General features: G+C 37.2%; 1 protein-coding gene across 1 annotated transcript; it reads left to right on the forward strand.

The window, feature by feature from the left end:
• The first annotated feature begins 5,668 nt into the window (after positions 1-5,668).
• Positions 5,669-40,387, forward strand: LOC121330636 (cystine/glutamate transporter-like). The gene is made up of 12 exons (XM_041277288.1): positions 5,669-6,170; positions 14,480-14,606; positions 16,229-16,344; positions 25,439-25,564; positions 26,257-26,356; positions 27,567-27,611; positions 31,379-31,502; positions 35,522-35,625; positions 35,969-36,065; positions 36,494-36,643; positions 38,576-38,753; positions 39,035-40,387. Exons 1-12 carry the CDS (start codon positions 5,894-5,896, stop codon positions 39,085-39,087), a joined length of 1,497 nt encoding a protein of 498 aa, XP_041133222.1. The 5' UTR covers positions 5,669-5,893; the 3' UTR covers positions 39,088-40,387.
• The last annotated feature ends 31,702 nt before the right edge of the window (positions 40,388-72,089 follow it).

A 72,089-nucleotide genomic window follows, 5' to 3' on the forward strand; every position in this document is an offset into this window, starting at 1 on the left:
AGGGTCATCACCAAGAGTGCCCCCAGGTGAGCTCCTGGCTGGTGGTGTTGACAGCTATTGTGACTGTACCAGTGGCTGCAGTCCCCTTCAGTGCAGGGGCGACGGGACAGTACATCAGCATTGGTGTATCGCCACCTGCCCCTCTGGCTCCCGGAAGATCAGCAGCCACTGCAGTGCAGCGTGGTCCATGCTTTTGTTTTGGGGTCCAGTGAGCTGAACCATGAGGAACCACCTACTAAATCCAAGGACTGCTGTTAACCTTCAGTGACACTCTGGTTGGCCCCCATTACAGGCTGGGCTGGCTGAAGGCTGAAGACAGACGATGGTGGAGCTTGCCGGCATCTGTGGGGTCGCCCTTGGGGGGGGTGGGGGTGCTGGTTCCTCTGGTTTGCACACCACAGAAGCCAGGCCCTTCTGCTGGTAGCTACCGGTAGTATACTGAGAAGTTGAACTAAGCCACTCGGTGGGGGAGGGGTCGGGGCCCCTTCTGCAGGTCTAGCTGGCTGCCAGTCTGCCAGAGAAAGTCCAAGCTCAAGCTTATAGATCTATATATATATATATATATATATATATATATATATATATATATATATATATATATATATATATATCATCAATATAAAACGGCAGGGGTCCTGGGACGACTGTAACCCAGACGTACCGGAATGCAGGGGGAGTAATCGCTATCGGGGGTAGTGACACGTGTCGACTCAAACAAAGTGGAACAAGTTACAAGTAACAGTTCATAACTTTGTTTCACCTTGTTCAATGTTCATTGTCAAGTTTTGTAATGTAAGTAAAGGCATTCTCTTTTAATTCTGTTTTGTTTGCAAAATGCTGAATTCAGAGTTTCATTTTGTCAGCTCCATAATCCATGTATTTCACAATGAAAGGCTGTCTCTCACAGTGAGAATGTTTAAACAATTTGATCACACCCCTCAGGCTAAGGCTTAAAAGAACATACAGTACTCATACAAGCATGTCTTTTAGGCATCACATTCACTCGCTGTCAAAAAGAGCCCTGGCCCCCTAATCTTCAGTATCCACTTAGCAAATATGTTCTGATGTTTAGTTTCATCTGAAAGACAGCATCTCTTTTAGTTTATTGTATCCTTACAAATGAGAAAGTTAAAAAGTACTGCGCTAAAGGCTTAATTATATTTAAACTTTTTCATGCTTAGAACTAGTGATAGAATTAAAATGCTCTATTTCAAAGTTTTAGAAATTGACAAAAAAAAAAATAACTGCCTTATATTTAAGATAATTTGCCTGTAGGTAAACTTGGTTACAGATATATAGTATAGTATGTGCAGTACCAGAACACAGGGGCGGCCGGTTAACAGTGTTCACTTGCTCGCTGAACACCCAGTCTCTTATTAATGAATTACGCTTCCCTTCTACTGGGTGATATGCATTTTATCCCCCACCCCATGTGCCAAGAAAACAAAAGCTATAAATATAAGCAGCACGATTTCCTCTCTTCTCAGTCTTGCATGGTGTGTTATTTCTTTGTATAACTTCGTCTAACTTTAAATTGATGTTATGTGTCAACTTCAGCAGTGCTTTAGCTTAAGCTCAGTAATATCTTGTTATGTTTGGAATTTTTTCTTATTTTTCTTTTTTTTATATAATTTAACGACCACTACTGCCTGTTTGGGGTAATCGGTTATTGAATATACCGTACAGTATATTTGTATTATTTTAATATTGTTCATATATTTTATATTATTGTTTTTTAATCTTGTTGATAGACATTTTTTTTCTAAGTGTTTTTAAATTACACTTTTTTTTTTTTGTATTGCTTGTAGCTGATTGGTCTTTTATTATGTGTATATTAAAAAATAAAATAAATCTATTTCATCGTTAATTACAGTTTTGTTTGTTTGTTTGTTTTTCCCCCTTTGGCCTTAATTGAGACTTCCATTTAAGGTTTTATTTTGTCCTGTTCTTGGTCTTTGAATTCGGGATTGATTTCAATTCAGGGACAACTTAAAAGACAAAGTAATCAAAACATTTGCCAAGATAAGACATCACAAGGAACAGAAACTTGGTTATCCGAGAGTGATGGAGACGAGTATAATATTAGTGGGTATACACTAGGGATGTCAGGGTATACCGGTTTTACAGTAAACTGCGGTACAAACTGCCACCGTTTTGAAACCATAGCCATTTTTATATACCATGATTACCAAGTTCACACGGTTTAAGGTGATATTAGCACATTTTTTTATTCACCGTTTATCCATCGGTGAGCAACTGTGTTCATTAGAACTAACTAATGAATACAGACATCTCAAGTTCTGAAAACTGCCATGCATGAGATTCTCCAAGTAGGCTATTAAATAAGTGACATCATATTTAATATAAACCGATTTAGTCTTTTCAAATAACAAAGACAGAATAACTAAAACAGAAGTCAGAGAACCATTGGGAAACTTCGATCACAACATGATTTTGGGTTTTAAAAAGTGCTTTTTAAAACCCAAAAAGTAATGACTAAAGTTAAGGTTTACAATTTTAAAAACTATGAAGGAATGAAACAGACTAACAGAAGTAGATTGGAGTAAAATACAGAAAACGTGAAAGGGACTAGGAGCTCTTAAAATAAATAAATCCCCTGGGCTGGATGATATCTTCCATATAGTACTCAAATAAATGAAAGAAATTATTTACAAACCGCTAACCAAGATTATGCAAATGTCTCGAGACAGGGGTTGTACCGACAGACTGGAAAATTGCAAATGTAATACCGATCCACAAAAGGGGAGACAAAGCCAAACCAGATAATTACAGACCAATAAGCCTAACTTCTATTATATGTAAATTTATGGAAACTATAAGATCCAAAATGGAAAATTACCTATATAGTAACAGTATCCTGGGAGACAGTCAGGATGTTTTTAGAAAAGGGAGATCATGTCTAACTACCCTACTTGATTTTTTTGAGGATGCAACATCGACAATGGATAATTGCAATTTCCTGATTTCCAGAAAGCTTTTAACAAAGTCCCGCACAAAATATTAATTCTCAAACTGAATGCAGTAGGGATTCACTAAAATGCATGCACATGGATAAGGGAGTGGTTAACATGTAGAAAACAGAAAGTACTGATTAGAGGAGAAACCTCAAAATTGAATGAGGTAACCAGTGGAGTACCACAGGGATCAGGATTAGGTCCTCTGCTATTCCTAATCTACATTAATGATTTACATTCTGGTATAGTAAGCAAACTTGTTAAATTAGCAGACGACACAAAAATAGGAGTGGAAAACACTGTTGCAGCAGCAAAGGTCATTCAAAATGATCTAGACAAGATTCAGAACTGACAGACACATGGCAAATGACATTTAATAGAGAAAAGTGTAAGGTACTGCACGCAGGAAATAAAAATGTGCATTATAAATATCAATGGGAGACACTGAAATTGAAGAAGGAATCTATGAAAAAGATCTAGGAGTTTATGTTGACTCAGAAATGTCTTCCTCGGGAGCCATATTGAGCTTAGTGCTGACACCCGATCGACATAGTCCACTGACCATTAATATCAGAACAATGTGAACATTTAACAGAGTATCATTAGAGTATCATAAAATGTATGTGACATATTAATAGTATAACTGTTATACTATAATATATACTATTATATACTATATAGCGAGAACTGTGCGACAATATGTGGTTGTAAATATTGTAATGATGAGACTGACAAAAACATAAAAAATGTACACAAAAAAGTTTCATCACACATTGTGTGTGTGTGTGTGCCACTTAAAACAAATAAACTTGTGTCTTTGCTTCTATTCCATCTTTGACACAAAAATGAAAACTTGAATAAGTTAAAAACAAATAGATTAGTTCCATGGAAAGGGATGCAATCATGTTTCTAAGTTTTGGTTAATTTCCCAAGAAATGACATTTGATTTGTTTCTGACCAAACTGTTAACCTCATTTGCATGGTATATGTATGCACATTAAACTGATATTTCTTTAAAAAAAAAAAAAAAAAAAAAAAATATATATATATATATATATATATATATATATATATATATATATATATATATATATATATATATCCATTTTTTTTTTTCTTTAAGTACATTAACCAGCCCATGCTATAGTTTTATTTATTTCTTTATGTTTTTTTTCAATCTTTGTTTTCTTCTATTTCATTTAGCTGTTCCTCATCAACTGTTGTGTCTGTTCTTGCTGTTGAGTTACAATGCAAAAAATTACACTTCTTTCCTTGAGCCACCTTAATCATATTGTATTCCTTACTCACTATAACTACTCACACACATTCATTGCACAATAAAACCACTGCCTTTACGCTAGGTAAAGTTGGTAAAATAAGTATTTATCGGTCCATTCATTTTTGAATCTGCGATTTTCACCTTCAGGTTTTCTTTCAAAAGAAAATGTAAATTAAAAAAATCGGCCCCCAGAATAACCAGGCACGGGATAAAATTACTGTTTGTTGGGGTGGGAAAGAAAAGAAAGCTAGACTCATTCTCATTTCTTCGCTCCATACAGTGCAGCTGCAGGGGTCTCAGCTGAGCCGATCTGATCCATGGAGGCATTTCCTCAGCATACAAAATAAACGGAAACAATTCTGCAAGTCATAGGGGACATTTGAATAACCTTTTTTTCTATTGCCATGGAAGTGTATATGCTTCTCAGCAATCATGTTCCAAAAACAATTGCAGAGCAAATTTATTCCCCAAAGCTGCCAGTTTTGGCAGGTCAGTGCAAACCCATGACTTTGGAAGAACAAACTGTATTTTAAGGAACAGTGTTAATAATGGCTAAGCTGATCGGCCAATGGCAATGTGTCAAAAAATAATGTCTATTGACCCTAACTTGAGTAAGTGTTGTGATGATAATGACTCTCTTCTTTTGACACTGATTCTCAAAATGGAAAAACATACTTGCTCTTTATAACCTCATTTACATGACAGATGTGCCATTAGTTTAAAAAAAGTTGTTGCCCCTTTTTGAAATACCATTTTCATTAAAAAAAAAAAAAAATCCTTAAGAAACACCTAACCCTAATTATATACACCAGCTCTTTTTCTTAAATATTTTTCTTATTCTTAAATTCTTAAGAAAGTGATGACAGGAAGTAAAATTAATATTTTCCCCATAGAGGATATAAACGAGAAACAATACCAGCACTAAAATAATTTCTGCAAGATTTGTGTATTTCTGTTGTTGTTAGGAAATCTAGGTCACTTCTGTTTCACTTTTAACACACAGGAAAAGCTTTGTCACCCCAAACACAAATACATAGCTTGGGTAATTCTAAATACTGTGAATATTTGTTTTATTACAGGATATCTACTTTCTTTTGTCACTGCTTTGTACACATGCTGTACAGTATATTGCGTGAACTGAACAACACAATAAATACATTCCATTTGTTTGCTGTTAGTTACACACTGAAATATCCCTGTTAAAATTACACACTGAAATATCCCTAGACCGCTGCCCTTGACTTGGTCTTTGCTATTGTTTACTCTTTAAGAGGATCAGGTTACTTGTCTAGTAGTAAGTGCATTGTAAATTGCTGAGTAATGAGGCATTCATGTGGCTGATGCAAACCTTGATATTTTGCTTCATCAGCTGCAGTAACTCAGTATGACAGGGACTTAAACAGGTCTGATACAGAAGCAGAAGCTGGATCATAACGACAAGGCAGCTGGAGCAGCAAAAAGGCTGGTTTTCAAGACAGAATAGGTTCAACCTGGATTGGGCTTGGATGCCAGTCTCTTTTCACACCAGCTACTGTGGCTTTCTGTGAATGCATAGTTCAGTTACTGCAAAGCTGTAGCACTGCCAGATAACTTTGGAGTGTGTGTGTGTGTGAAGCCAAAGAAGACACTGATCAACAGCATGACCCGAAAACCAGTTGCTACTTCTGTCTCCAATGGAGGCTATGCTAAAGAAGACTCAAATGGCAACCTGCCTATTATGGACTCCCGTGACCCAGCTGCCACAGGTAAAGTGGAGCTGAGAAAGAAAGTAACTTTACTGAGAGGGATCTCAATTATAATTGGCACCATCATTGGAGCTGGCATCTTTATTTCGCCCAAGGGTATCCTACAGAACAGTGGGAGTGTGGGGATGTCCCTTGTGGTCTGGTCCACCTGTGGGTTGCTATCATTATTTGGTAAGACTTTTTTTGTTTTAATTTATTTCTCTAAATGCCTCTAAAACATAGATGTATCTAAACCTTAAATATTCCCAGATTGCAAAAGTTCGCATGGGAGTAAGACATTTGCTGCTTCAGCACCTAATACAGTAGCTGGGATTCTTTTTGATGTAAAACAGCCAGCCTTTTTACTAATTATAGGTTAAAATCACACCTGTCTGCATATAATACCTGCTGCAGTCTGCTGCTGTACTGAAATAGATGCATTGATTTTCATGATGAAGCTTGGTTGATTGTAATTTGTGCATGTTGAATTACTTGCCATTGGCTCAGCACCCCACAGAAACAGATACATTAAGAAGTGCTAATAAATACATGAATAAATTTATACATTCTTGCTCTTTTGGTTGTTAGTAGCTTATTTATCCCTGACTCTCATCAAACAGCTTCTTGAAGGACCCTAGGGTGTCAGCTGGAACCAACTGGGGAGTTAGTTCCAGACTCCCACAATTCTCTATGTTTTCCGTGGTATCTTTTTTCAGGTCGAAAAATGTCTCCTGGGTCGACATTGTCAATACCTTTTAGAATCTTGAATGCTTGAATCAGATCATAGCGTAGTCTTCTTTGTTCAAGACTGAATAGATTCAATTATTTTAGCTTGTCTGCATATGACATGCCTTTTAAACCTGGAATAATTCTGGTCGCTCTTCTTTGCACTCTTTCTAGAGCAGCAATATCCTTTTTGTAGGTGACCTGAACTGAACACAATATTCTAGATGAGGTCTCAATAATGCACTGTAAAGTTTTAACATTACTATCCTTGATTTAAATTCAACACTTTTCACAATATATCCCTCTGAGATAACAAAGTTTTTGTAACACCTATCACGTCATAGTTACTTGTTAGTTTAGTAGCTTCAAGTTCTAACATTTTGTTTCTGAGACATCTAGCATTTAGATAAATACATTTAATGGATGTCTTACCCGAGTTGTTGCCCTTGTTTTGTAGTCTCCTTCTGTTTTTTTGTTGATTTCTCCCCCCTTCCTTTCTAGTTTAACCTTACCACAGGAAAATATAGTAATTCAGTGGATTATCAGCTTTCTGCCTACCTAACTTGATCTGATGATTGAGTGTTTGAGGTTATGCGTGAATAAATAAAAATTAACTGTGACCTGAGGTGAGCAGTTCCTCGGGTACTATATGAGTAAATGTAAAATAAACAAAATCTACAATAATAATCTCTGTATGTATTAATTATTACTTTACATAAATTTTAGATCTGTTTACCTGAAAAACACAAATATATTCATTTACAATCAGGCGGTGTCTCATCAGCCATTTACCTGTGCTGTAAACAAGTTTAATCAACAATCATACTGATAAGTAATAAGTGATATGAGCAGGATTTCTATTGGTAATGACCGCCAATGTATTTTAATGCAACTAAGTTTTCCACAAACTATTCTGTGTTCAGCCCTCATTGCTTTGTTAGATAAAGACAGTAATGATTTCATACCATAAGCTTACCCATGTTTTCTGTTGGTTTGCAATGGGTGTACTCTATAAGAAAAGGGAAATTAAACCATAATTCAGGAACACCATGTCTAATCCACACAAGAACAAAGAACTGGCATACAAGGACACACAGATCCACTAGGAATGTGATCAAGATCATTGACACGGATTTTGCCTAAACGTATTTGTAATACTGTCAGACTCCCCCCAGTTTTTATGTTATATTTGGGAATGCATTTTGCTGTTTGAAGCTAGTGCAACACAATACCCCAGTTTTAAAGACTGGGTGACTGCATCTCAGACTAACCAGGTAAGAGAACCTCATTACCCAAATGGAACATCAGTGAGAGAGGGAGAGAGCAAACACACAAAAAATCAGGCCCAGGGTGTATTATAAAAAAAAAAAAAAAGGCATACACAAATCCTTAAAAACTGGAACAACGAGAAAATCTGGGTGCATGATGAGCCCACCACACCCTGCATTCAGGGCATATTTGCTGGATTGATTGGCACGTTTGTCATAATCTTTATCAGTCTTTATTGAACCTCTATTCAAAATTGAATACATCTTTTCTTTTATGTAGTCAAATAAAGTAAAGTATATTTATTATGAAATGAAAATACATGGTGACAATACTGTTAGTAAACTAAATGACAAATACAAAGTTTTGGAGTTTCTTTTCATTTTCCCAGGGGTTTTAAAAAAGAACATCAAAATCATTTTTGGTGATTTCCACAAAAGCTACTGTTGAATGGAAAATTAAAATCCTGTACAACAGCTTGCACTTCTCAGATCTAACCAGCATGTGGCTGGAAGTAAACAGAACGTTTTAAATAGCACAAGAGGAAACGGAAACCTCCTGCACTCAGTGTATTCATAGCCTACAGCAGCGAAGATCCATTCTTGCTGTAGAGAGAATGAGTTTCCAGTGTATTCATCGCCATGCCTGAAGGCTGGAGTATGGGGGGAAGGAAGCAGAGGCTATTCACAACAAAATCAAATGGAATCGCAAATGGAATCATTATATTCTAGCCTATATTTGATTTTAATAATTTGTTTACACAAGACTTAATAAGCCAAAACTCATTTTTTACTATTTTACTTTTTAATGCGAATTCATAATGAAACTTACACATCACAGGTGTTGTAGTAAAGTAAAATGAAATGCAGTTACCTTTTTTGTAATGTCGTTAAGAGTAGCGTACTCTGCTGTTTGTATGCAGCACTGTATCTTCATTTTCACTCGTGCTCACTGGTGCAATTTGTTTCTGTAGTACCCTTTATAGTACAGTAACAATAATCTTAAAGTGTTTTAGGATTTCTAACTTTAATTAATGCCTTTCTCATAGAGTACTGGGTGATAATAAGAAACATCTCATTTGCAAGCCATGCCATAATCTGAGAAAAATGAAAATACATTTTCTTATAAACATAAATGTTTCTCTTCATCTCCAGAATCTATGATTGAGTGTTTTGGGAGTTACAGTACTAATCTAGAGCTATTTTGGACAGCTTTGACACATTTTTTTAATTCATTTTTTTTATAAGAAATGTTTTGGAACTATGTTTGGGATATATTTACAGGTATATCTTGGGGTTATATAATAGAGTTGAAACATTTTTCTAACACGTGACTTAAAGACCCTTTTTTATTTAAAATGTGTCCAATGTTCCAAGGCTTTGTGAAGTCTTTGGACTGCCCTTCAAAACTGTGAGTGAACCACTTTAAACCTTCCTCATTTCAACATTGGACACCTGAGAAAGTTATATATATATATATATATATATATATATATATATATATATATATATATATATATATATATATATATATAAATAGAGGAGTTTGTTTAAACCCCTTTTTTTAGCTTTCATTACTCTAACAGCTGTAGAGAACAAATATAAACTGAGTAATTTTAACCTGCAAACAAATATTTGGGTCCTCTTTTTTTCTTTTCTTTTTTTTTTAAGTTTCACTGAACATTGAGTAAAACAGGCTGTCTTCAAACTGGACAGCACCTCTTCTATTTTGCACAGGGACAGGAAGTTTCTTTACAATCCTTTCCATTTCAGTGACATCAGTGTCTTCAGCAGGTGGGTGTCTGAACACTCCGTTTTTCTTTCTTCTCAAAAACTTCACTCTGAAGTATTTTTCATCTGGAGTGACATTTACTCTCCTGTGTCTTTGTTTTTTTGGTGCAGGTTCACCATCTCTCTCTCTCTCTGCGGTGGCAGAAAGAAGGTCCACCACACACTCAGACACTGTAAACTCCACAGAGCTATCAAGATCTTGCTGTCTGTGACCCTCATGTGATGGTAACCTGTCCATCACTATGGCTTGATGGGATATATTCCAGTTTTTGCAAGGCCAGCATTCAGATTTACACTTTCAGTCTGTTGAAGTTTGTGTACTAGCTTTTTCAGTAGCTGAGGAAATGTATCTTTTGGTATTGTGGTAGACTTTATTGGCCTGGCACATCAAGAGGCAGGTCAGTTTGATCAAAAGGAAAACCCCATTCTGCAGCTGCAACGAGGTGATCCCGAATAGTAACTTCTTCCTTTTCGCTGAAAACTGTCGGTGCGCCCAGCTCGTTTGTGCATTTGTTAGTGAGGTGGTTGTGTAGTGTGGCTTGTTTCACTTCATTCTGTAATGCTGCCTTTCTAATTCTAAAGGCTCTTCACCTCACTGCATAGACAGTTCTCTGCATGGCGAGTTCCGTATAATCATGGTAGCTTTGAGCACCAATTTTTCTTTTATATGTTCAAACCATGTCTACCATCTAATGCACTTCAGCTATGAGGATTTCCTAGTCTGAAATTGTTATAGCGAGATTTAATGTAAACACCCTCACATGATCAGTGAAAAATCACATGACATACGGTAAAGTAGTTTGCTGTATAGTAATGTTAGTACATATGCAGAACTATTTATGTCCAGAGTTTCCCCAAAGAAGTGGCACTACTTGGAGATAACACTGGACAGGTCATTTTCTTGATCATGGAAAGGGTTACAGATTAGAAACAATACGTCCCCAAATCAGTGATTTGTGCAGATTCAGACAATATGGAGCAGATCTGCCTGCGAGCTTCAGACTGGGCTGTACAGATAAAAGTTTGACCACTATGTTTGGATAGTCATTTTCACTCCTCGCGCAAATCATACAAAAAAGGTAGGTAAACCCAGGAACAGAATAAAACTAGACTGCTCATTAGAAAGCTATGAACCAGTGCTTTTAAACGGTGTATAGTTTATTTATATTTTAAAAATATAACATTATTATTTTTTTTTTTCGGTTCAATGTTCAACGACGTCCAAAATATGCCCAGATTACGGTAGGTGTGATCTAAGGAATCTACAATGTCGTATTGCATTGACATTGGTATACGCACGTATGTTTTTTCATCGGTGTGATCTTGCAACTTGGCACTTGTCGTGATATTCAAGTTTGAAAATGTAACTGGTGCTTTAAAAAAAAAAAAAAATTAAAAAACTTAAAACTTACTGAACTATAAAGCGTCCTTTTGAACTTTATGCTATTAATGCAATTCTTTCTACAATAAAATATACTTTTCACATTTGATTTATTCAACTTGTTCAACTTTATTTTTTTCCCTGAAAAGATTAGATCTATCTCTTGTTTTAATCTCTTTCAGGTGATTATATGGTTATACAGGATTAATCTTACGTAACATTGTAACACAAGACAGTGGAAAAGCTTTTATTTGTCTGTTTGAAGGGAAAGCAATAGACTAGCAAAGCTCAGTCAGCCTCTCAATGCCCAGTGACCCTGCATTACAAACAGTTAATCTGCGGTAACTGGTGCCACCCACTTTCTCCATATTCATACAAACTACATAATGCACAAGTCCCATTCACCTCTTTCACTACTGTATCTTTAACACACACACAATTTATATATATATATATATATATATATATATATATATATATATATATATATATATATATTTTTTTTTTTTTTTACAGTACTGTGCAAAAGGTTTTAGGCAGGTGTGAAAAAATGCTGTAAAATAAGAATGCTTTCAAAAATAGATGAGTTAATAGTTTATATTTATCAATTAACTAAATGCAAAGTGAGTGAACAGAAGAAAAATCTAAATCAAATCCCTATTTGGTGTGACCACCCTTTGCCTTCAAAACAGCATCAATTCTTCTAGGTACACTTGCACAAAGTCAGGGATTTTGTAGACATATTGTCAGGTGTATGATTAAACAATTATACCAAACAGGTGCTAATGATCATCAATTCAATATGTAGGTTGAAACACAATCATTAACTGAAACAGAAACAGCTGTGTAGGAGGAATAAAACTGGGTGAGGAACAGCCAAACTCAGCTAACAAGGTGAGGTTGCTGAAGACAGTTTACTGTCAAAAGTCATACACCATGGCAAGACTGAGCACAGCAACAAGACACAAGGTGGTTATACTGCATCAACAAGGTCTCTCCCAGGTAGAAATTTCAAGGCAGACAGGGGTTTCCAGATGTGCTGTCCAAGCTCTTTTGAAGAAGCACAAAGAAATGGGCAACGTTGAGGACCATAGACGCAGTGGTCGGCCAAGGAAACTTACTGCAGCAGATGAAAGACACATCATGCTTACTTCCCTTCGCAATCGGAAGATGTCCAGCAATGCCATCAGCTCAGAATTGGCAGAAAACAGTGGGACCCTGGTACACCCATCTACTGTCCGGAGAAGTCTGGTCAGAAGTGGCCTTCATGGAAGACTTGCGGCCAAAAAGCCATACCTCCGACATGGAAACAAGGCCAAGCGACTCAACTATGCACGAAAACACAGGAACCGGGGTGCAGAAAAATGGCAGCAGGTGCTCTGGACTGATGAGTCAAAATCTGAAATATTTGGCTGTAGCAGAAGGCAGTTTGTTCGCCGAAGGGCTGGAGAGCGGTACACGAATGAATGTCTGCAGGCAACAGTGAAGCATGGTGGAGGTTCCTTGCAAGTTTGGGGCTGCATTTCTGCAAATGGAGTTGGGGATTTGGTCAGAATTAATGGTCTCCTCAATGCTGAGAAGTACAGGCAGATACTTATCCATCAATCAATACCATCAGGGAGACATCTGATTGGCCCCAAATTTATTCTGCAGCATGACAATGACCCCAAACATACAGCAAAAGTCATTAAGAGCTATCTTCAGCGTAAAGAAGAACAAGGAGTCCTAGAAGTGATGGTATGGCTCCCACAGAGCCCTGATCTCAACATCATCGAGTCTGTCTGGGATTACATGAAGAGAGAGAAGCAACTGAGGCTGCCTAAATCCACAGAAGAACTGTGGTTAGTTCTCCAAGATGTTTGGGCCAACCTACCTGCCGAGTTCCTTCAAAAACTGTGTGCAAGTGTACCTAGAAGAATTGATGCTGTTTTGAAGGCAAAGGGTGGTCACACCAAATATTGATTTGATGTAGATTTTTCTTCTGTTCACTCACTTTGCATTTTGTTAATTGATAAATACAATCTATTAACATGTCTATTTTTGAAAGCATTCTTACTTTACAGCATTTTTTCACATCTGCCTAAAACTTTTGCACAGTACTGTGTGTGTGTGTGTATATATATATATATATATATATATATATATATATATATATATATATATATATTTATATCAGAGGCTCAATCCTATTATATATCTATATACTACGGGCCCAGATTAGAAGGTTTTTCCCAGAGGCTAAAAAGCCTTAATTTGTTTGTAGCGCGTGGCTATTGTTGTATATTAGAAGCCAGGTGCAGGGTATTTAAAGAAAGCTTGTTAAGGGCTGCTGTGTGTTTGTGTGTGTGGCAAAGTGCCCGCCCCTGTGTGTATTTTGTGTTGTCTGTCAATGTTGGTGTATAGTCATTGGTACATGGGATATAAATGGGTCTGTGTAACACGAGTGTTTAAAATGTATATTTGTACTTAGGCACGAGGATTGCACAGCACTTCACGTGCAAGTAAAACATAATATTATGTGAGCATAGGGAATTGCACTTTTATTAATTCACATGCAGTTGTACCAAGACTCCAGTTGAGTGATTGATTAGCAATCGAGTCTCGGTACAGCTGCATAAAAGCTACATGTTTTCATCCACTCGGGGTTGTGTGTTCGGTGAGTGGAGAACGGGATTGGAGACAGAGGTAATAATAATAAAATAATAACGTAAAGTAAAATAGTTAAAATATCTGCTCACTATGTTTTGTTTAGTGTTAGTCCATTTTGTTTGTCTCTCTTGTTTTGGCGAAAGTGCCATGTCCTGTGTTTTTGTTTGTTTATTTTCTGTCTGTCTGTGCACTATTAAATGCTGAGCGAGACCATTCACTCAGCTCCACCAAACTCCACCTCTCTGTCATTTATTTTCTGGTTACTGTTTCTGGTCTGACGACCCCCACTCCGGCTGTCTTTGTAACAGTGTGTGTATGAAGAAGTTGTGTCGAGCGTCAGCGTGTAAAAATCGATTTCTGGGTCCTGAATCCTGCATTTTGAAGGGGCAACGAACCGCAGAGACGAAGCTCCAGAAAGGCGTCTCTGCTTCGAGGTCAAAGGGTATATATATATTATATATATATATTCATCGTATATATATATATTATAATATTATATATATATATATATATATATATATATACACAACGTCAAATTTATGAAATGTACATGTTAAATCAAATGTGAAAATAAAACTAATGATATCTCGTTAGAATTGAAATACTAAATACACCAAGTGAACTTTTAAGATTTATTGACTTTTTAATAGCTGTGTTATTTGCTTTTTTGTTGTTGTTATTTCTTACAGGGGCCCTTTCATATGCTGAGCTTGGTACATGTATCAAGAAATCTGGTGGTCATTACACCTACATCCTTGAAGCCTTTGGCCCACAAGCTGCATTTGTAAGAGTTTGGGTGGAGCTGCTTGCAATACGGTTGGTATAATTACTTTACATATCAGTATAGCATGCCCATTTGTATAAAGGACATCTCTCCATCTTGTTTTCATCGTGAAAGTACTTGAATACACAGTTCTGCTCACTGAATAAAAGTAAAAAGAATACAAACCTACATAAAGTCCTATGAGATTCAAGATGCCCAAATAACAAATGTGGCCTAGTTTTTAGCAAATTCCAAACCTGACTTGTAGAATTTGGACAAAATATGTTTCTTTAGTGGCGTGCAAGCTGAGACACTAAATACACTCAATAACTTACTTTAATCAATGGTGAAGCATGTTGTATCCACACAAGCGATCAGAAAGTTACACTACCGTACTTACGTTGTTGTTTAAAAAAAAAAAAAAAAAAAAAAGAAAAAACATCTCATTTTATTGTTTTGGATGTGACATTCCAGACAAAGCCAACCTTTAGTACAAATACTCAAATGCAGTACGCACTGTTGGGTTAAGAATTGCTTTGTCACTCCATATTTACTACTAGGAATATTAAAAAGGCTACTAGAGTTCATTTGAGTAAGGATGTTAATTTAAATATAAATTTGGTTGTATTATTGAGAGACATAAGTCTCAATGGGAAAATTACAACGACATGTGTTGATAACTGTGGCAGAGTGGATGCTGGTTGTGTAAAGGTGATGGGTGATGTAGTGCAGGAATAATCACAGGCAGGCAATTGTAATCCAGTTAGAAAGACTTTATTTTGTAATTCCCGGTCTGGTGACCAAAACAATAAACATCCGGCAATTCACACCTATGCGTAAAGCAAGGAGGGTATTTACACAAACGGTTCTGCACAACCAAAATAATAACACAGTATTTATCCGCTCCTCAATAATACAAGACATGGTCACCAGTCCAGGTACGTTCTGTAGTGCTCATGGTAGATGATAATTAATTAAAGACTGAGGGAAAAGTGCAGTGATGATCCAGTTTAGTGCTGGCCCAAAGTGACAGTTCCGGATTCGTGCTTAGCTGTCTAGTGATTACAAAAAGACACAGACAGTTACTAAACACACAAAACACTCACAAACTCTTTTCTATTTCAAGGGACAATCTCCCGTTTCTTCCCGTTCCTCGTATTTTAAACCAAGCGAAGTGTTTCTCTGGCCCCTTTATTGCTATCCCGTATGACTCCTTGGTAAATGATTGCAGCTGTGTCTATTGCTTGCAGCTGCTACCTTGTTTACCTTCCAGGTCAATACATTCCTGCAAAAATCTCGCTTCCTTCCAGGCTGACCGATTTCCCGACCTCGGAAACAAACTGTCAGGCCAGCCCATCCAGAGACTTCTCCTTTCGCTATTTAGCACCCTCACAGGTCGAGAGGGCGATTTACAACCAGAACTCATTGTATTTCTGTCACAATAACCCACTGGGACTAATTATTTTAAGGGACATACTGTAGTTTTTTAGGGGTAGGACCAAATATTTTAAGACAAATGGTTATATTACAATTTTGGATCTTACCCAATCCTCAGTTGTGGTTAGCTGAGATATATATTTTTTACAGCTATATCACAAACATATGTTGTTAAGTGTTAATATTAAATTCAGGTTTCAGTTATTATTAAGATGTTTGTTCTACATTTCTTTTATAGTCCTGCTGCCACAGCAGTGATCTCTTTGGCTTTTGGACGGTACATATTGGAACCCTTATTTATGCCTTGTGGGGTACCTGAACTACCAATCAAGATTGTTACTGCCATAGGAATAAGTAAGTATCCATACCATAATATGCTTTTTAACAGCAAGGGCTGTTTGTTCTCAGAACTTATTTTTCTTAGCAGTTGATATTTCTGACACCCCCCCCCCCCCCCCCCCCCCCACCACCAAAAGCAAGTGCGTTCACAGGGTGGGAGCCAGGGCTGCGAGAGGAGGGGAGCCTTTTCACAATTTAGGATTGGAGGCTCGGCCTCTAGAACAGGGGAGAGAGAGAAGGACAAGCCCGGACTCCAACCGCGTGAGCCTTCCCTATGGAGTTGAGTCTAGCCCAATCGGCCATTCAAGCCCCTGAAAATACAGTCCTCTGACTTCTTGGAGAGTTGTTATAGGTGTTGCCTCACGACTGGGTTCGACCCTCAGAGGACGGAACAGCTCATATGAAGCCTTGACGTAAGGAAGAAAAGAGAATCTGAAAAAACACAAGTAATTGTTAGTTACGGGCCTCGAGCACTAAGAGTATGAGGGCCATGTCCCAGGAGGATAAAGGAGGAAGGAAGACAGAGCTTTTTTTCTTGAGGCTTGAAAGAATAGTGTGGTTGGTGATCTCCACTGACCACATGAGGAACCTGTGGAGTTATTGGAACTCTAGGTGGGGGAAGTGAGAATCACAATCCCCCCGAGGAGACCGACACAGAGACATGCAGCAGATGAAAAACTGAGGAGGAAAAAAGCTAATGCAAGAGAAAGAGCAGAGCTGTGACTGGGTTTGAATGGGAAGTCTAGGATGATAGGCAGGTGAAAGTTGGAAGAGACAAAGCCCTGGCTCTTTCCCCCGAACCCCACTAAAGTTAACATTAATGCTATTCCGCTCACACCCACAGCCAGGATACATGACGTAGAATAGATTGTCAAACGAACAAGGAAAGAGGAGAACCCTTGATAGGTAACTGGATGTGTATGAGGGCATTGCTTGCCTTTATGCTTTTTGACATCATTATGCACATTTGACTTTTGGTACTTTACCCCACTGTTTACCTGTGATTAGTTTACAACTATAAATAGCCTGGAGGTTCGGTGGGAAATGGTGACCACCCTTGTCCCAAGTGAACATCTTAACCACTGTACAAAAAAGGTATATAGTTTATTATGTTGCCTTATTTACAGGAATCAGAATTCTCTTGAGCTGTGTATCACACAACACTGTTGGAGACAAATGTTGGTGTATCAAACTAACGTTTTTATAAGTTAATACACTATGTGTAGGGTATCTCTCAAAGTATAAGAGATCTCGTGTAATTTGAAGGACCGCAAACAGTGAGATTCTGGCTGCTCAAACTGTGTGAAATATACATTGTAAAAGAGCTGTCATCTTGTTCAATTTGGAGGACTGTGAAGCAGTGTGGTTCCGGCTGCTCAAACTGTGTGCAACATACAATAAGGTACACCCTACATCACTTATTAACTTATTATAAATCACAGAAATGAACATTGTATCCAGGAATAGCTTTAAAATTTAAAATATTTTATTTTTCTAAAACATATCTTTTATCCCCATCCCTCGATTGTGAAATGCTTCAGTCCAAAATCAACTTCCAGAGTACCTGGATAATGCATGTAGGCCCATGGGTACTGTGCTGTAGTGACACTATTTATTAAAAATAAAAGTACAGCTGGAGAAACATTTTTTTTAAAGTGTTTAGCGATTTCATGATCATTTCATTGGGACAGTAGCTTCAAGGTAATCAAAAAGGAATCTGTGTCCCCTGAACACTGCACAGAATTCCAGTTTCTGATTTTGAAACACTTTTTGAAATACAAATATATAAAACAAGGGCAAGTGCAAAGAGAGGCATAACATACTTTGAACAACTACTAGCAACAAACTATCAGAACAACAAATACTCCTTCCTGCAGTGTAGATTCTTGCCTGTTTTATGTGTGTTTTAATTGTTTTATTCCTTTCTGAATATTAGCCTTTGCTTTGATACTTGCTTTAAACAGGGCCTATAATCTGCTATTAGGAATCAGCCATGACAAACAGATTCCAAGAAACAAAAGATTTGTATTTCTGATTTAAACATGGCTAGGTAGTGATATATTATTGTTAGGCACAATGAGGGCCACCATGGTTCTCCAAACATTTGGTGTTCCACTTTGAAATTGGTTGTTCACAATCTACTGCTTCAGTGTACTCTGAAAGAACTGACAAGGCATTCTGGATGGTTAGAGCAGCTGAAACACTCAAGATGGTCACTCAGTGACAACCATAAAGCACTTCCTGAAGGGAAGTTATTTCACAAAATCATGGGTGAGCATCCAGCTGCAAACAGTGTAATAAATCAGAGGGAAACATAAGGGGGGAGCTGAAAGGCTGGCATTCCCAGTCTACACCACAGTCTCTGTGAGGTCATGATCATCACCACAGCATGTATTAGTAGAAATAAAAATGTGGTAACAAATTACTACTGAAACCAGGCGACAGGATAGGAGGAGAGACTGCGTTGGGTTCAAGAAGGTATGTGTGACGGGCTGAATTCCTTTTTGCCATGCTCCCTTGCTATGTAACTTGAAGGACCACGTACAAACTCCTTTGTTTTTCAAAAAGTAATGAGGCGGCACATGGACTTGCTTATCGCACATCTGGACATGTCACATACTTGTAAAAAAGGTTTTGGAAACATACTGGTATGAGTTCACAATTGAAATGCTCTCATATTCAATAGAATACTTTATCAATGCAAACATAGTGTCAGCCATATGTTTTAGGGACATGAACTATCAATTAATTTCCATCATTCTTCTTGAAATATGTTGATAGCTTCACAGATGAACAGTACTATACTAGTACTGAACATCCCAGAGTACATTGCAGCATGTGCCACAGAACAGTGTGTTATAAATGACAATATTTACATTGGAAAGAAATATGTTTTATATATTTACTACTCAGAGCTCGCTCCTTAGCAAACATTTTTTAAATTGACAAAAACACACTTTTGCTCAGAACACAATAATATGTATTGCTAAACAAACACTGTTATTAGTCATTTATCTACAAATGAAAATCCTTGTTACACAGCAGTGTCCTTTTCTCAAGTTGAGTTAGGACACAGCTTCCTCTCTGGAATCTTATCTGATAAATGAAGTAACAAATTATGAAAAAAAAAAAAAAAAAAAAAAAAACACCTTTCACATCTTAAGGGTAATTTGATACAAGCATTTTTGTTCAATTATGTCATTTTTAAAGCTACTGGTTACTGGAGTCTGAGGATCATTTTTCTTTAATTCATATCTTTCGATTGCCTTTTTTTAATGTTAACACAAGATTAAACCTTTGTTCTGAAAACATTATTCTTCGATGACAGCACTGCATTATAGAAAACTTAGGTAAAGATCATTTGTATTACAATTTTAGGCACACTATATGCATATCAAATGGAAGGACTTGCCTGACTTGCTGGAAAGATAAACCAAGATTGATGGTTTATGCAAAGTTTCACATACTGTACCAATACAACTTCATAGCAGAAGGGGCTCAGAATTGTTTTGCTTTGATTATATGCTTTTAAAAATCAGGAAATGCATACCTTTTCATTAATGTTCTAAACATGTAATATGTGGCCAGTATATATCAATTCAGTTAAGCAACTAAAAAAAAAACTATTCTCACCCGGTTCTTTGGAGTTGGTTGATCTCAATGCTTTGTCAAATCATGTCTCATAGGCTGTGATTGCTTCATCAACAATATGGTTAGGTTAACCCACTGTGTTCTCTGTGTACTGATAAAGTAATAAAACATACTTGAAGAGTAGATATATTTCTCAGAAAGAAATTACTGCAAGGATATTTCCAAAACTATTCAAAAAGTATTTGCTATGTACACAGTTAAAGTTTTGCTTTATTGCCATACAAACACACTCCTGCAAGCTATGTATAAGTGATTAAAAAAAAGAAAGCCACTAGAGAGAGATCTTTTTTTTTTTAAATACAGTTTTGTTAAACATATACAAAGGCAAGGCAGTCCATAGCAGCAGAAACTAAAAGTGCAGAGCAGTTTAGAGGCAGTTTGAAAGCAAGTTGACAGCTGCAGAACTAAATTAAACTCACAAAAAAAAAAAAAAAAATGAACATGGCCTTCAAGCCAGTAATCTACGACACCTGCATGATGTGGGAAATTCAAGAAAACCCAGCAGAGCTAAACCAAGTGTGTGTAAAGTGCCGCAAGATCCAGGACTTGCTTCAACGAGTAAGTATGCTAGAAATGGAGCTGCACAAAATGACAGAGCAACAGGAGTTTGAGGAGCTGGCACACTCTAAATTCTTGGAAGTTTGTACCCCTAACAGACAGAGAGAGATAGAAGAGGGTCAAAACAGATGGGTTCAGATAGGCAGAGACTGGGGAAAAAAAGAAACATTGTCAAACACAACCACCAGAAATCAAAACACATTTGACCCACTTCAAAATTTAGACGATCAAAACCAGCATCAAGAGAACGGAAAGAACAACACCCAGGACCCCATACATGGTGCTGGCCAGGCAGCAAAATGAAAGGAGGTCATGATTGTCGAGGAGTTCATATTGAGAAACACAGCAGTGCGCAGTCTGGACCCCCTTACATCAACAGTGTGCTGTCTTCTGGGAGTCTTGTCAGGCACATCACTGAGAACGTGGACAGGCTCCTAGAACGAACAGGAGATGACCCGGAGTTGTCGTCCACATTGGTACAAACAACATTGGAAGAGACAGACCAAGATCCCTGCAAAACAAATTCAGAGAGCAAGGAAATACATTAGATCAAGACAAGATCAAAACTGTACTGTTTTCTGGGATACTGCCAGCACCTTGCAAAGGACCATATGTACAGCTTGAAATAAAGGAGCTAAATGCATGGCTGAAAACATGGTGCACCTTGGACCACGTTCTACAACAAGAGCTATCTATATAGTCAGGATGGACTGCTCTTAAATAAAAAGGGAAAGAATCCTCGAGAAGGTTCAGAAGCATTTAAACTAGGAAGGGGTGAGAAATCAACGAACAAAACAGAAGGGAGTCTACATCAAAACAAGGGCAACAACTCAGGTAAGACAGCCATTAAAAATCTATTTAGCTAAATGCTAGAAGTCTCAAAAACAAAATGTTCGAACTTGAATCTACTGCACTAACAAGTAACTACGATGTAATAGGTGCTACAGAAACTTGGTTATCCGAGTGATGGAGAAGAATATAATATTAGTGGGTATGCACTGTATAAGAAAGACAGGTAGGACAGAAGAGGCAGTGGGGTAGCGCCTTGATTTAGTTTTTTTAAATACAAAGCCAGAATAACTAAAACAGAGGTCAGAGAACCATTGGCAAACTCAGCTCACAACATGTTCTCATTTGAAGTGCTTTTTAAAACCCAAAAAGTAACAACTACAGCTAAGGTTTACAATTTTAAAAAGGCAAACTGTGAAGGAATGAAACAGAAACTAACAGAAGTATAGCATAAAATAGAGAAAACATCCACAGAGAAAGGATGGCTATTTTAAAAAATGTAGTACTAGAGGCACAAAACAAATCAAAATCTAAAACAAAATGGCCAAAATGTTTTAATAGATCAATTAAAAAAAAAAATCAGGAGACAAAAGGCATTTTACTGAGCATTTAAAAGGGATAGAAAACAAAATACACAAAAGAGCATTTGGAACTTCAAACACAAGTCAAAAAGGAAGATAGAAAGGCCAAGACAGAGATAGAAATGAGTATTGCTGAACGGGGTTGAACTGACAGACTGGAGAATTGCAAACGTAATACCAATCCACAAAATGGGAGACAAAACCAAACCAGGTAACAGGGTTCATATGGTTTTTCAACATCAAAATTCCATACTTTTTCTAGACTTCTCTTTGTTTTACCCAGGCTTGTATTTTAGTTAATTTCTACTAGTTTTTCGATAATTATCCACATAGGCAGGCAGCCGCAGAGCATAATAGCCTTTTGATCCAGAGCAGAAGTTGCTCCTGGTTTTCTAAAAGTATTTGTCAGAAGTTGGAGGTGCATATCTAGCAAGAGACAATGTAGGTATGCAAAAGAGACGTAAGATACAATCTAAGAAATGTCCAATATTTGAGAACTATGTTGCATTATTTACAAAACAAATATAAAAAGTTGTATACTGCAAGTATGCTTGTGCCAAAATAGGATAGTATAATGGTACCAATAGTACAGTAAAACCAGACAATTTTGGCACAAGTATACTTGCAGTATATTACTTTTTTGTAAGGGATAATATTGGATTCTGATCCAAACTTCTTTATACCCTGTTAAATGTTGAATACTATGGGAGCTGAAAAATAACAAAAATGAAATAACAAATGCGCATGCATTATATATTAAAATGTGCAACATATGAAACATACAAGTCTAAAAGGTATTGACAATGTCGACCCAAGGGACTTTTTCGACATGAAAAAAGAAACAAGGACCAGGGTTAACACATGGAGATTAGATAAAGGGGTATTCAGAACAGAATATAGGAGGCAATTGTTTTACACAGAGAATTGTGGGACTCTGGAACCAACTCTCCAATAATGTTGAAGCTGACATTCTAGGATCCTTCAAGAAGCTGCTTGATGATATTGTGGGATCAATAAGCTACTAACGACCGAATGAGCAACATAGGCCGAATGGCTTCCTCTTGTTTATAAACTTTCTTATGTAAGTAAAATACTAAATATAGTGCACCCTCGCTATAACAACCCTGTTTGGGTCCATAGCCTTTTGTTCGCTGTAGTAAAAGGACAATCCAAAGTGAACAATATAAGCTGCTGGAGCAAGTTAAGGAAGTCACCTTGGATAAAGGCATTCGCTAAACGATTAATAATATTAATACTGCATCAACAAAGCTTCAGTTTTGTTTCAGTTGCGAATGTTAATTTAAATCTTGGTTTCTTATTTAGAGCTGTATGAGCAAACATCATCAGCAGTTAGATTTTTTTTAAAATTTTATTTATTGAAATCGGTATTTAGTAGTATAATGAAGGCCATATAGCGAGGATGTAAATATTATATCTACACTCGGCTGACGGTTTCGACCCGAGACTGTTGCTACACTCGGTACAATAATTTACAAGCAAGCACCGTACATTTAAAATAACATTACCTGAACATTTGATTAATCACATTAAAGAAATGGAAAAAGCAATGTTAACATGTTACGTTTACACACACATAAGGGCTACAGAAATGTATTATTTATTTATTTATTTAAAAATCTGAGTCAGTGACAATAACTATCGTATTCGATTATTTTTTTTTTCTGGGTTGGGAAATAACGTTAATGATTTAATAAAGGTAACAAGATAACAAAATGTGAATCTTGGTGAGCAGAGTACGGTAGCTTGTAATTCCAGTCTGTAACTTTGTTTAAAAAATTTAAATGTGTATACTTTGGCTGTCATAGTGTCCATTTTACCCTTCATTTCACTGGAGCAGACTGGAGGGGAATTTTATAAATAAATATAAAGGGGCATTCAGAACAGAAAATAGGAGGCACTTTTTTTACACAGAGAATTGTGGGAGTCTGGAACCATCTCCTCAGTAATGTTGTTGAAGCCGACACCATGGGATCCTTCAAGTAGCTTCTTGATGAGATTCTAGGATCAATAAGCTACTAAAACCCAAACGAGCAAGATGGTCTAAATAGCATCCTCTCGTTTGTAACCTTTCTTATGTTCTTATGTTCTTAAGGGATGCTTAAAAGACTGGCCCCAGAGAGTCTTGACCACCGTCTTGTCTGGCAATCCATTAGCACCTCTGTAGCAGTGACGGCAATACTGTGAGGACACAGAGGCTCCAGAGTGGGTGCCTTAGGGCCCTGATTCACAAACGCTTAGCATCATTACAAAATGCACTCAAGCAATACCTGCCATGCTAACTAGTTCATTCACTAAAGTTTCTACCAAAACTAACTGGAAATGGGATCATGCAAAACTTACTCAAAGAATATCTAATTACCCTTTAAGAAGCACTCACACCTTGGACCAGGCTCTAAATCTTGGTTCTAAATATTTTATAAGGTATTAAAAAATAAAAACCTTTTAATATACATTTGTAAAAAGATGTTAATGATAAATTGTAAGTTCACTTCCACAGACAATCCACACTCTCTATCTCTATTGCATGGGTAGTTGCATGGCTTAACCCTTACACCCAAGTAACCCTCACAGATCAGCTGCTGCCAATGCATGATCATTCAAATCATGGTACCAATTCAACTGGACACTAACCAGCTATCTGTACTATGACCAGGCACTTTTGCCAAGGTAGATATTAGCATTTATATCCAATTAATCATCTATCATTTCACATTTTCTTCTCAGATTACTGTTGGGGTCTGTATACCCCTCTACTGACACCACTTTAGAGAGCCATGTTATTTCCTTGTAGAATATTTAGTGCTCATGTTGTTTTATTATAGAAATGTGATGTATCACATCATATAGTTTCCAGGCTGATTCTATCCTGTGACTTTAAAAACATCATTCAGTTCTTGATAAACTAAATTGGCTGTCATTATGCTGAAGGCATGCTTTTCATTTCGAGCTAATGACAACCTTCCCTGAACTGCATGGAAGATATGACTTCTCCTTATCACATGACTAGATGGAGGTTCATTCATCTTGGGCATAATCTAAGATGTTCGGATCTCTTCCCGTCATGGAAAATGAGAAATTGGCCTGCATCATCACAGTCTTTCAGCAAAGATACACACACTTACAATATGTTATGCTTCTTGGAATATTTCTGAGTAATACAGGAATAATCTCTTTTCAATCATGGGATACCATGCTTCTTTGAAGTATCATGCACAACTTGAAAACTGAAAACAGTTCAAACATTTTACATATAAATATCAAATACAATATAATTTATAGTTTAAGGAATAGCCTGGATAGAAACAGTCTGGTTTTTGGAACTTAACTGAAAGAGAATAATCTGATGATCAGAGGATGTGCTGTGTTACGTAAAGAACAGGTGGTGGTGCAGCTCAGCCCCTACAAGACCAATATACTAATGAGGTAGTGTTTGGTGGATTACTGTTTTTTTTTTTTTTATTTGGGTGTCTTGTGGGATTAAAATATGTTTCCTTGTTTTGATTCAACAGCCTCTGTGATGTACTTGAACAGTATGAGTGTTTCCTGGACTGCACGGATACAGATCTTTCTGACCTTCTGCAAACTTGGGGCTATAGGGATTGTCATCATACCTGGAATGATTCAGTTATTTAAAGGTAAGGGTGTACTTTCAGGGTACAAAAAAGGATTACAAAAGGAAGGATACCATGTTGATGTGTTTTTCATGAGCTCTTGATAGGCAAATCTAAAAGTTCTCACATGGAACACCCAATACTATATTTACTAGGATGACAGATGCAATAGCTTTTTTTCACATGTATGTCTATTACAGTGTAGGTATGTGCTATTTGTTAGTGTTGTTGTAGCAACTGGTGCAATACGTGCATTACATAATTTTGCGCTGAGTTCACCCTGTAAACATTTGGCTCTCATTTGAGCTTATTAGGAAGGTTTTCTAAGGGGCTATAGATAGCTTATTTTATTTTTTCAACGTCTCTCTTTATAATCTCTGAATTATAAAGTAAGTGGAACAAAACAAATTCGAGCCTGTTTTCAAGTGACTGTGGTCTTTTACATAATGCACATGTTCATAGTTAAGGGGGCTACTGGTAAATATGAAGTCAATATCAAACTTTAAACTGAGGTTTTCATAAAAACCAAGCCAAACCAAATTGAAGGATGAAATTCATTATGCCATCATACATCTCAAGTACTTTTTAAGATCAGTGGTGGCCATACAGCCTTGAGCTGTTATTTTAATGAGGTCACAGTGTGCTTTAATTATGCTTACATTGTATTTACTGTATGTGTTTAAGTGTAACACAGTTTGAGTCTATTATCATTTCAGGCGAAACTCAGAACTTTCACAATGCATTTGGAGTTAATGAGGTCCCTATCATGGGATTACCCCTTGCTTTTTACTCAGGAATGTATGCCTATGCAGGATGGTAAGTACTGTAGACACCCTACTTGACATTTGCTGTCTACAGTAACATTTAACACATCTACAAACATGTATGCTTTTAGTGACTAATATGCACTTCATTTATATTCATTGTTGCTGATTTTTTAAAATAGTTGTATGACTTTTCTTGCTTTTCAAGGTTGATCCAAATATAGAAATGTAAAAAAAGTCCTTGAAAACAGACAGCTGAATTAGGTGATCCATAGCAGTGAAAGTATTAGCCCAAGAAAGTGTTGTCTACAAATCTCCCCAGAAAAAACATTGGCATGCTACGTCCATATGAGTTTACAGAGTGCTATTAAAAATGTAAATGCAATATAAGAACACTTCTTCCTCTCACACAGGCAGACTGGAATGTTGTGTGACCTGACATCCTTAAATACAGTAGCAACTGCCCATCATGCGCAATTACACTTTTAAATTATTAATTTAACATCAATTAAAATATAGAATCTGCACAATCTTGCCTGCATAGTTTTCTCCTGTGATTACAAAGTGCATACAGGTACAAAACAATCAGTAAATAGAATCTACAGTATCTATAGAAAGTCTACACCCACTTTCAAAATTTTCACCTTCTGTTGCCTTAAAGCCTGGAATTAAAATGCTTTTTTTCATTTATCTAGACATCCTACCCCACAACTATTTTAGAAATTTATAGAAAATTAATTAAAAGTAAAAACCTTAAATTAGCTCAGGTGTAACCAGTCGCCTTCAAAATCACACACCAAGTTACGTGGCCTCCACCTGTGTTAAATTGTAGTGATTCACATGATTTCAGGATAAATTCAAAGCAAATTTCATAGCAAAGACTCAACCATGAGCACCAAAGCGCTTTCAAAAGAACTCCGAGACAAAGTTGTTGGAAGGCATAGATCAGGGAATGGGTATAAAAAAATATCAAAGGCTCTGAATATCCATTGGACCATGGTCAGGACGATTATTAAGAAGTGGAAGGTGTATGGCGCCACCAAGACCCTGCCTAGATCAGGCCGTCCCTCCAAACTGGATGACCGAGCAAGAAGGAGACTGATCAGAGAGGCTACCAAGAGGCCAATGGCAACATTACAAGAGCTACAGGCTTTTATGGCCAAGACTGGTCAAAGTGTGTGTGTGATATATATATATATATATATATATATATATATATATATATATATATATATTATATTTTTTTTTTTTTTTTTTCTTAGGTTCTACTTGAATTTTGTAACTGAAGAAGTAGAAAATCCTGAAAAGTGAGTCGCATATTCATATTTTAACTTTTTGGTTGCACTTTTTAATGTAATTGACAGTACAAATCCTCAACTCCAGTTAAAATAGTGGCTGACTTTTCCTATCATTTCAGTGTCACTTCAATGGTGTGGCTTTTTTCATAACTGTCATCCATAACTTCATAAATTGAATAATAATTTCTGAAGTAAAAAAATCCAAACCTCTAATAATTTAATTACAAGTGTTACAACAAGGGGAAAGGGAAACATTTTTCATATCTCATACACATCTATACAAATACAAGCACCACATAGACAGCATTATAGTTATGATGGGACATTGTTTACCTTACATGCAAGGCTAGGTTTATATGTTCGTTTACATGTGTCAGTTAATAGTGATGATGAAGATGGTGGAAAATCAAACACCTTGAGCCACATTTACAAAGTGTTTGCAAGCAGGCACATGCAGAGTAATGCAACACAAATGGCAAACAATATTTTGAATTTGAAACATGCAAGTCAACACATATCTGAATACATGTACATCAGTTTGATACCACCGTATCTTTAGTATAACATGCATCTTTTAACACATTTGTATATAGGTGTTATATAGTGATTCTGTGTATTGTATACTCAGATATTAATATTCTATGTAGTATATTACGATGTATTTAATACGGTAGCACATCAGAGGTGCACATTATACATGTGAAAGTCAAGGCACCTAATTCATGGACATTATACATAGGGTTGTGATACATTATATAACATTAGCAGGGATGGAAATAAGACTCCCATTGTATAGCAGTTTGATCCATTGTCTTTCACTACTGTATGTCCAGATTCAAATCCACTATATAGAATGAGCTTAAATCCATATAAGACAATGCAATACAATCTCTACATTTGCAATTGCTAAGTTACTAACACTGGGTGTCTGTTTCTAACACAATCATTTCCTCAAATTCACCGACATGGCAAAGGCTGCTGTGCTTTGCATTCACTTAATTGAAGCTGAATGTATGCTTTACATCAAGCTGTAAAAAATTCCATCTCACTGCATTTTTGCTTTTGTATCAAAAAAATTATGATGAATCAATTGCTTCCTAATGGATAGTTAGATTGACTGATAGCACGCGCCTTGAAAGAACCCATTTGTCAAAAAAAGGAGAAAGAACAGAATACAAATCTTGGTGTGCATATTGCTGCTAACTGTACAGGGGAATATGTGGAGGTGCACATTGTGAGTATTTGTCTTCATAATGTAGGATCTCTAAGGCATCAACCCTGCCAACATATCGTGTTACTGAAATGATCTGCCAGTTGCAGCAGGGGTGATGTCCCGGGTGACAGCTGGGTCCCAAACACTTGAAAATGAGGCTCTTTGTAGATTAAAAAATGCAGGGACTTCATAAGCTTTAAACCTTCCAAATAAAATAAAAAATATTTGAACCCTCTATGTCTAGTGCATACAATTGTGTGCCTTTACACAAAGGAGTCAAATATCCTGCCTCGCTTGTCCCTAGATGAGGGTATCAAGCATCATGGACTCAAGGTGATTTAGTTTCTTAAAAGGAGGAGGGAGTTATTGAGGATTACAATATTTGTGTAGCTTTGTCTGTGTATACATTTTCTTTTATACATAAAAATAAATGTAGCATTTCTTAATAGCTAACAAAACCTTTTTGGGTGGATTTAAAAGGAATACAAATATGATCTGAATAAAAGGGTCAATAGATTTCTTCGTCGTCTTCTTCTGATTCATATTATTGTGCTTTTAAAATGCTGAAAAAATATATCAGTGAGAAAGATTGAAGTAAACATTGAGAGATATTGAAGTCTCTTTAGAATCAAAACAGTCAAAAGATCCTATTCTACATTCATTATTCTGTTTCATTTTCTCTGAACATTTTTCTTGGCTAACGATTTGTTTGGTGTGGCATAAATATGTATGAAATTGATGTGCAATTACAGATTTATTTAAGTTCAGTTACAGGTTAATAAACATTTTATGGATATGCAGTGGTGCAGAGGGTGTGTGTACACCATTTTACTGACATTATAATTTTCTTCTTTATATTCATATTCCTTATTGAATAGGTTTATTAATACTTATATTGGTAGTTTTGCAACACGTTTTGGAATAATACTTCAAATGTAATATTCCTGTGGTTTCCATATGTCCTTACCGCATACTGTATATGTTGACTTTCTATTAACTTGTAACTGGACTCAAATAAATGAGTAATTAAATGAAATACTTATTCATACCACACAAAATAAAGAATAACCTTTACTCTAACTTTCTCATTCTTTGTAACCTCTGTATGCCACTTTCCTTTTTCCTGCAGGTCCTTACGGATCTTTTTAAATGGATTTCTTCACCTGTGGACAATGGAAACTGGTGAGCTCTAGGCAAGGAATAATAGATCAGATTGAGCTAGACATAAACGTTTTCATAATGTCCCGCTCCCCCATCAAAATGATAGTGGTTTATATTGACATTTTAATCTATAGGATTTGGAATCTTCACCAATAAGGCTTATTTCCTTAAATAATATAATAAGTACATTAGTACTCTAAATTACATTTTATTAGTAGCATTTTTTTTTTTTTTAAATAACATTTTATGTTCCTTGATAATAAAAAGTAAAGCGCTCAGATCTTGAAAATGAGGAGTACTTCCCAGCCATTCTGACACTTTTTATTGTCACAAATGGTTCATTTGTTGGTGTTGTGCATTGATAGTTTCTATACATATATTCTATCCCACACTAGACCTGTTTAAACAGCAATGCATCACAAGCTCTTTTTTTAACCCAACTTCCCACCCAAGATGCAGCTGGACATTTCTTTCTGTATTGCCTTAGCTTTAACACCAGCTACTGGAACTGCAGCTGAAACTTCTAACAGGTCTAGGCCATTTGGAGTCTCTTTGATGTTTTATTATCGTCTACTGATGTAGATTACATTGTTTCTCTCCAACTTATTTTCCTGTCTCTTGATGCTACATACTTTCATTCTTTTCATATAATGATTTACTGTATAACACTCAGTTTATTACATCCCTTACTGACCAACCAATGATCTTTTTAATCTGCGATGAAATGTAATGCTCAGTACTCTTGTCTAGAAGTTTCTTAGTATGAAATGGCATTGTTTCTTATATTAGCCTTGGTAGCTTGACCATAATGGAAATCTTAGTTAGTATGGGTAAAACATGGTACTGAAACGCAACCAACTTCTGGGGACACCAAGAGGTACTGCAAGGTATTACTTTTACAGAGTGTTTGGCAATACTGGTATGTGTTGCAATCCAAACAGGGTTATTGAGGATACAGCTTTTAAAATCATCTTAGAACTGGTATTTACATGAAAAAGTTCCCCAACAGCTTGGAAAAAGCGTGAACATAGAGCTTTTCTTTTAAAAGTTCGAGTAGTTCGGGTTGGCTAATGATTCATGTGCAAAACCAATGTGATATCACAGTGGTACTCTGTGAGATTGCCATTTGCACTGGAACTGCAAAAATTCTGTAAATTACAACTGCTATATAATAGGAAATTATAATTATTGGCATTAATTTGAGATGTAATTACCTCAGGTGGGTAACATGCTGTTGAAAAGGTAAAATGAGTATAGTGAATGTGTTCATTACCATCCGTTATGTATTTATTGTGTTTTTGATGCTAAATCGAAATATCAAGATACTATTATCATGTACTATCATTAAATTCCATGCTTTGAATGCTAGATTGAACTCTAACAAACTTGGCTTATTTTGCAGAACCATCCCCCTAGCCATATGCATATCGATGGGAATTGTTACTGTTGGCTATGTGTTAACAAACGTAGCCTATTACACTGTAATGTCTGCTGAGGAGTTGCTTGCCTCAGAAGCTGTTGCTGTGGTGAGTAATCTAATCATGTAATTAATATTGATTATTTGTTATTTTGCATATGTAGAAGGGACTACAGGGAACAGTCATTGAGTGAATCTTGAAATTTGCAGTTAACTTGTGTGGATAACTGACCTTCACTCTTTAAACAAGGAAATACTTCTATTTGTGACTATTTATAATTAACCCATCAAATGGCCCTTTCAATTTCAAATGTCAAAGCCAAGTATTTCTCCCCTAGTGCAGTGCCAAAAAATGGTGAGTGAAAAAGACATTTTGAAAAATGGTGCTGGGTACTTCTAAAGACCTTGGCAAAAGGGCAACTGGAAGGTATACCCAACGTTTCACAATATCTCAGAATGAAGAAAAAAATACTGCAACTTGTAACTTTTGCTCATTGGTGCTTTCCTTTCACGGCAGTACTACAAGTTTATCGTATCATCTTAGTCACTGATTTTTCTTTATATTCAATGTATTTCTTTCCAACATTAGCATAAAACTAACAACTTTCTTCAGCTAAATAACATAAAATAGCACTCAATACATTACATTTCTCCTCAGCTAACCTAAATTAAATTAGCAGTAATATATTCACTCAGGGGTGAACTCTCAACAAAAAACTACAGGTACTTATATGCATAGCCAGGTGTAAACATTAAAACGAAATTGACAATTTGAATGCCAATGAATAAATACTGTAAAGCAGTGGTGCACAACTCAGGTCATGGAGGGCTGGTGTCCCTCCTGGTTTTAACCATAACCTAAATTGGTTAATTGGACCGATTGAGCTTCTAATAAGGTCCAATAAAGTAGGTGAAGTTGTAATAAAAACCTGCAGGGACACTGGCCCTCCAGGACTGAACTGTGTACCACTGCTGTATAGGTACCAGTACACAATACATTTAGCAATATAAAATAAGCCGTAAATAACTGATACAATTTTATAGCCAATTCACCAGAAGCTGAAAATACTGAAAGCTTTGTACCCTCTGCACGTATCACTAAAGGTTGGTTCATACTTCTGTCGTAGATGAATGCGGAATGTCAGGCACAGACAATTTGCTTCATGAAGGACACATCATGTCGCAGCCCTTTTGACTGCATAGCTGTCGTCAATAGTTTAAATACAAATTTGCATAACTGGAAAAATTGACATTTTAGGAGATGTGCAGAGTTTGTACCTCCTTTACAATAGGTTTTAAAAAAAACAAAAGCCAGAGATAATCCTAAAGGGAGCATTTTATACATTAATAGAGAGATGTGGGTAAGACATTTTTAGAATGACAGGTGAAAGGTTTGACGATTTGTTAACAAACAGATTGGGACCATTGCTTTAACGCAAAAATACACATGCGATGCCAGTGACACCTACAGAAAGACTTGCAGTCACACTGCACATAGTACACAAGTTTGGCCACAGGATTTTCTCTCTTGTCCTTTGCTATTGATTTCTGAACGCCAGCGCTGTTTCTATTATTTGGGCAGCTCTATATTCTTTAAGAATGGGCTTATAACGTAGATGTTTACAAACGTCTTCTTTTATAAGCTCCTCGAAGTCTTGCTCCATGATGGTTACCAGCGTACAACCATGCAGCAAATGTTGAAATTTTTCATCATGCGATTTCAGGTCGTAAGAGTATGGATGACATAATTCCGACCTGTTGCACCATTGACTCTGACCAGGAATTATGTCGGAGTCTGAAGTATGAACCAGCCTTCAGTTATGAACTGTAATACAATGCTTAAGTTAAATCTTAAATAAGTACTGTATTAACAAATATTACACTATGCAGTAACTGCTTTAGCAAGAGAGTTTTGTTCCAAGATATCCCAAAGAGCAGAAATAGTGTACAAAACGAGACAATGTTTGTATGTTTACATTCTTTGTTTTGAGTACATAGTCAATAACAAATGAACAACACAAGGGAGAACTAAACTAAACATTTCAACACGAAAGTAAACTATGATATGGGACGGCAAAGCCGTTTACGGAACAAAACACTTTGTATACCTCTTTGTAAAGAATAGAAGTGATACCTTTGAGTTGCTTGTCAAAGACCCGGCACTGTCGTTTCAACTCGGCTTAAATACCTGCCTTAATAGATCGCAGGTGTTTCCAGTTACCCCGGGTAAGTACTGTAACTGTTTGAATATGTATGGGAAATATAGTTCAGGGTTCTTTGATAGATGGACCACCCTTTCCTTTAAAAACCACAGCTATTGTGTACAAATCAGGGTCTAATATAGATTTCATCCAATACTTTGCCCCACACTTTATTACACTAGATTAATTACCATGAACTTATTCCATAAAAAAGTAGCTTGGAAAAAGACTTCTCAAAGCTGACCAAGAGGAACTGTGATGGAATTATGTCAGTGTTAAACATACTGTACATTCAGTTGGAGAAGTGAAATTAAGATTGACCGCAATCTTAATACCCAAAACAACTCACACTTCCATCGAACTTCCACGCTTCACTTGTGCTGCCTGTAGTTCACTTCTCCTGTCTTCTAGAATCAGAACAGTCCCTTTTAGTGTGGCTTTAATAATCAGCTACTACTGTGGGAACAAAAGAGACACCAATGAGGAACAAGGGGATTAATTAAGTTCCAAGGGTTTATCTTTAACAAGAAATTGAGACATGAATGCAATTTGGATGTGCATTTGAAAACAAATCAAAGTGAACATTAAGAAGTTATACAAACTAAAATATAAGTGACATACAATCAATTCAGTGAAAAGTAAAATAGAAAACATCATAGTGAATGAAATAAATCAAACCATGAAAAAACCCCATTAATATGCATACTAATTACATAATTTAATCCAAAATAGTATAGAGTGCACGGGGGTAGGCAGCAGCAGGGCTGGTAGGTAACATAATCACAAATGGGTATATAAGCCTGATATATGCTCCTTACAAAAGAACTGGCTCTTTTGTACAGCGGTATTGACGCTATGCTTTAGTGTGAGAGGTTCCAGGTTCGTGCCCGCCCTCTGCCTGTGTGCGCCTGCCTGCGTTAACCTATTTTGCACACCTGTTACATCAGCACATTATTTTTATAATGTGACCAATCATATAAAGCCATAGGCAGATGAGACTGACTGATTGGTTTAATAATGATTAGCACCAAAGCAGCCAAATAACTTCTCCTCAGAAGTTTGCAACCAAGAACTAAGGTAAATAAGTCATCCATTGTCATTGGTTCATTTCGAGAGCATCTGAATGATTGTTTAGTTTCTGTGATGAGACTTGTGACTATTACGCTTTGTTCCCAATCTGTTATGTAAAACTTATTTCTTGACTATAATTTATTTAAATGATCAGCTATTTCTAGATGTCTGCACCAAGATTTCAATCCACTTTAAAGCTGTCTTTGAAGATTAAAGGGACAGAGATGCTTCAGTACTGTATAGGGAAATGTGGCTAATCAACATACAGGAGTACTGCTATAAATGTTACAGAATTGCTGCTGTTGAGTACCCATAGGAATTATTTCACTTTTAATCGTAACTGTATACGTTATTAGTTTCCTGGAATAATGCTCCAGCTGATGTTTTTCACCCAGTTTCCTACTGAAAGGACTCTTCTTCCATCCTGCCATGTCTATTTATGGCATATTATGCACTTTTGACACTGACAGTCTTATAATTGTCCAGTGATACTGCATGCAGTTATTAGAGTATAACAGTTTGCCGATGGTAAAATAAGGAAATGCATGCTTTGTGTAATTGAAAAATACTAATTTCAGTTTATCTAAATGGCAGTAGATTTTAAAAAAAAATCTGCTGTTTTCCAAGGTTAGAATTGTTTTACTTTAGAAATATTTACAATTACAGAAGAGCACTATTGTACTATGAATATTTAAAAGTATGTTAACCATAATTGCACAAATAAACAGCTGACAACCTGCTCTTCCCACAGTGTTACACATAAGTGTAATAATACATATACGTTATTATATATATATATATATATATATATATATATATATATAGATTATATATATTATATATATATTTTTTACAGACCTTTGCTGAGAAGTTGATGGGGAAATTTTCCATGGCTGTTCCAATATTTGTTGCTCTGTCTTGCTTTGGCTCAATGAATGGTGGTGTATTTGCTGTGTCAAGGTAAGCAGCTTCAGATGCCTGCATTTTCATTTGTGCATGATATTTGTGCATGGTATTTGTGCCATGTATATTTGTGCCATGTATATTTGTGCCATGTATATTTGCTTAATTCTTTATTTTAGATCAGTAGGACATAACTGAACTCAGCACAGGTTAATCACATGCTTATCATATGTAGATTAAAACAATGCAAAGGTAAAGAGTTTAAGAGCTTACCAGTTATGGAATACTTTTGTTTTTGCGACTGAAAGCCATGACTCGGAGCTTGTGGTGAACATTGACTGTGAGTGGTGCTGTTCCCATTGCAATGCATTACAAGTTCTCTACAACTGTTTTCTGTTAGGATGTTTTATGTTGCCTCCCGTGAGGGTCACCTTCCAGAAATACTTTCTATGATCCACATTCGCAAACACACTCCACTCCCTGCAGTCATTGTACTGGTGAGTAAACAACTGGATGAAACAAAGTGGAGGTTTTACTGTAATTTATTTATTTTTTCTTTTCTGCCTAAGAGGAAGATATGTATAACAGCAGAGCCTTTTAAAACAACATAGTTACAAGAATGAAAGATATTTTGAAATACCTGGTTTAGGGGCTTTGATTTAATGTTATTTCCGTTCAGTGATTGGAACTGTTTTACATCTTTTATAGGATCAATTGTTAGGTGACTTAAACTAAGCAAACTTGTATTGAGACCAGACTCCATCTATTTTGTTCAGATAATTCAAGTCATAAGTTACACTTTCAATTTCTACCTTACAATTTTAATATTGACACTGTGTATTTCCATGCGTCTCTTTAAATGAGAAAAATAAGGTGTCATGCAATGCACTCCTGCCTTCTACTCCTGCCTTTTCTTATTTTTCAGTACCCACTGACATTACTAATGTTGTTCATGGGAGATATCTACAGCCTGCTGAACTTCCTGAGTTTCATTCGATGGCTCTTTATCGGTCTAGTAGTTGTTGGGCTTATTTACCTCCGATATAAGCGTCCCGAAATGCCTCGACCTTTTAAGGTAATGTGACTGTTTATATATCTTCCTTTCTACAAAGCCCTTGGTCAGGGTTTCCCAATCCTGGTCCTGGGGGACCCCAGTTTCAGCTGATTTTCATTCCAACTGAGTTCTCAGTTACATAATTGAACCCTTAATTAAACTAATTATGTGTTTAATTAGACTTTTTTAATTGTTCTCAGCTCCTAAAAAGTTGCTGATTTCAAGTTGCTTATAAAATTCTATAGTTAACTTGAAATCTCCAACTGTTTAAAAGCTGAAAACAATTAAAAAGGTCTAATTAAGCTAATGACTAGTTTAATTAAGGGTTCAATTATGTAATGAAAAACCAGCAGACACAGAGGTCCCCGAGGACCAGGATTGGGAAACCCTGCCCTAGGTAATAAGAAAAGAATAAACAATATCAGTACAACACAACACGCTGCAACTAAGGGGATGCAAAACAGCAAAAGTAAAAAGGGCATATCAAAATGTATAGGTTGCGTGTCTTCAATTTTACCAACAATATCTACTAGCAATATACATCCCGTCTTGCTTAGTCTAAATATGGGTTAGATGTCTGGAAAGCAACATTACAAAAAATGTCGTTGAAAATAACCACTAAACCTGCAATATGTCTGCAAAAGATTGCTGTCTAAAAGTCACCAGAATGTCACTTTGATGCCTTCAAATAATCTAAAAAACTATGCCTTCTTCAATATGAATAGTTTTCAGTGTCATTTTATTATTGATGACTTTTGCTACCACTAGGTAGCAGCCCAGTATAATGACTACTGACAAACTATAAAACAATCTTTAATTAAAACTTGCAGGCATTACAAAGAAGCCTTGCATTCCCTAAACGAGAGCATGTTTTCCCCCAGAATATTATAAGGTGTACAAATGGTTAGAAGCATGAATATATGTTAAAATGTTACATGAAGGTACATGGTTTCCTGTATAACCGTACAATACTGTATTTCATAGAGTTAAAAATTAAATTAATATTCCTGTGTTGCATTTAGAATTACAAATCCAGTGACAGGTTGCTATACTATGACTTCATGTATATAGGCTGTCACAGCTTGTATAATATTAAATAACATATACAATTGAAGCTCATGGAGTTATGGTAAATATTGCAAAACACAACAACCAGCAGAGCATATACAACATTAAAAACAACTAAAAACAATGACCCTCTTGGTTTCTTTATGTGGATTACAATCAAAACAGCTGTCTAATATGAAATGGTTATAGTTGTTGTTTCTGTTGAGTAACTATACACTTAGCACTGCCTGTTTTTTTTTTTCTTTTACTTCTAGCCCATCGATAGAGCTATACCTCCTCCTCTCCGATCTAGTCTATCTTTTCAGAGTAGTTGATATCCCTTTGTGTGGAATTCTTCTCCATCTTCAGGTCTAAACCAAGTTTCGGTGATTCCAATGTCATACTTTTAAGTTAAGATGTGTGCTTCTAGTTCTAACAATTTATTTCTGATGGGTCTGGCATTTAGACAGGCTTTTCATGTTTTATTCTATCTGACTTAAACCTTCAGCCCTAACTAGGACCTGATTTTGGTTTCCTTTCTGGTCTGTCTATGAATTATTTCTGTGCTCCATGACAAAATATCTGCTCCCCTATCATTAAGGTGTAAGCCATTTTTCATGCAAAGCTCACCTTTTCCCCAAAAGGTGCCCTAGTTATCTACGAACCCAAAACACTCCTTCTACGTCTATTCTTTAATCATATATTTAAATCAATGTTTCTGCTAAGGCACCCCCTTCCCTATGTTGTGATATTTTAACATGTTTATAACTAGTGCACTAAAATATACACACTTAAATGGACAGTTTTTTTCAAATGAGATGCTGTAGTGCTGCATGATTGAAAAAGATTGACTGAAACCATATGAATAGGATTTTGTAAATTACTGTGTCTTATTCTGTATTTTAGGTTCCATTGTTCATCCCTGCCCTATTTTCCTTCACCTGCCTTTTCATGGTTGCCCTGTCTCTTTACTCTGACCCCATCAACACTGGGATAGGATTTGCTATCACAATGACTGGAATTCCTGCATACTATCTATTCATTGTGTGGGACAAGAAACCCCAAATCTTCCAGAAGTTTATGAGTAAGTATTTATAACACCTTCAATATTTCCTTGAGATAAAGCCAAAGAAAATGGCATGTTTTCATTGGCTTATTCTGCAGCATATCCCAGGTGAAAGCTGTATCATACTATATATCAAGCGACTTTGTCCAATAGTGATGAAGCTTAGTGATGAAGCTTAGTTTGGATATTATTCAGCTCAAGTATAAGAATGAGACAATACGAATCTAGGCATATACAATAAGGAAATGCCAATAAAAGGCTTCAAGCTCTGCAGTAACAATTTTCTTCTTTCATTTCAGATTCAATGAGCAGAGCATTGCAGATCATTCTGGAAGTGGTGCCAGCAGAATAAAAAAAAGAAAAAAAAACATTACTTCGATCTGCAGCTTATTTCTGTTATGACACACCCAATACTCATTTTATATTTGATAAGTAGAAAGTTTAAATGAATAACATGATTATCTAACTAAAGCATCCAAGTTTGACCTTGAAGGAGTTTGACATCATTTTCAATGATGATATCTAATAACCAACTGTAAAAATAAATCGTTTGCATTATTTTATTTAACTGTATAACAAAAATCTAAATGATACTCACTGAGTATAGATAAGTTGTGGACCAGTACATTTTTTAAATTTTTTATTCAATAACAGAGTCAGTTTTGCTACCTACACCTGTTTCATTCTAAAAACAGTACAGCAATTCAGTGTTTTAATGTGTCAGAAGCAATAGTCCAATTACCATATAAAAAAGACTTACTTGTGAAGCAAATGCAATTAGCTTTTTTGCTGAATAAAACAGTTTCAACCATATACATTTAACAGTATAAACTTAGCTGCAGGAACGACCAGTCAAGAGTTGTTTCTTGTTTTATACCATTAAAATGGTCTTATTCTAAGAAAGTCTGTCTTTGCCTTTTGTGCTTGCTTCTAAATATGGTCCATTGAGAGAAGCCAAAGTTTGACCATAATGCAATAACTTAAGAATAACAATTTAACTGCTTCTAGTCATCTCTTGCTAGTTTTAAAATATAATTTACTTTAAATTTTGGGGCACGTTTTGCGCTTGTTTCGGATCCGGCACAATATTTTATATCTGACAATGCGCAGAATGGCAGGGAGTAATTTAAGCAAACATACTTTAATTACCTTACGATTTCAGGTGCCTGTAAATAAAGGAAACATTAGAAGAGTACTTTTGTTGGTCATTTCTTTTTGAGTGGTAAAGACAGATTATTGGTTATCTACAAAATGTTTGAATATTTTTAACACAGAAAAACAGAAGCCCTGCTTACAATAAAAAAGTTTCACGATTACACATCTGATAATAAAAAGCTGGGCTTGCTGTGCTGTAAGCAAAATGTTCTTAAACTGTACAATGGAAAGATGCATCATCAGTGTCCCAGCTGTTTCTTAATTTCACCCAGGCAGTAAACAATACAAATTACAGCTGTACCTTAGGGCATAACTTTAATTTGTCAGCAGAAATCCTTTAGGGATATAGCTTATCTTGTTAAAAATGTATATAAAAACAAAGGTTTACAAAGGTCTGCCATGTTTTTTTTTTTAAATAAGTTTTACCAGGCCTCCATTGGCTTACATAGATTTTGCAATGCTTTCACCAGGCTTTACTACTCTTTGCTATGCTTTTACTATGGTATACTTTTATAACATGGAGGTCTTTGTGAATAAATGTGTTCTGCAAGACAATGTCTTTTTAATTGTTTCAAATCTGAAATTTATCAAAACTAAACTGACCTTTCCTGTAAATATTGTAAGGCTTTTAGTTAATGTTACAAATAATTGATTATTGCTATGCAGTAAGCCATAGTTTATATCAATTCTGTTCTCCTTATGCAAACATCCGTGTTGTTTACTGCACATATTGTATTTTCAAAAATGTACATCAGTGTGTTTGTGGTAAAGTATATATATATTTATATATATATATATATATATATATAATGGTATAATGGTATGCAGAAGTATTCACCCCCTACCAATAATGTCATCTTGTGGAATTACAAATAATGTGTGCACAGTTTCTTAAATTAGCTTTTTTTTATTCAAAGCTGTAGTGATTAAACTGAACATCGTTATATGGGGAGGTTAAATGTTAAGAAAACTTGCAAAGAAAATGTACAAAATGGAATTTACTGGTTGCACAATTATTCAGCCCCTTAAGTCAGTACTTGGTAGAAACACCTTTTGCAGTAATTCCTACTATGAGTCTTTTTGGATAGGTCTCTGGTAGCTTTGCGCAGTTGACAGTTGACAGTTGACAGTTGACATTTTTGCCCATTTTTCACAGGGAAATTGCTGCAGTTCTGATAAGTTTGTTGGGGGTCGTGGATGGACTGCAATTTTCAAGTCTCTCCATTAATTTTCGATTGGATTAAAGTCAGGACTTTGATTGAGCCACTCAAGAACATTAATCCTCTTCTTGTTCAACCACTCCAGTGTGACTTTGCTTTTGTGCCCCAGGTCATTGACCTGATGAAATTTGAATTTCCTCCCCATCTGCCTGGGGAGTCTTGACTGACTAACAGGTTTTCCTCAAGGATTCACCTGTAATTTGCACTATCCATTCTCCCCTCTATCCTAACAAGCTTTCCAATCCCTGCTGAAGAGAAGCATCCCCATAACATATTTAACAGCATGATTAACAGTTGGGATTGTGCTGATTGAGTGATGTGCAGTGTTGGGCTTGAGCCAGACATAACGCTTGGAATTTAGACTGAAAGTTCAATTTTTGTCTCGTCTGACCACAAAACCTTTTTCCACATGTCTGTAGTATCATCTACATGCTTTTTTGAAAACTCTATACATGCTCTAAAATGAGGCTTTTTGAGTAATGGCTTCTTTCTTGCCACCCATCTATATAGACCAGCTTTGTGCAGGGACTCGCTTAGTGTTGATGTGTGAACACTGTCTCCAATCTCAGACACAGAACTTTGCAGATCTCTCAAGCTAATTGTTGGCTTCAGAGTGACATCCTGAACTAGTTTCCTGCTTGCCCAGCTGCTCAGTTTGGGAGGGAGACCTGATCTGGGTAGTGTCTGGGTGGTATGATGCATCTTCCACTTCTTAATGATGGACTTCACTGTGCTGAGAGGGATAATCATACAGCAGATGGTAATTGCTTCTCATCAACTTCAGTCTCCAATTAATTTAATCAGTCTTCATCTCCTTTCTCAAATGCACCAAACCGCTGCATTGAAATAATCCATTCCCAACAACAACATAGGAGGCTTGTTGCTAGGGAGCTGACGTCACTGCCTTGTGGCTTTTGCTAGTGCATTGCTGCCACACATGAACACCTTGTTGGCTAAAATAAAAACCACTTCAGCAAGTAGATATTTAGTTAGCTTTGTGTTATTGTGCAGTACATGTGTATATATTGTTGTTTGTGATGTGCAGTATGAAACTGTAATTCTAAGTGCTTATGTATATTACAGCTAAGGCATATGCAGTTAGACAGTAAAAATTGGGAGCCAACTTCAGGACCAGGATATATCCAAATCCGAGGTGTACCAAGAGGGACTATGATAAGGGGTTTGATAAGGGGATTATAGCCTGGAATTAAAATGCATTTAAATAGTGTTTTTTGTCATATATCTACACATCCTAACCCAGAACTTCCAAGTGAAAAAAAAAATTCTGAAAATTTATAGAAAATTAATTAAAAATAAAAACTGAAATAGCTTGGTTGGATAAGTGTCCTCTCCTCCTTGTAATAGTAATCCTAAATTAGCTCAGGTGTAACCAATCACCTTCAAAATCACACACCATGTTAAGTGGCCTCCACCTGTGTTAAATTGTTGCAATTCACATGATTTCAGGATAAATTCAGCAGTTCTTCTAAGTTCCCTTTGATGGAGAGTGCATTTCAAAGCAAAGACTCAACCACGAGCACCAAGGCGCTTTCAAAAGAACTCCGGGACAAAGTTGCTGTTTTTTTTTTCTCAATAAAAACTTTTTTTCCCTTAACAGCATGAAGTATGGTGGGTAGATAAGTGGGAAAAAATCCTCATTTAAATGCATGAAACTCTGAGGCACTGACACAACAAAATGTGAAAAAAGTTCAAGGGGTGTACTTTCTATAGGCACTGTGTGTGTGTGTGTGTGTGTGTGTGTGTGTGTGTGTGTGTGTGTATATATATATATATATATATATATATATATATATATATATATATATATTGTGATGAGTCAAAGGGGTTTCGGTCTGCAATTCAGCCTCCCAACAGTAGAAGGCATCAAACCAACTCGGGATTTCCCTTACCAAGGTCTTGTGACCATGACAAAAGTCATCTTTTTAAGGGGCGGCACCTTGGTGAGGGGCGGAAGTACGAGTATGTAAATTCCAGCCACTGGAGTCAAGTGAAATTAAGGATACCTGTCAGTTTGGGATTGGTGATCCACTGACTACCGGGGCGGGGTTTGCATACTAAAGGGAACGTGCTACTGTGTTCGGGGTTGGTCCTAAGGAATAGAGGCGGGGAAAAAAAGGCTGGAGGGAAGTACTTGGTTGTTTTGGACTGTGTCACGAACGGGAGCCTTACTAACTGGTTCTTTTCTGTTTTTATTCCTTTTGTTTTATTTTTGGATTAAAGCAGAACGCGAAGAGGACTAAGAGGCTTCCGTTCCTTTGTTTTTGATTACTCCCGCACTCCCTCCCTCACATCCTTTTTTATTATTTTTCTTTTTTTTCTCGTGTAATATTAAATAAAATTTTAATTGTTACACGTAAATCACTGTCTGGAAAATCCATTTGTACTCACACGCCTCACACGTGGTGTCATTGTGGGAGATGGATCCAGCTACAGTTTTGGCGATGTTTAGGGAGCAGGAGGAGAAGCGAGAGGAGAGGGAAGCACGGCGCCAGGAACAGCTCGCCCAGTTCTTTGGTCAGCTGGTAGAGAAAATTTCGACACCAGCGGCGGAAACAGTGGTTGCCCGGATGTTTTCTTCACAACCTAAGCTACAGAAGATGACTCCGGAAGATGATCCTGAGGCGTTCTTGGTCACCTTTGAGAGAGTGGCAGAAGCAGCAGGGTGGCCCAAGGAACACTGGGCCATGAAATTGGCACCCTGTTTGACAGGACAGGCTCAAGCAGCGTACAGAGCCTTGATGGCCCCGGAGGCCGCGGATTATATAAAAGTAAAAGAAGCCATTCTCTCACGCCTCGGGATCACGGAAGAAACATACCGGCGCCGTTTCCGGGAATACCAGCTGTCCAAGGGGGTGCGGCCCCGGGTTGCGGGACAGTATCTCCTGGATCAGTGCACCCGGTGGCTGCAACCGGAAGAACACACACCCCAAGAACTGGTGCAGAAGATCGCTATAGAGCAGTTCACCTCCATACTACCGCCAGGAAATCGGGAGTGGGTTAAAAGGAATCAACCTACCACTCTCGAGAAGGCCATCATCCTGGCGGAGGCTTATGAGGATGCGAATGAAGGCGCCGCCTCTGACCCCACTCCTGCGCCTAAACTAACCAGGACCAACCCATCAGTGAAGCCCAGAGGAGGTAACCAGACCTTCAGACCATGGAGGTCGAGGTTAGCCCCATCTTGGGCGAGAGAAAACCCCCCTAACCTGTCGGTCACCGACTCACAGGACAAGCAAACCCCGTTGGTGCCTTCTACCCCAGTCTGTTACCGATGCAATGAGCCCGGACATATAGCCAGGGATTGTCCAATGATGGAGGTAGACCTGGCAAGAAGATCCTGGTCGGCAGTAACAGGTAAGAACACTGGGGAATGTTGGGAGGGCCCTTATCAATTAAGAGTACAGGTCGGGGATAAGAGTACTAATGCATTTGCAGACTCTGGGTGTGCACAAACATTGATTCGACAAGCTCTTTTGGAGGGGGTAACCTGGGAGCCACAGGGTAAAGTGGCTATCTCATGTATCCACGGAGAAACTCGGGTTTATCCCACCACTAAAGTTAGACTTACTGTAGGTGATTACTCAGCTTACGTTAAAGTGGCTGTAGCGCAATGTTTACCATACCCTGTTCTCCTGGGAAGAGACTGGCCGTTTTTTGATCGTATTTTAGGTCGGGAAATGGTCTTAGTTTCTACCAGGGGACAATCTAAGCAACGGGAGAAAACAATTGGCGAGATTTTCCCGTTACAATCCGACCTGTTTAACCCTAAAATCCGCCCGAGAAAAACAAAGAGAGAGCGCAGGGTGGAAAAATATGAGGGAACTCTGAGACGACAAGGGGAGGGGTCTGACTCAAAGGTAAACCAATCTTGTAAACGGCAGGGTAAAGGAGTAGGTGTTCAGTGTGACCGGGGCTGCGAGGTTACTGATGTGGAAGGTCACATAATAAAAGACACTCCTCTCAGCGTACCTAATCATTGGGACCGAGATATTGACCTGGGCTATGAACAACAAAATGATCCCACATTACAGTATGCTTGGAAACAGGTTAGATATGTTGAGGGGAAGGATATGCAGGAAGGACAACCAGTGGTATTTCCGCATTTTTCTGTATCTGGGCACTTATTATATAGAATAACCCGGGCTCCCGGGACGGGACAGCTCGTAAAACAGTTATTGGTTCCTAGGCCTTTTCAGTCAGAAGTCATGAGATTGGCGCATGACATTCCATTTTCAGGTCATTTAGGAACTGAAAAGACTCAGGAACGAATTCTGGCCCGGTTTTTTTGGCCAGGGGTTTATGGTCTTGTGCGGAAGTATGTATCTGAGTGTCCGGAATGTCAATTAGCTGCCCCTAAGTTAGTTCGCCCCGCACCTCTGGTCTCACTGCCAATTATTGGAGTACCGTTTGAGAGGATTGGTGTAGATTTAGTAGGCCCTCTGGAGGGAGCAGAGTCAGGATATCGGTATATTTTGGTAGTAGTGGACTACGCAACACGATATCCAGAAGCTGTTCCCTTACGCTCTATGAGTGCAGAAGTAGTAGCAAATGAATTGGTTAAAATATTTTCTAGGGTGGGAATCCCGAAAGAAATTCTCACTGATCAGGGCACTAATTTTATGTCTGGCTGTATTCAGCAATTATACAAATTACTGAAAATCCGTTCAATTCGAACCTCAGTTTTTCATCCTCAAACGGATGGGCTTGTTGAACGATTTAATCAGACTTTAAAAAGTATGTTGCGCCGCTTTGTAGATCAGGAGAAACGTAATTGGGCTAAACTGCTTCCCTACTTGCTCTTTGCAGTTCGTGAGGTACCACAATCCTCAACGGGGTTCTCTCCGTTTGAGCTCTTGTACGGTCGGCAGCCGCGGGGTATCTTGGATCTCATAAGAGAAGGCTGGGAAGAACAGTCAAAAGACTCTAAAAATATAGTGAAATATGTATTACAGCTACGCGATCGCTTAGAATTAGTCGGTCGATTGGCACATGACAATCTCAAAGTGGCACAGCAGAAGCAACAGCAAAGCTACAATAAAAATGCAAGAATTAGGAACTTTCGACCTGGAGACAAAGTGTTGTTGTTGCTTCCCTCATCAGAATCTAAGTTGTTTGCTAAATGGCAGGGTCCCTTTGAGGTCATTCGAGCAATTGGAAAAGTTAATTATGAGATCCGACAGCCTGGGCGTCGGAAGGAAAATCAAATTTATCATGTTAATCTCCTCAAACCGTGGAAAGAACGGGAGGTCCATTTTATATCTCCCGAACAGGAGGGAGAGGACTATGGACCCTCAATTGAGCCAGTATCAGCAGCTGGGGTTCCGATGGGGGAACAATTAACTCCTGATCAACGCAAAGAGGTAAGCAATTTAATCAAAATGTTTGGTGATGTGTTTTCTAACGTGCCCGGAAGAACGCATTTGATTGAACATGCTATTATCACTCCGCCAGGTCTGAGAGTTAGACAGAGACCGTATCGCATTCCAGAAAGTCGGAGAGATTCTGTCCGGAGGGAGGTGGAGTGTATGTTGAAACTTGGGATAATTGAACCTTCCCGAAGTGAGTGGTGTAGCCCAATTGTACCAATAGACAAACCAGATGGGTCACTACGGTTATGTATAGACTTTAGGAGGGTGAATGCTATCTCTAAGTTTGATGCATATCCCATGCCTCGGGTAGATGAACTCTTAGACAGGCTGGGGCGAGCTCGGTTTATTTCAACTTTGGATCTGACGAAAGGATACTGGCAAATTCCATTAGCAAAAGCCTCTCGTGAGAAAACGGCATTCTCAACCCCAGATGGTCTTTTTCAATTTTGTACTATGCCGTTCGGACTTCATGGAGCTCCCGCAACTTTCCAGAGACTGATGGACAGGGTATTACAACCTCATCGAGAGTATGCAGCTGCATATATCGATGATGTAGTCATATACAGTTCTTCCTGGAAAGAACATTTGAGTAGATTAAAAGCCGTCCTACAGTCTCTGAGGAAGGCGGGACTCACAGCGAACATGGCAAAGTGCGCTATTGGAAAAGAAGAAACAAAATATTTAGGTTTCATAATGGGTAAGGGTAGAGTGAAACCGTTGGTTTCAAAAGTCCAGGCTTTGTTGGATTCACCGGTACCTACCACAAAAACCCAGGTGAGATCATTGTTGGGATTGGCTGGTTATTACCGCCGCTTTATTCCACACTTTTCCACTATAGCCGCCCCTCTCACTGATCTCACTAAAAAGAACGCTCCAAATAAAATTAAGTGGAGTGCAGAGTGTCAGACAGCCTTTGAATCTATTAAAACTAATTTGAGTCAGGCCCCAGCATTAGTAAGCCCGGATTTCAGCCGAGAGTTCATCCTTCAGACTGATGCATCACAGACTGGTCTGGGGGCGGTTCTGTCCCAGGAAAAAAATGGTATAGAACACCCGATATTATATATTAGTCGGAAGTTACTGCCGAGAGAACAGAGGTACTCGGTGGTAGAGAAAGAATGCCTGGCAGTAAAATGGGCGGTGGAGTCCTTAAAATACTATCTTCTGGGACGACCCTTTGTACTCATCACAGATCATGCCCCTTTAAAGTGGTTAGACACAATGAAGGATTCAAACGCTAGGATTACGCGGTGGTACCTGGCGCTCCAACCCTTCGCCTTTCAAATAAGGCATCGTGCAGGTAAGTTACATCAAAACGCTGATTTTTTTTCCCGGGAGGGAGGGGAAAAGGAGGGGTTAGAGGTTTCCGAGTGTTCCTTCGGCTCCACTCTGAGGGGTGGGATATGTGATGAGTCAAAGGGGTTTCGGTCTGCAATTCAGCCTCCCAACAGTAGAAGGCATCAAACCAACTCGGGATTTCCCTTACCAAGGTCTTGTGACCATGACAAAAGTCATCTTTTTAAGGGGCGGCACCTTGGTGAGGGGCGGAAGTACGAGTATGTAAATTCCAGCCACTGGAGTCAAGTGAAATTAAGGATACCTGTCAGTTTGGGATTGGTGATCCACTGACTACCGGGGCGGGGTTTGCATACTAAAGGGAACGTGCTACTGTGTTCGGGGTTGGTCCTAAGGAATAGAGGCGGGGAAAAAAAGGCTGGAGGAGTACTTGGTTGTTTTGGACTGTGTCACGAACGGGAGCCTTACTAACTGGTTCTTTTCTGTTTTTATTCCTTTTGTTTTATTTTTGGATTAAAGCAGAACGCGAAGAGGACTGAGAGGCTTCCGTTCCTTTGTTTTTGATTACTCCCGCACTCCCTCCCTCACATCCTTTTTTATTATTTTTCTTTTTTTCTCGTGTAATATTAAATAAAATTTTAATTGTTACACGTAAATCACTGTCTGGAAAATCCATTTGTACTCACACGCCTCACATATATATATATATATAGTTCTGTCCTCATCGCACGTGACACTGTATGATGATACAGGGAGCTAAACGCCGTTACAACAATTGACAAGACAGGATAAACTTCTGAACTCTGAGGTATTTATTGAAAACATAACAGTGTTGAGAAAGTGCACCTTTCTCATCTAGGACATAACAATGTACTAAGTGACATCTAAAAACCCAAAACAAGCATTTACTTGTACACAATGTTTCCATATTACAATGCACCAAAATTAACCAGACACAATAAACAATTGATCTTATCTACAACGAGGGCTAATAGGCCCCTCTTAATGCTGTTTGTAATGCAAGGCCTCAGTACTAGCACATGTTCACAATAAATCTCTACAATACAGTTGTAAAATACAAGCTTACATTGTTAATAATTACATTATGCAGTCTACAGTAATAACTTACAGATGTTCCATTCCAGGGCTACAATGTAACTGTGAGTTCCTTCTTATTACAGCAATGGAGGATCGACTATAGCAGTGGTCCTCAAAGTGGTGCCTGCGAAGCCAGGCCATCATGCCCATGGCAGCTGTTCTTAAATTATGGGTCGTGAACACATTTCTAGCAGGTCGTAGCGTGGGAAAATAAATAAAGCTTTAAACACGCTTTCCAACAAAAGCATCACAGCAGTCTGTGACAGCGCTGCTCGCTTATGCTGTGCTTGTGCATACTTGACATTTTTTTTTTTCCCTCAAGGGCCTCTGCAATACAATCAACCAAATGAATAACTGCATTTTCTCTGTGGTAGTCCAATCATAAGTTAGCTGGGTGGGACATAAACTGTGTCTGTTTCAGTTGCAGGCACTGACAGTAAGTTTAACCAATAGGAGAGTCAAATATCTGCCAAGTTTTACACAGCTGTCCTATCAAAAGCAAGCAGAGGCCGTTCACGGTAGTCTGCATGAAAATTGAAGGCAGGTGAGAAGTCAATGGGAAAGTGAAAGCTCTGACAGCTGTCCAATCATTCGTGATTAGTGGAGGGTTGTTAATACGCCAGGTGAGCACTGTTATTGAGAAAAATAATATATTTCAGTATTTAGAATTTAATTCTCTATATTTATATTTTTAATTTCACCAGACAAGTGAAACACCGTAGTTTAGTTACAAATCCACTTTCTCTGAATAAATGTACTGCAGATGAGCAATCTTTAAAACAAAGTAGTGTTGACAAATTTGCCAAATTGAAATAAAGCGAGATGCTATCTATTGTTTCAGATTGATGAAGAAGAATGAGAAGCCGCACAGTTTGAGTGTAGGATACAAATTAGTGTAGCTGTTGTTCAAGTTGTTCAAGTTCAAGGTTTGATTTACAGTTACATGGGTTCAATTTCAATTTCTTAAAATTTAAGTTACTAATACTTTTTTACACTAATGAACAAGATCAATTGTTAAGTTATATTAAATACTAAAAACTTCAGTGTACTAAAAAAGGACACAGCAATGCTCCCAGGTGCTTCCCTCTCGTTTCTGATATTTCACAGATTTTGGTTTTGTACTTGTGGCACTCATTGTACAAATAAAAAAATATCTAATAGAATAATAACAAAATAATCTTCAACAAACATGCATATACAAAAAACGAACTACGACCACCATCAACAAGTATTAAACAGGAAGGAAGTATGCTGGGCAGAACTGATTCATAGAGAGGCACAGTGTAGTTCACCACAGGCTTCTGTGTTCAACATCTACACACCGCCGCAGAAGGGTCTGCTGGCACTGGATAACAGCCTCCCTAGATTAGGGAGTGGTTAACATGTAGAAAACAGAAAGTACTGATTAGAGGAAAAACCTCAGAATGGAGTGTGGTAACCAGCGGTGTACCACAGGGATCAGTATTAGGTCCTCTGCTATTCCTAATCTACATTAATGATTTAGATTCTGGTATAGTAAGCAAACTTGTTAAATTTGCAGACGACACAAAAGTAGGAGGAGTGGCAAACACTGTTGCAGCAGCAAAGGTCATTCAAAATGATCTAGACAAGATTCAGAACTGGGCAGACACATGGCAAATGACATTTAATAGAGAAAAGTGTAAGGTACTGCACGCAGGAAATAAAAATGTACATTATAAATATCATATGGGAGATATTGAAATTGGAGAAGGAATCTATGAAAAAGACCTAGGAGTTTTTGTTGACTCAGAAATGTCTTCATCTAGGCAATGTGGGGAAGCTATAAAAAAGGCTAACAAGATGCTCGGATACATTGTGAAAAGTGTTGAATTTAAATCAAGGGAAGTAATGTTAAAACTGTACAATGCACTTGTAAGACCTCATCTTGAATATTGTGTGCAGTTCTGGTCACCTCGCTATAAAAAAGATATTGCTGCTCTAGAAAGAGTGCAAAGAAGATCGACCAGAATTATTCCGGGCTTAAAAGGCATGTCATATGCAGACAGGCTAAAAGAATTGAATCTGTTCAGTCTTGAACAAAGAAGACTACGTGGCGACCTAATTCAAGCATTCAAAATTCTAAAAGGTATTGACAGTGTCGACCCAAGGGACTTTTTCAACCTGAAAAAAGAAACAAGGACCAGGGGTCACAAATGGAGTTTAGAAAAAGGGGCATTCAGAACAGAAAATAGGAGACACTTTTTTACACAGAGAATTGTGAGGGTCTGGAATCAACTCCCCAGTAATGTTGTTGAAGCTGACACCCTGGGATCCTTCAAGAAGCTGCTTGATGAGATTTTGGGATCAATAAGCTACTAACAACCAAACGAGCAAGGTGGGCCGAATGGCCTCCTCTCGTTTGTAAACTTTCTTATGTTCTTATGTTCTTAGTGTGAATTTCAAAAAACAGAAAAATAAACCAAGAAACATAAGTTTCATTTAAAAAAAATTCAATGCAGTAACACTTTACTGTAGGAAAATTCGCATTACAGGGCTCTGCGAAACAGTGGATGATATTCCAGATAGAACGTCTTGCTATAAAAAAAGAAATAAAGAACGGAACCAAAACATGGATAAGGGAAATAAACCTGCAAATTACAGCTTATACAAAATAAAGTAACCAGTTTATAAATATAATAAAACACTGATTACTGGGAATTACCTTAATGCCTTCTAATCAGTAATTAATGGTAAGTATCCTTGTTAAAATATATTATTGATTTAATGGCATAACCCTAGCCTCAATCACAATCTTAAGCTAATCAGCATTAACAGTTCTTATTGCATAACACAGGGAATTACAGGTTATTATTCTGTAATTACAAGTAACATAATGCTGATGTTGTTTCTGAGAGGAATTTCTAAATTCAAAATACTCGTGTGGAATAAATGTATGGAAAATCTCAGAAAAAATGCAGGACCAGTAAAAAATATATATAAATAAATAAATTCAAAATAATGAATATGCATACAGTGTCTGTCATTGTGATTAATGATGATGATCAAAGTGTTTTTGATGCCTAATTTACAAAATAGTAAGACTCCTTTTATTTATGTAGTCCAGCACTGTTGTCATTTTGGAACCTTTTAATTTGCTAATCTGACCAATTGTTAACTCAGCTACTATATGTGCAGCATACCAATCACAAGCTTTTTTGAAATATGCAAGGCAAAGCCTGAAGTGATTCGTACTGTATTTTCAGAACTTTTGACAGTGCCTTAGCATCTGTCATCCTAATTTGTGTACAGATGTGTTCAATTTCACCATCCTGCTAGCAGAAAATTGATCTCAATAGTTTATTGTGATGCCAAAACGTATGTGATGTGTGTAATATTAATAAGCAGCCCTGACCAAGTGTTGCTGGTACTTTTTGATTGCACAGACACAGAAGACCATCAGGTAGTTGTTGACAGTCACACCCATATGGTTGCATTACAGACATTCACTCAGTAGAGCAAGCAAGCATTATTTGCATTAATAAGACAACACTATAATCATAGTAAATCTTTTTTTTTTTCCAGCCTTTTTTGTGTATTTATTTTTTTAATTGAAATAATACCAGCTGTGGAAATCTTGTAACCAGGAGCCAACTATATACTATATCATTTTACGGTGAATGTTTTCATAACTCAAGACACTGTTATTGCCATAGCAACGGTACAGTGTCATTGAATCCAATGCATTTACAGCAGCATGTATTTAGAGGTGGTACTGGTATACATTTTGAATGAATCTACAGTATGACTTAATTATGAAACAATACACTTGTGGTAAATGGGGATACAAGTTTGCACTGCTCAGAGAGAGGTTGCTTAGTAGCCAGTTTAGGTTTACATAATCAATCTTATTAAAACTTGTCTTTTAAAAATACTAAATAACAGGGAAATTGTGTTCATTCAAATTGAACAGTACGCCTTTCCATAATAACTAATAATAAAACATTGTATTCATTTTTATTTGATTTATTTCTGAAACCAACCTGGCATTGTAAGATAGAGTTGAAGGGGTTGCTAAAAAGCAAGAGATCTATTGAGACGGGCAGCAATTTATCAAAGGAGGAATGATACACAGAATAGATGTCAATACTTATTATCATCAGGATATCAGTGTAGTGAATGTTTATTACTGTGAATGTTTTACTGTGAATGTTTATTTAGGACTAATAGTAAATGATGGGTAATGATGGGTAAAGCCATTAAAATTAAATTATTTCATTATAGCACATTCAGACTGCAAAATGATTGAGTATATGAAGCCATAGGGTTGGCAGTTGCTGTTTAAAAATACATAATTTAAGTTGCATCTGTTATATAGTTTGACACATAACAGTCATTGGGTTTATGTAAGATTAAATACACAGCATAGCATCACATTCCAAGAATATATTTAAGTTACTGCATGTTGCAACCTGAAATTAATTAGGATACATATATTATCTCAGCATGTCTTACATTAAAACATCTACTACACCCAGCAACGGTCACTCTTATAATCGAATTCAGTGAAACCAACCAGTACATTTTCAATATATAATGGTGGTTCCTGATGTTTATTTTTTATGCATTCATGATGTGATTAAATCATATTTTCATTACAGAGTGCATACAGTAAAGGCAGTATCTCCCCAATGGTATCTCCACACTCACAAAAGCATACACTGTGCTAATTTTCTTTGAAATTAAAATACACTAACACTAGCCCATTATTCTCTGTCATTAAGTAAACAATAAACTTCCATAAGGCAATGGCACAGAAACAAATGAGTGCATGTCTCAGACAAAGAGAACAATAAGAATGGTGAAACTAGGAACGCCCAGGATTTAATACTGTCAGGTTGTACTGCCTGGTACATAGACTGCCTGTTTAGGAACTGAATACCCTGTCAGACATTCAATTCACATTATGTTTGCTCTGACAGACACTGTGGGAAATGGCAATTGAAAATGTTTGTTCTGTACCTGCACTTACTGATACATCTATTGGAGAGACAAGTATTGTCAGATTTTACAGAACAAACAACTAATAAAAAAATTTACTATATATATATATAGACTATGGGATCAGTGTATATATAAACCTCTGTCTGTATAGATCTAAATAATATAATATATTTTATATATTTGAGATAATTAATATTTATATAGATAATATATATTTTATACTATTTATACACACGTTTACATATATATATTGGATATATCACAACCGTTGGGTACTGTATTAAGATTTTATTTTTACACGTTATATATTGTCACTAGTACTGTTATGAAGATTTTATATACTAGTATTTATTAATAAATTATTTATATTTTTAGTAGGCTTTGAATAAAAACAGTGTAAGTGACGCTCTAGGTTATATACTTACCAAAGTGTTGATATCACTTCCTTCATCACAGCTGTTGAGAAAGGTGACAGCTATTAACCTTTTCCTCGTTGGTCTAGTTTATTGTGTGTTTTTCTCTTTATGAATTGTAAAATAAGGTCAAGATCCCATAGCATTGTTCAATTACACTATAGTCAAACCATGATATTATTCCTGGTAGTTATTTCTAAAAACCTCTGAATCAAACAGAACATTGTACAAGATGTGTGATCTCAATGTGAACGCAAATTATTATCATTATTGTTATTTTTTTTTTTAATAAGTTTAGTAATCGCCATTTGTTTTTATTATTTTCTCCCAATTTGGCATATCCAATTATTTTTAGGCTCAGCTCACCGCTACCACCACCGCGCTGACTCGGGAGCAGCGAAGACGAACACACTCTGTCCTCCGAATGCGTTTGCCATCAGCTGCACATTGCAGATTCACTGTGCAGCCACTTCAGAGCTACAGTGTCGGAGGATAACATAGCTCTGGGCAGCTTACAGGCAAGCCCTCAGGCGCCTGGCCAGACTACAGGGGTCTCTGGTGTCCGGTGAGCCGAGGACACTCTGGCCGACCTAAGCCCTCATCCCCAGGTGGCACTCATCCAATTGAGCACTGCCCCCTGGGAGCTCCCGTCTACGGTCAGCAATAGAATAACCTGGACTCGAACTGATGACCTCCAGGCTATAGACCGCATCCTGCACTCCACTCAGAGTGGTGAATGCCAATGATTTTAATAAAAATAAAAAGATCTGTGGTGACTGTCAAACTCAACTTCTCAGTGTGTCCCATTGCTTTCTCTATCTTTGCACTACTTTAATTCTGCTGAGGCTCATCTCAACACCCTAGTGAAACCACTCAATGTAACAGCCAGTTGGAACTAATACTCCCCCCCCCCCCCCCCCCCCCAGGGCCAGGATACAGTTCCCTTCTCATTTCACAATTATGTTTTATTACTTGAGCCTGCTGTCCTGACAGGGCAATGTAATACTACTTGTTTTTAGTAATATTTTTTTTCCTTTCCTCTACATCTCCAGGGTGGGCATTTGTCATAGTGCGAAGCAACAATCTGCAGTAGAACTGCTTGAAACATCTTCAATACAAGCAAAGTGATTATTGCCAGTTAGGCCAATAGTGTTCACTGAGAAATAAGATGCTAGCTGAAATCACAGTATATAAATATATTTAATAAATAGTAAACAAGTGAACTGTTTTCTTTAAAAAATTGATATCGGTGAGCACAAGGTACAATTAAACACCAGTATGGTAAATTTTAACTTGTGATTAACTTGAATGAATAGCTTAAGCTTATTATCTCATTAAGAAATGTTGAGGCATGTTCTTGTATTGAGAGAAAAGTGGTATAATTAGCATATTCCTATTGCCTTTAAAATGTACAATTTTGCTGATCAGTTTAGAGTTAACAGCCATTCACACCAAGCTGCTCAACTCCTGGAAATCAGTCTTGTAAAGTGAATGTCTTTGATGCAATATGAAGGTATTTTAACCTTTGAAAATTGCTGATGCTTTCAGTCTCAACAAATAGAGATGTATCTCTAGAATGCTGTAATACATATATTATCTCGAGGCAATCCATGAACTTAAATGGGATATGAACAGTGGCTGGACAAAGAAATAGAAACACCTGCCCTCACACCCAAGGGACAAGTGATGTGTCAATGATTACCGCCTTCAATTCATTAAGGGAAGTTAGAAGTTGAACGCATACAGCAAAGTCTGTTCAGAAAAATGATCAGGAGTCATGAACTAAGAGGGTTGCTAGTAAAACAGTACACTGGGTAGTCTAATGGAAGCATTTGAGTGTCACTTCTACCAGCTTCCATCAAAGTTTGTCAGATTTGCCGTCTTGTCCATTGAATCTGACTTGCCACCAGTGTCTTCATCCTCTTCATAATGGCAAAATACAGTACGTACTTTGCTCCTTTGAAGGCTGGCATCATGTATATAGATTATTCTGATATTGTAAAATCAGATTTGGTTTCACTGACATTTCACTTTCTTCAAACGAATACCCCTGGAGACCTCTTGAATTATATCCACGCCTGTTCTGGAATGCACCAATGACATTTCATTTCCAGTGACTTGAATGAATGTCTATTTATTTTTATTAGCAATATTGCAACAGGTTCAATGAAGCTGGCTTTAGGTCACTTTCATTTCACAATGTGTCTTTAAAGTAAAAGTTCAAGTCACTCTAGAGTATAAATAGCTTCCACTGCATCTTTTCCATTTTATGCTGTTTTATGAAGCTCAAATTGGATACGCTTTTAGACATGCATGTCAAAGCCACTTTAATCTGTATATTAGAAGAAAATACTTGTTTCTGTACATGTATGCAATAAGGCCCGACAGGGTGTCGGTATACATCGAATATACAGACGCCTCGAGAAGTCTTTTTTGCAACCTCCCAGTTTATTTAATTGTTTTTCATCCAAATTGGCATGTCTGCTTACTACTTTTGGGATTGTTTTGCAGGTAATTGGTCGCTCAGTTTCATAGTTACTGTGTACATTTGTAACTGTAAGCAAGATGGCTACTGATACATTAAATTCTGTGAGGCAGCGCAGTGATTTTGAATATGTGACAAGGCTCCAACTATCCATATCCATCCAATATACGGACAGCTGGAACCTTGCTCGTCCAATCACATTGTTTGTTTCATGTTCCATTGCTAGCCCTGGATTATAAATACTGATATAATTTTTGTTAAACAATATGCTCTCTATTGCCAGTAGGTGTTGGTCACTATTTCAATAGAAAATGTCCAAAGCCCTGTTTGTGATATTTCTAATGCAGTCATATCAAAGTGTGAAGGATGTGTTTAGCCTATAATTGAATTTCTGATAGGAATCACATTTTCAAAGTTCTATTAGACAATAATTCAAATCTTAGGCATATAGCAAGAAAAGGCCTGACAATCTGTATTTTTCCTTTTTATTAGCACTTGCTCATTTTTTTAGTATAGTAAAACACATTTGGCTAAATTCCCAAAGCAAATTGACATTTCAGAAAGGAAAAACAGGCTCAGGCTATTCAATCAGGTACTTGTAAACAGTCTTCACTTCTTTTTTTTTTAATGCTAATGACAATTTGCAATAAACAGCTTTGAGAAGTTAGCTCATGATTTTAAATGTAAACTGCTGTTCCTAGCACTTGATCACTTCATGTTTTCAGGCACGGGAAATTGAATCATTTTTGGTTGCAGCACCCTGGTCAGATGTTTTGCAGCCACAAATTGAATAAAAAACCCAAGTATACATTTTGTTTTATATGATACATGCATGAATATATTACACTTCATGGAGTCTTGATTCCAGGAATACATTTTTGAACATGCTTTTTTATGATTCAATGAAGCTTAAAGATAATGAGGTACTCACATAAGAAAGTAACAATTGCACCTGTCTTCATATTGAAATGTAATAATTATTTCAACTTCTTAAGGAATACCTGTATATGGCTGAGATATGTTGTGCAGCTGTTTAGATTGTTCACTGATGCTATTTGAACACTAGTCATAACCCTTCTCCTGTTTTAGCTGTCATCCACGATCCACATGAATCACTTTGTCCCTCCTTTGATTTAAAATTCAGACTGCTGCATAGGAGAAAACACATTTTTATAGCTAATTATATGTCTTCATAATATAAAACAGCTGCATGCTATCACTTTTTTGCGATAAACTTAAAATCTGTGCTTTTCATAACTTGCTGTGAAAATAAAACACAATGCAAACGTTTTGCAATTTCAGCATTTCCAACAATATAACGAGTTCAATCTGTAGGGACATTTGCTCAAAATATACCTTCTCTCAGTCAGGTCAGCAAGCCATGGCTCTCTCTCAATATATCACAGACTAATACAATGTAGAAACCTGTAAGTTTATTTTCACCCTAGGTCAAGGCATACTGGATCTCTTTAGAATTGTTCTATGTATTCTGTAGTAGCCTTTTCCTAATTTTTACTCCATCTGTCAGACTGATAAATGAGTTTAAACAAGGCACCCACAAAAGTGGTTATTATTCTTTCTGCTACAGAGAAATGAACATGGCCCAGAGGTGTGGACTACTGAAAGACCCCCCTAGAAGGCTATTCTATTACCAGTGCACTTAAGAATAAGAAACAGCGCACTATCTGAGGACAAAGGCATGTTATGGTTTCTTGGTGGGTCTGCCTGGAACAATGGGTAGTTATTGACGCTAACTCTGTATATTAACAGTAAAATGCCTTAGTGAGATGAATTAATCAAAAGGGGGGGTGGCATAAGAATTTAAACTGCATTTGTACTGCCCTTATAATGGTTTACCACAGTATTTTTGTATGGTATTTTTTCAGTTTTACCATGCTATTCCCTGGTTTGCCACGTTTACTAATATGCTTTACCAACCCACACCATTCTTTGCATGCTTACATATGCTTTACCAGGCATTCACTATGCTTTATACACTTTGATGTGCTCTTAATCAATATAAACCAAATAAGTAACATAGTCATATCCCTTTCTTTAAATATGACAAAATATAACTATTTTAATAAGTACTTATCAAATATTTACTATCCCAAAAATAAAGGAATACAAATATATCATTTTTGGTTCGATGGGTTTGCAAGGATGTTTCAATGATGTAGGAGTCAGACTTATTGCTTGCATAGGGATCCATGAATGACTTTCAAGTGTGTGAGGAGATGAAAGCTTACTTCTCCCATACAAGTAAGCTTCCACCACCCCTGGGGCAGTAACTCTCAGCTTCTCGTGGATCTGTCGTACTGTTTGAAATATTTAGAAAAAGTGATCTATTTGGGGAAAAATGAATACTTTATTATAAATGCAGTTGACAAGACCTCAAGCCACATTCTCTGCCAATTTCTCTCCATGTCCCCATCGTACATTTCAGTAATCAAACAAACACAAATCGCAACTTCAAAATATAGCTTTATATTGGTTAGACTTAACTATCACACAAACCTTAATGCACCTTTTTTCCCCAGTAACCTACTGTAGTGCTGTCCTATCCCTGACGTGGGTCTGTTTTGTGATAAAGGCCAGACATGTCCTTCATTAGCATAATTTTATTTATACATGATGGCCAGCTTCAGCTTTGTAAAACTAAAACTAATAGATAGTCGCAACTGCCTTGCCTTTGCACTATTACTTATAGAGTCCTTAGTGTTTTGTTCAGATCACACAAGCTTATTTTTTTGCAGTTTGTGAATTTATTCATGTTATGAGTAGTGGTCACAGACTAATTGACACTATTTAGTCATGCATGGCCTGTTCGGGTGAATAATGTATTTCACAGGGAATCTGTTTTTTAACCAAGATATTGATTGAAAAGGTCATATACCAAAACAACAAGGCAATATTGAACCCTATTCTTGTTATGTTACAATTGCTGATAAAAAATATATAGCTTAATAGAAGTATTGTTCAAATTTTTAGTAAATTTACAAATTCCTTTGACCTAACAGACTACACAATTACTATAACACTAATACAGTATGAATGTGACTCATAGGTAATGCTTTCACAGTTCGACCATGAGCACAGATGGATTCCTAAGTCTCCTTTTTTTAATTATCATCAAGCAAAGTGGCGAAACACTCCCTGCTTAAACATGCTAATGTATAGTTATCACATTTCTGAAACCTATAGCTGCAAATGAGACAGTTTATCACCCTGTGCTGGAATGCTCAAATTAGCAAACCTACGGTGACTAAAATGTAAGATGACATCTCACTAGCCAGATATTGTTGCTCTGCATCATGTACCTGCAAAAATCATCTGCAGTTTATCTTGCATATACAGTATGCTCTGGTATATTATACTATCCCATCATATTATTGAGCTGTATTAATAAACAGCTCAAGATTATTTCATAAATCACCATATTCCCCATTGCTAAAATCTCATATAAGCATGATCTATTACTTGTGCTATGTCTGCTACTTTTGGCCCAATAAATAAACAGAGGTCTGAGCAGATGGCCTCAGAGGTGATTTGTTTGCATAGATTATATGTCAGGTTTGGAAATATGTTATTACAGCAGACCTCTGGAGCAAAGCACAAGGGGGGTTCGTAAAAGATACAAACCACTGAGTTTTTGACATTGCATGTCATACTCAGTTATGAGCAAGGTTTTTTTTTGTTTGTTGATTTTTTTCTCTCTTGCATCAGGGTCTAAAAATATTAGACAGCCTTTTCGATACAACAGCGGCAGAATCCTGCTCACATTGTACCAAAGTACATTTGACTGGCTCCCTCAGTGCGGTCATGAAACATAAATGTATATCTGCAGGTTTATACGGCCACTAGGCTTGTAACGATAACGAGAATAATCACATTATTTATCGATTGGGATCCCACGATAACAAATAGGTAATATTTTAATGAAATTGAATATTCCATGAAATTAAAAATGTGTCTTGTATATGTTAACTTACTGTCAAGAACATAATCTGTGTTGTTGCTTCTAAAAGTTACTGAGAATATGTGTCTGTGAACAAATACAGGATGATGCTCCAGAGATCAACAGTAACTGCTTTGTTAATGTATTTTATACATATTATTTTGTTTTAAATCAGTCCCAACTATAGCTGCCTGTCTTGAGTGAAACGAATAATATTTAACATTACTACGTTGTCACATGCTGCTGTTTAGGAATTTAAAAAAAAAATAAAAAAAATTAACCTTTTCGTTTTGAAACAATGCACTATCCACAACCTTTTTCATTTTTGATTGCTGTTTGAGTCTAAATGCTGCTGGATCGTAGCTCGACGTAAGTGATCCAATTAAACATTGCAGGTTATACAAAATAGTTTGCCACCAGTAGAATTCTAAATTACACAATCCAATGCAGTAATTATTACAGATTTTTTTTAGATTCATTTTGGACACTTTCAAAATGTTCACTCGCTTAACAATATCAGTTGAGATCTCCTAGGATACTAAACCCACCCCGGATGCCCATATCTATCAATCAGTGAGGGGAGCCAGAGTGGTTAGTGGCTGGTAAGTGTCAATCAATAAATCCTGTCCAGGTTTCTTTTTGAAATTGAAACAAGCTTATAATCGCACCACGAACCTGGACCGATACACATAACTTAAAATTTAAGTACAGGGTAAAAGAACACAAAATAGACAGATTTCACGGTGAAGAATGGATTTCACAGCCCTTGTCATGTTTTTCACGCTGTGAAATATGTATTCTACATATCTTGGTTGCAATGTGGGCAGTAAATCAATTGATAATAAATCCACATACATGTATGAAAGAAATATTATACATATTAAAGTTGCAGGTAAGGGTTGGCTACCTCTAATGTATTTTTAGGAAAAATGACAATATAGTTGTATTCATTGAAGATAATGCAAATCTAAGTGGCTATGCAAAGTCATGTAAAATTTTGATTAAAATATGACAGCCAAAATGCATCTCTGCAGCCACTGCAAACTGGAAGGGACTGCTGCTTTCGCTAGCAGCAACTGGGCCACGTAATTCATAAATTCTAACCAACAGCAAATTAAAAAAAAAAAGAGAGAGATCGAATTATTTCCATGTGAATAGGCCATAATGATAATGTACTTTTCAAACCTTTTTTTCATTTTTCTCCTTTGGACAGAGGGGTTGATTTTTTTTTTTTTTTTTTTTTTCATTTACCGTTATGTTATACTGGAACTGTCAGATTTTAAACAAAACAAGGCAAAGGCTAGTGATGGCAGGAATATGAAAATTGGAGTGCTATATTTAAATGCCAACGTATTTACCAAACGTGTCTTAAAACATCTGGATTTGTTTGAATGTTTTATACCATGCTCTATAAAAAGAGGACTTATTGTTCCTTTAACCTGTTACTGTGGGGGAAGGTTTGTTTTTTTTAAAGCATTTTAACTTGATAATGATCGATAGTCATTGTTAGAATTTGCAGGATAACCGATGTCAATGTCTGGGATCGATTTACAACATTAACGGCCATTTCTTAACTAGTTATCTGTTGCAACTTGAAGTCTATGTTTTTGTTTCAAGAAATAACTACAAGGTCCCTGTGGCAAAGTGGTTGATTGTGTACAGGTGCAGGAGTGATGCAGTGCGCAATGAACAGACAGAGATTTGTAATCCGGTTGTAAAAGGGTTTTTTATTTGTTTATAATTCTGGTCTGGTGACCAAACCATAATTCCAGGCAATACACTGGAAGCACTGGAAACAAACAAACAAGTTGTATTTAGATGGCTTTAGACCAGGCAAGTCCTGCACTGGCTAAATATTAAATATCACCCAGCATATAGAAGATGGATTCGAGAGAGGGATGATAACATGTCCTGTGCTCGTAGTCTATCAGCGGCATACGACACAGTCACAGCCACCAAAACCTGCTTGCCAAAGTCTACAATATGACGTACAAGTACCACATAGTGCAGCTCATCCAATATCTTCTGTAGAACAGACGTTTTTTACGTAGAACTGTGCAAGAAACAGAGCTACTGGAGATGACAACGAAATGGCCTCCCACAGGGCAGTGTGCTAGCACCAATCCTCTTCAACATATATATCAATGACCAGCCTGTACAGAGCAATGTGAGGAGCTTCATATACAACCATGACCTATGCATCACGTCACAAGAGAAGGACTTCGCCACTGTCGAGAACAGACTGACATGCGCACTGAGCAACCTCTCAACTTATTACAATAAGAACCAGCTTCACGCCAACCTGACTAAGACACAGATGACAGCCTTTCACCTATGCCATCGAGAAGTGAATAGGAAACTAAACATCACCTGGGATGGAATCCCTCCAGCTAATCACCCAAATCCTGTCTACTTGTGGGTGGCATTGGGCCGAACACTTTCTTTCAAAGCATGTGTAATGAAGACGAAAGGGAAAGTCAGCCCCCGCAACAACATCATCTGAAAGTTGGTCACCTCAAAGTAGGGAGCCAACCCAGCTACTTTGCAAACCACTGCTATTGCCTTGTGCTACTTTACAGCAGAGTATGCATGTCCAGTGTAGGAACGATCCATCCTTGCCAAGAAACTAGACCCTGTTCTAAACGACGGCTGTCGTGGAATAACAGAATGTCCAAAGCCAACACCAAAGGGTAGCTTATACTTATTGACTGGCATTGCACCACCTGAAGGTAGCAAGCCAGGGGGAAAAATCATGGCAGATGGATGACTCAAGGCATCCACTATATGGTTGCATAGGAGTAACCGAACACCTTAAATCACAAAAGAGTCATATGACCAATGTAGCACCTTTGGATGCTGGTTACGGAATGAAAGACTATGTGTAGTGGGACGCACTGAAATAGATATGAAACCCCAGGAGGATCTTCCTGGAGGGGCTGCGGTACAGATTGGTCAGTGTAGTGGTGCCTGAACCACCTGCACACACAAAACTGGCAGATCAAAGACTATCATGATCAAATGTGGCTACTCTAATGACACAAATACATGTGAGTGCGATGAAGAGCAGACCATGGAGCACCTGATCATTTGCCCACTCCTTGGGGAGACCTGTACGAAGGAGGACCTTGCTCCAGCGATGGAAAGAGCCATCGCTTGTGCACGGTTCTGGAAAGAGTCCCAGGCAGGATTACTAATTAGACATATTAAGCTTCAATTTAGTTTAACCTCCTGTTTTTAAGGCCAGCAGAAAGCAGTGCGAAAGACCTGTTAGGAGTCAGTAAAGTATTGGCTTACTAGTATTGTCACAAAGTTGCCAGTGCTGCTGATAGCTATCATGGATATCAAAGATGCCTTTGACAACATTAAATACACTGTATTACTGGATCACTGTCTAAACATTAGTTCACAGTTGAAAATGTTTCATTTCCACTTACACAGTTGTCTGTCAAGACACTTATTCCTTAAAGCTGTATCTTTCATGATTGTAAGTTATTTCTGGCCATTTTTATATAATGTTAATTAATCTGTGATAGCTGTTGCTGATATAGTCCAATTGGATAATGTAAGAACATTTGAAAATCTCTGTGGTCATGTGACAAGCTGTGTGGCAGTTGTGTGCAACTGATCAGCAACAGTCATGTGAAATCAGAAGCAGCTTTGTGACTTTGCATAGGTCATGGTAATGGGTGCATCCAGATTGACCAATTGGGCCCAACTGGGCTACAGTGAACAACAGCCTCATGTTTGTTTGCTACTGATTGAAATTGGGACGTAATGAGCCAGCAGATGTATGCAACATATTGTGACATGAAACTTTCAAAACTGGACAGGACACATCTGTCACCATTTTAACAGTATGTCAGTAGCAATGCATTATGGGATTTGGTAGCAGGTCACTCTAATTGCAGTCAGTTTACAATAAGATCACATGATGTGGGGATTGTTCCTGAACTTTTGAAATTGCCCAGTACTGTATATGTAAACTAAAAAACTTATATAAAATACTAAAGAAAATCTGGCATGAATACTCTCTTTTTTCCACTACCCATCCAATTTAATCTGAGATTCAGAGATTCAGAAAGATGGGCATGCTTATCTCCAGTCACATCAATTTTGATTATATGGCCACTAAACTGACAATTTTTATTTCCCTTAATTAAATATTTAAATCATAAAATGCTTCCACTTTAATAATTCAGAGATAGTTAAGCCTCGATAGGCATGCAAATTCCTTGCTAACCAACTGTAGACCCTTCTGCAGCTCAAAAGCTAAATTGTATTGTACCACAAGCACTAGCAGTACTTTGCAGTAACTGCATAGCAGGTGGTGTGTAAGAAATCAAATCGGCATTTTAAAGAAGATAGAGAATGAGAACGAGCGTGAGAACAAGTGGAAGTGAGAACGACAACGAGAACAAACAATGGCTTGAGTGCATAATCCATCTACTGCATCCATTGTAATTGCAACGATTGCTGTTTACAGAGCATAGGTTTATGGGGCACTGGGGAACCTTCTTGACGGGGCGTGGCCTGTACAGGTGGGACAGGCTGCATCTGAATAGGAGGGGATCCAGTGCACTGGGGGAGACAGTTAACAGAGTAATCAGGTAGAGTTTAAACTAGGGAATTGAGGAGCAGGGAGGATAGAGCCAGGGGAGCCAACAGCAAGCAACAAAATGCAACCAAACTGTTGTCTATGTTCATGAACTGAAATGCCTATATTTAAATGCAAAAAGCATTAGAAATACATTTTTAGAATTAGAAGCTGGGAATAACAGAATCCTGGTTAACTCCAAATGATGGAGACAAGTTTAACATGGAAGGATATAGGTTAGTTAGGAAAGATACACGATAAAAGAGGGGGAGGGATCGCAATATATATTAAAAATGATGAATAGAAAATACTGGAAAGGAATGGTAACAATAATGAATCAATATGGATTACATCTAATGAAAACAAATCTAAAGGTTTAATAGTGGTAGTCTGTTATAGACCCTCAAGTTCTGATGAACCATTAAACGAAAACTTATATGCAAGCATCAAAAAAATAAGAAAGAAAGGGGACACCCTAATTATGGGAGACTAATTTCCCAGACAAACTGGGACCACATGACCTCAGACAACAGTTCAGGAGAGCAAAACGGGAATTTCAGAGACAAGTAGCAGCAGAAAGTAAACTTAATCCAAAAGGATTTTTTCATTATGTTAATGCTAAAAGGAAACAAAGAGGGAGTCAGTAGTTTACATGACAGCAGTGGTAATTTAGTGACTAAGACTACCAAATCACAGATGTACTTAATCAATACTTTGTACAAGTATTTACAAAGGAGGATTTATGCAATACACCAAGGTTAACAGAATGTACAAACATCATTACCAGAGTTTGTTATAGAAGAGAATAAAGTAATAAGGGAACAAGCAGCACTTAAAACAAACAAATCCTCAGGGCCTGATGGAATCTGTCCAGGAGTCCTTAGGGAAACCAGAGAACAGATTTTGAAACCAATATGTTATATATTCAATACATATATAAACATTGGAGGCATCCCACAGGAATGGAAAATTGGCAATGTTGTTCCTATATTTAAAAAAAGGGAGACAAATTTGACCCTGGGAACTACAGATTGATTAGTTTAACATCAATCATATGTAAAATCATGGAAACTATAATAAGGACCAAAATGGAAGAATATTGATATTGTAACAACATTATAGGAGACAGCCAACATGGCCTTAGGAAGGGTAGATCTTGTTTAGCTAATTTACTAGATTTCTACTGGAGTGGAGAAGGATAGTGCGCATGACATAATCTACCTACATTTTCAAAAAACATTTGACAAAGTACCGCACAAAAGGCTATATCTAAAGATGAAATCAGTAGGAATAAATGGTAAAGTAGCAGCATGGATTCATAACTGGTTACATAGGAAGCAGAGAGTTATAATTAGAGGCCAGGCATCAAACTGGAGTAACGTAACAAGTGTGGTACCAGTATTGGGACCATTGTTACTCTTAATCTATATAAATGACTTGGGCCAGACATAATCAGTAAAGTATGCAAAATGACTCAAAACTGGGTGGGGTAGCCAATTCCTAATCAGCAACTTTAATAATACAAAGAGATTTAGACAAGATTCAAGCTTGGGCTGTCACATGGCAGATGAAATTGAATGTGAATAAATGGAAAGTCTTGTACATCGGGCTCAAAAACAATTGAGGCAAGTACAGCATCAATAGTAACAAAATAGAGGAGGCTGTGTATGAGAAAGGACTTGAGGGTAGTAGTGGATGAATCTCTTAAGCCAAAAGCGGAAAAGCTATATAAAAGGCAAATGTAAATGTTAGGTATAGCCAAGACAGTCTAATTCAAATTGAGAAGTTGTATTAAAATTATACAATGCACTGGTACGATCACACCTGGAATATTGTGTCCAGTTCTGGTCCCCATATCATAAGAATGACATTATGGCACTGGCGAGAGTACAGAGGAGAGCAACATGATTAATTCCAGGACTGAAGGGTATGTCATATGAAGATAGACTGAAAGAGCTGAATCTGTATAGCCTAGAAAGAAGGAGAGCAAGGTTCAACAAAGTGGTTTAACAAAGTAACTTCCAAGAATTAATTTTCACAGGTCACAGAAAACAAAACCAGGGGTCAGAGGTGAAAGCTGAAGAAGAGCATATTCCAAACCGAGGGGACAGGCAGCTTTTTCACAGAAAGGGTACCACTGGAACAGGCTACCGGACAGTTGAAGTAGAGACTATTGGATCCTCCATGAATAGACTGGATGCTGTCACGAACAATAGTGTACAACCTTCTCTGTGCCAATAAGACCATTATGCTAGCCGCCTGGAGGAAGAGCAGTCTGTTTAGCCAAGGATTCCAAGAGGTGTCATTTCCTCTACTAGCAAAATGGTTAGGGTAACTGACCACACTGTGGGCCGAATGGCCTTTTCTAGTTCTAGAATTTCTGTTGAAGTGTAACAGTACTCTAGTGGTTTCACTAGATTTTCATTAGGCTGTTGCTGTCACTTTAAAAGTCAGGCAATTTTTTTTTTTCCTCGTAAGGCTTCAGAGTAATGGAACGTACCATTATACAAGTAATGCGAATTATATAATATATAGTGTAGTAATTTTCTAAGGAAATAAACAATTTCTAACTTGAATTTCTAATTATTATAGAGATGTATGAACTTATTTGCAAATAAATAAATAAACAAACAAACAGCGGAACAATGACATTGAGTTATTTTGGTATAGTCCAAATGTAGGGAACGGTACTGAAGCGCAATTGTCTTTCTTTTCCTGTCTTTGAAGTCTCAGAGGAAGGTGGATGCAGATGTAGTAACCAGACTGAAATTCAATTTTCTTTTCATTTTCAATGCAGAATAAAAACAAAGGCGATACTGAAAGTGCATGTCTTTGTGTCATCACCGTAAAAAAAAAAAAACACAGCGCAGAGTACAATAGTCAACAGGGTGAACAGAGTAGTCCTGTTACAGAAGCAAACTAAAAAAAGGGCAGAAATTTCACTGTATTGTAACTGGACACAACCAGAAATAGTCATTTCTTCAACATTTGTTTAGATTTCATTGGTTAACAATTTGCTTAACCACATAATTTGTTCCACGCTCTGCATTGCTAAGCCAGATTTCCGTGATCCATGAGAAGGTAGAACAAAAATAATATGTACAAAATAAAAGACATCTTTTTTGCTTTGGTTTCCAATTCTTGTCTTGGTTTTCATTACAACCTTGAAACTTGTTTTTAATTAACCTAGCATGGGTCATAGCAATATTTTTTCAACTAAAGACCTTCATCATTGTAAGACTACCTCACTCATACCACATTATCTCCAGTACTGCACTGGAAAGTGGTTTAGTTAGTAAAGCTCAAAGATGCAACACTGTAGTTTAACCTGTCTTAAAGAATCCACACATGTTTTATCATGTTCACTTTTAGCTTCTGACAGCGCAGTGCACTATACGATTATATCTGCTTGTATCTCAACAAAAACACATAAAGGACACAAAGAGGGCGGCATTTTTTGGAGCTAAAAATTGATGCAAAATCGTACTGATTATTACATAAACATATATTTTGTTTACTGATCACAACGCTGAGGAATTTAATTGTATTTCTAGTTTCTAAGAGTAAAAGGCTTACGTGTTTTGTGCTTAATTTGAATGGTGTGCAAATCTTACACAGTCTTAGCATTGGAAGAATACAAAAAAGTATTCCATTTGTTTAAATATATTCAGGGGAAAGAGTTTGCAATATTTTTTCTGGATTTGATGTAGAGTTTTTAATGACATCTCTTTGCTGCTTTTTATTAGGTGGAGGTGGCCTCACTGTTTCATCATACTCAGACCATTTCAACACCGTCCTGTTTTCCTTAGCATTGGGCTAATTATCAACTAGCACTCTCCCTCCTCAATCAGTCACTTTCTATAGGCTTCGTTGTGCTCACGTGTCCCATTAAAGCTTAAAGCAGTATCCAGTGTGTGACTTCCAGACTCTCATTTTGAAATTATCCCTCAAAGTTATAAACAGTAGTAAAAAAGCAAGTCCAGTCAAAATCAAAGGAAACTCGGTCTCTCAGTGAGCTGGCAAAAGCTCCTGTTAGGCCTTGAGGCACCAGAAGCAGACATACTGTGAGATTTACTTGCTGGGGAAGAGTACATTTGCTTTTAACTTCGTATACTTTTAATGAGATTCCCGCTGGCTTTTCCGGACTGCAGAACAAAGACTGCCAGACCTTTCTTAGTTATGGCAGGGGGTCCTACAACCACTTTTTAAAACTACAAGATAGAGCAGGGAAAAGAAACAGCAGGTCTAAAAAAATGCACATGTATAGTGAAGACACACTAGAGACATCATGGATCTGCTAAAAAAATATAATAAGGTATTGTCACTGCTTTGCAACAGTTCTGAGTTCTGACAATTTTATGTACGTTATATGTATATTACAACGTGGCTGTAATGTCAGCGAAAAGAAAATATGTGTGCTGTTGCTGTACATTTCAGTGTTATGGTACATTTGGTCTGTGTTGCATGTGCTGCTGCTTTCCCCGAGTTCATTTCTCAGTAGTTCAGATTAGCAAAGTATTTCACTCTGAATGTTTGCAGTACTGTTTTTGAAATAACAGCACTGTCTTTTATACACTGTAAGAATGAGAATGCTGCAACATTATGATATAATATCAAATAAGTTGAATTAACTTTAAACTTACCATGTCTTGGCTTTCAACAAAGCTGTTGGGCTCAGTTAGACCCCCCCTTAGTGCACCTATGTCCAATAATTTGCCTTTCTATTCTTTAAACTTGCAGGAGAGTTCAACTGAACATATTGTTTGTTTGTGGCGCAATAAGAAAGCCGATATTAAAATTCATACCTGTACTGAACCAGAACACAAGCTGCCCGATATGGAATAATTTGTGAAATCAACACTTTTCTAATTCAATTGCAAGTAGCCAGAGATTTACTTCTGCTAAAATCTGCTTCTCTGGCATATTTACAAGCACAGTTAAACTAAGGGGCCTCTTCAAAGTGTAGTGAAAGTTTAATAAAATTACTGTTAACATCACAGGCAGTTTTTATCTAGGTCATTACATTTTCCTAACAATAACCTGGCAATTACATTTTAAAATGAGTAAATCCATATATTTGTGTCATCCGCATGCAGGTAATATCGTTAGGACTTCATCACATTATACACAAAAGTTTATCTAGCCCCTATATCAGTGCATAATACCTATAGCCTGTGGCGGCACACGCTTTTTAAGATTAGGGGGGCGAAGCGACCAAAACATGAAAAAAAACGAAAAACTCATTAAAAATAATTAAACAAATTTAAAAATTGCAGAAATGTTGTTCTAGTGCCTGAAGGTATTTAAAAAAAAAAAAAAAAAAGCCTTACAAAAAGTGTTTAATTTTCTTACTTCATAAAAATACTGATCTGAAATGGCAGAAAAGGGAAATAACTAGCATTCTTTTTTTTTTTTTTTTTTTAAAGGCAAAGCATGCGTAATATTTATATTACATTGTTGTATTTGGAAAAATAAGTCTTTAAATAAAGAAATGTGTCACTACCAGAATGAGTACTGGAGGTGAATAATAATAAAAAAAAGATTGTATATACATATATTAATAACATAAACATTTTAGGGAAAAAAACACATTTAAGAACAAGAAACACATAACATAGGACAGTGTAAAATAAGAACATGAACATGGGATGAAAGGAAGTTAAAGCACTTTAGAAGGTATCGTCAAAAGTATGGCAAGTCGTTTCAATATTTTTGTGGAATTATTATTGGAATTTGTGATATCACAAATTGAATAGTTTATATCAAACAGAATTTGAAAAACAATTTTAATTCTGATATCAACAACTGAATTTTTGATATCAACAATGTGATAAAAATACTGATATTGTAGTTGGATCTCTTTGTTAGATGTGGTGTATTTAGTTATATTATTTTGTGGTGTGTTGTTGCTGCTGAGAACCTCATTGTCTCCATTCTGTCTCTGACTTGGGAATTACACTTTCACCACGCACACACTGGATCTGCTGCTTTTTGTGTTGTGTGTTGCATTGCTAATGATTACTGCATCGGCGCCGCTCCATCTCTGACTTGGAACCGCCTCCGTTCCATCTCTGACTCAGGAATCGCTGACTCGCTGCTCACACACCGGACCTGCTGCTGATGAGTTGCATCGCCGCCTGTTCCGTCTCTGACTCCAAAATCGCTGGCTCTGCACTCTGCTTCCACGCCGATTCCGCTGCTACTGAGTTGTGTTGCCGCTTGTTCCATCTCTGACTCAGGAATCGCTGGCTGCTTACTCTATTCACACGCCGGATCTGCTGCTGCCGCTCCTTACCGCACTGCCCCGTCTCCAACTCGGGAACATTTTTTTGGGCAAACTCCATGGCCGAACATGTATTTAAGAAAAATAAAACTGTGCTCAGTTCTTCTTAATGCTGTGAAAGAGCGCGCTGAAAATGTCCAGTCCACGCTCCACTCCACCACTCCACTCAATATACAATTGGCTCACTCCGCTCACACTCTCTGTCCCCAGTGCAGAGCTGGATTTACCAATATGCCAATAACACCATTTGCCATAATATGCATAGAGCCCCCAAAATATAAGTTAGTGTTGGGCCCCCGCATCCCTTAACCCTGCTCAGACCTGATGCACCGCAAATCTGAGCATGAATCTAAGATCTCTATTTAGGTCAAAGGGGTGCTTTAACATTAAAAGGACACCACAATGTAAATTCTGAAACAGGAAACAAACTAATCCAAAAAACAAGACATATTGGTATTGGTGTTAATAACCAATAGATTATATTCCTTAAACAAAATAAA

The sequence above is a fragment of the Polyodon spathula genome, chromosome 2 (assembly GCF_017654505.1).
Source record: "Polyodon spathula isolate WHYD16114869_AA chromosome 2, ASM1765450v1, whole genome shotgun sequence".
NCBI lineage: Eukaryota > Metazoa > Chordata > Actinopteri > Acipenseriformes > Polyodontidae > Polyodon > Polyodon spathula.

What these genes read in the sequence shown, in the direction of transcription:
- LOC121330636 (XM_041277288.1), top strand. Translation starts at nt 5,894, where the DNA reads ATGACCCGAAAACCAGTTGCTACTTCTGTCTCCAATGGAGGCTATGCT. An exon ending in TGTTACTGCCATAGGAATAA is followed by an intron (nt 16,345 to 25,438) that starts GTAAGTATCCAT and finishes TTGATTCAACAG; the next exon opens with CCTCTGTGATGTACTTGAAC. An exon ending in ATGTATGCCTATGCAGGATG is followed by an intron (nt 26,357 to 27,566) that starts GTAAGTACTGTA and finishes TTTTTTTCTTAG; the next exon opens with GTTCTACTTGAATTTTGTAA.